General features: G+C 35.4%; 8 protein-coding genes across 12 annotated transcripts in view; 1 reads left to right on the top strand and 7 right to left on the bottom strand.

Annotated features, from left to right (window-relative positions):
• Positions 1–747: 747 nt before the first annotated feature.
• On the bottom strand, positions 748–2643 carry LOC132173997 (uncharacterized). Its single transcript, XM_059585715.1, has 2 exons — positions 1392–2643; positions 748–1325 (listed from the first exon to the last, which is right to left on the bottom strand). Exons 1-2 carry the CDS (start codon positions 2641–2643, stop codon positions 1057–1059), a joined length of 1521 nt encoding a protein of 506 aa, XP_059441698.1. The 3' UTR covers positions 748–1056.
• Positions 2644–16912: 14269 nt separating this feature from the next.
• LOC132175935 (flavin-containing monooxygenase FMO GS-OX-like 9) lies at positions 16913–19247 on the top strand. Its single transcript, XM_059588032.1, has 7 exons — positions 16913–17496; positions 17610–17680; positions 17818–17976; positions 18067–18149; positions 18335–18470; positions 18559–18732; positions 18898–19247. Exons 1-7 carry the CDS (start codon positions 16974–16976, stop codon positions 19093–19095), a joined length of 1344 nt encoding a protein of 447 aa, XP_059444015.1. The 5' UTR covers positions 16913–16973; the 3' UTR covers positions 19096–19247.
• Positions 19248–20638: 1391 nt separating this feature from the next.
• Positions 20639–26799, bottom strand: LOC132174711 (uncharacterized). Of its 4 annotated transcripts, none has more exons than XM_059586358.1 (5): positions 26782–26799; positions 26285–26359; positions 24016–24333; positions 22981–23800; positions 20639–22741 (listed from the first exon to the last, which is right to left on the bottom strand). In XM_059586358.1, exons 3-5 carry the CDS (start codon positions 24262–24264, stop codon positions 20751–20753), a joined length of 3060 nt encoding a protein of 1019 aa, XP_059442341.1. In that variant the 5' UTR covers positions 24265–24333; positions 26285–26359; positions 26782–26799; the 3' UTR covers positions 20639–20750. The 4 variants fall into 4 exon arrangements, with proteins under 4 accessions (XP_059442341.1, XP_059442340.1, XP_059442338.1 ...); XM_059586357.1 differs by having other exon boundaries at positions 26285–26363; positions 26782–26797; XM_059586355.1 differs by lacking the exon at positions 26782–26799 and adding an exon at positions 26594–26772 and having other exon boundaries at positions 26285–26363.
• A 4459-nt stretch (positions 26800–31258) lies between these two features.
• Positions 31259–33543, bottom strand: LOC132176043 (cytochrome P450 CYP82D47-like). Its single transcript, XM_059588156.1, has 2 exons — positions 32560–33543; positions 31259–31978 (listed from the first exon to the last, which is right to left on the bottom strand). The coding sequence occupies exons 1-2, from the start codon at positions 33502–33504 to the stop codon at positions 31346–31348; spliced, it is 1578 nt and encodes a 525-aa protein (XP_059444139.1). The 5' UTR covers positions 33505–33543; the 3' UTR covers positions 31259–31345.
• Positions 33544–39641: 6098 nt separating this feature from the next.
• LOC132176045 (uncharacterized) lies at positions 39642–40606 on the bottom strand. The gene is made up of 2 exons (XM_059588157.1): positions 40370–40606; positions 39642–40264 (listed from the first exon to the last, which is right to left on the bottom strand). The coding sequence occupies exons 1-2, from the start codon at positions 40502–40504 to the stop codon at positions 40019–40021; spliced, it is 381 nt and encodes a 126-aa protein (XP_059444140.1). The 5' UTR covers positions 40505–40606; the 3' UTR covers positions 39642–40018.
• A 4421-nt stretch (positions 40607–45027) lies between these two features.
• Positions 45028–48252, bottom strand: LOC132176365 (uncharacterized). Of its 2 annotated transcripts, XM_059588548.1 has the most exons (3): positions 48115–48252; positions 46845–47035; positions 45028–45966 (listed from the first exon to the last, which is right to left on the bottom strand). In XM_059588548.1, exons 2-3 carry the CDS (start codon positions 46965–46967, stop codon positions 45385–45387), a joined length of 705 nt encoding a protein of 234 aa, XP_059444531.1. In that variant the 5' UTR covers positions 46968–47035; positions 48115–48252; the 3' UTR covers positions 45028–45384. The 2 variants fall into 2 exon arrangements, with proteins under 2 accessions (XP_059444531.1, XP_059444532.1); XM_059588549.1 differs by lacking the exon at positions 48115–48252 and having other exon boundaries at positions 46845–47174.
• Positions 48253–50351: 2099 nt separating this feature from the next.
• On the bottom strand, positions 50352–54530 carry LOC132173388 (probable LRR receptor-like serine/threonine-protein kinase At1g74360). The gene is made up of 2 exons (XM_059584884.1): positions 54300–54530; positions 50352–53744 (listed from the first exon to the last, which is right to left on the bottom strand). The coding sequence occupies exons 1-2, from the start codon at positions 54364–54366 to the stop codon at positions 50509–50511; spliced, it is 3303 nt and encodes a 1100-aa protein (XP_059440867.1). The 5' UTR covers positions 54367–54530; the 3' UTR covers positions 50352–50508.
• Positions 54531–69861: 15331 nt separating this feature from the next.
• LOC132176492 (uncharacterized) overlaps positions 69862–70779 on the bottom strand; it is a 2606-nt gene continuing 1688 nt past the window's right edge. Inside the window, exon 3 of the mRNA XM_059588721.1 lies at positions 69862–70779. This exon is cut by the window's right edge and continues 457 nt beyond it. Coding sequence (XP_059444704.1) covers positions 70028–70779 — 752 coding nt within the window. The 3' untranslated portion in view covers positions 69862–70027.

The following is a 70779-nucleotide window of genomic DNA, read 5'->3' as shown; positions in this document are numbered from 1 at the left end:
TTTTAATTTTTTTACCAAACGAGTACTTTTTTTTTCAAACGAACTTTTTGAGTATTAAAAACATTTTTAGACCTCTCAAACGCAATCCCAAACAAACTTTTAGTTCTTGATTATCCAAAAAGCACGTCTGGTACGTAAATTAGAGGTTAAAAGGGAATAACTATTCTATTTGTTTGGTTACTTTATTATTCTAAAAAAGAATAGTACACGTCAACAAGGGAAGCAAAGAGGCAATGGAGACAACGAGCGAAATGAGAGATAAAGCTACGAGAGACACACAGAGAGAAGAGAGCGAATTCAACATCAAGCTTTACACATCTTCTTATATAAAATTTTGGCATTAGAGAGAAAACAACAAACAAAGTTTGCTTGTATTTTTTTTAAGGTTCTCTTGGTATTGGAGTTGAGTTCTCAATTTCTCTCGACATCTATTCATTTTCTTAATAAAATAGTCATTCTACTTACCAAACGTACTTACCAAACGTGACCTAAATCCTTCCATCCCTAATATAAGTGGAATTTGATCCACTATACCAAGAGACTTTATTAACTAAACTAATCTTGTCCATATTAGTATACCCATTTTCAACTCTTCGCCCCTTTCTAGTTCCACCACTTCCAAAGCCTTAAAAAGCCTCTCTCACACAAAATATAGAGCATGCATAGATGTAAGCACTAGATACATACAACATTTATCATTAAAATGACAAATCTTATTCCACATAACAATATACATAAAATGGAAAACCTGCCATGCCCACAAGTTTTCCAAATAACAAAGTAAAAACAGAAATCAAACACCCCAAGCAGAAGAATATGGAACAGAAATGAGCAGATCACTCTTGAGCAGCACACACAATAAAAAGCAGCTTCTCTCTCTTTCAAACACCTTTCTCAATGATCAGTTGAATCTCTCCCCATTTATGCCATTGCAACTTGACATAAAAGATCTTGTGCTCACACCCATATGCCGCCTACAGAAAATCTTGTCTTTCTCACCATTACTATATACAAATTCAGTAGCATTTTTTCAATGAATATCAGAGCTTTTGTAACTCAACATGCTATAGTTGTCACTGAGGGTACTCTGGTATCCTGAAGAGATATAACAGTTTCAAAAGCACCAACCAAAGCTTTCACCTTACTTTTCCTGCTCACAACAAGCTTTCTTGCTGTCTCTTCGATCACATTATTATATAGACTCCGACCATCTTTCTGTTTTCTTTCCACATTTTGGTGTTTGAGAACAACTTTCTCGGATTTCATTTTACCACCATTCTCAATGTCACCAATTTCCTTCCTCCCATAGTTTCTCCTTTTTGTACCTTGAACATCTTTGGATCTCCGAAAATCTTTCTCAGATTTCATTTTAGTACCATTGTCAATGCCACTTTTTCTGGTATTGACTTTACCATTCTGGCTCTCACCAACCAATCTCACTGATCTCTTAAATTTGAGTCTCCTTGGAGCATTGTCCTGATCAGAATGAAGTTGAAGATCAACCACCTTTGCTCTCTTAAATTTCAGCTTTCGTGATGGGGAAGCCTTGAAGTCCAAGCTAACTTTTCCACCCTTTCTAGGCCTACTCTTGTATTCCATCTCTGCATTTGCTAACTTTTCCACACCATTTTCTTTGCTGTGGGAAGGCTCACATGGGGAAAAGGAAGATGATGATAAAGATAAGGATGATCTAGCACTTCCAGAACCTGTATGCCTCGAGCTTTTCTTCCCAAGAGACAGAGAAGAGAATGGAGGTGCTGCAATAAATCCCGATCCCGTGCGTGTCAAGCTATTCTGTTCAGAAGATGGAAGTGAAGCAGAGCTATGGATACCTTTGCTCTGATCAGTACTACTTGCTTCAATAATGTACAAAGTCTTCTCCAGAACAACATCATTGCTTGGTTGCTTTGGTTCGATTTTTACAACATTGTTTTCATTCTTAGTGTTCATGCTTGAAACCTTTTTGGTAGAATGCTTGGTGTGCAAGCAAGCCTTTTTCTCACCCATATTTTTGGAGGTTCTCAACTCTCTGCCTTTTCTTGGGCTATCTGAACCTGATCCTGGTGATTCCCTGCTTATTCTGATTTCATTGTTCCTTTGAATACTTGAAAATGGCTTTGATTGCACAGACTTCAGCTTTAGATCGCCAGCATTTTCCACAGAAACATCTATTTCTTTTGTTGAGGATGAAACTTCTTCCTTGATGACAACAGGGCTACTGGGTTTCTGCAGGATCCTGGAATCTGAAGAAGCCTTAGGAGTACTGATTGCTAATTTGTTCTTCCTCTCAGTTGAAGCAACAGAATTTTGATCAAGAAGCTCCATTTTACCTCCCTTAGATGTAACCATCTTTCGAAATGAATCCCTTGGCTTGGCTGCTTCAACACCATGTTTGGTTCCATATTTGCACAAATCATGACAGGAAGATGGTGAAGTTTGGAGATAACGAGAAGGAATCTTTGCTGATGATCCAGTACTACTGCGTGGGCTATCTAACATTCCAGTAGAACCCCTCCTTTCATGGCCGCGTCCAGCCACTATCTTTTTGGGAGTAATTGGTGGAGTCTCACTCCTCCTTTCATGGCTGCGTCCACCCTCTGTTCTTTTTGGAGTTGGTGGAGTCTCAATGCTCTCCTCAGCCATTAATAACCCAATTAAGCAGCAAACTCACAAGCCTGCAGCATATGAGAATTTCTTTAGAGAGAAAAAGGTGAAGATAAAAGGGAGCAAATTAAATGCATTACACACGACTCCTCTGAGATATCACTCTTTAAGAAACAATGCAAAATTATATATATATATATTCCATTTAATTACTTGCATTAGCTTAAATTCAGGGCTAATTGGGTGCTTCCAAAAGCAATGTAAAGAACTAACCACAACAACGCTAAATCACCGGTTGTCTTGAAAGTATAATATCTGCTTTGATATCTTGTTAAATCACTAATTGCAAAAACTAACGTTTGTGTATAAATTTTCGAGTCAGAAACCTTGGCACAGTTTTAAAAAGATTATTTTTATCGGTGAAAAATATATTTAAGTTGCATAGGCTTAGGCCGTTAGAGTATTAATTAAATAATTAAATTTATTAATTTTTATTAAACGCTTTTAACCTTTGTACAATAAAAGCCAAAAAAAAAAAATTAACGGGGCAAAGTACAAAACTAGATTTTTGCAACAAATACCAGGATTAATCTGTCCCAAGGATCTGTTGTTTTAGTTATTGAGCCCTTGTGCAGAACCTGAAAACTTTATGAAAAGGATAGTCAAAATCAATGGACAAAAGAATAAACTTCTGTATGAACAAGTTAGGGAGAGAGAGAGAGAGAGAGCAAATAACTATATTTCCTCATCTATGTATTTCTTTTTAGAATCATAATATATATATAGGAAAATCCTTTTAACTCAGCTGAGAATCAGAGAATAGAGATCCATGGACAAATGACTTTCATCAAAAGAAAAAACAAATTCTTGTGATGGCAATAAATTCAAACATTTACAGCGCACTTGAAAATCCACACAAATAGAAATCACCACCAATATCCAACATTCATAATGAATTGCACAAACTAATAATCTTGAATAAACATGCTGTCTTGGATCAACTTTTTCACCGACTTAACCTTAAACCAAAAGTTACAATCAAATATGTTTTGATACTGAATTTACCAACACTAAAAGCGTAACTAGAAACGCTAACATTCCGAAAGTAATGTTTGAAAACACCACTTCTAAGCCTCCAAATAAGCTTATAGTGTGTAATTAACAGCTTCGAATCTATAGTTTGTGATTAACAATTACATTATAAGTAAAACATGCAAAGACCAACCCGTTTCTAATTTCCTAATCAAAACCTCGATTTCTCATCAAACATGTATGATCAAAAAAGGGACAAACCTGTTTTCAATATGCTTTAAAATCCCCACTTTGAGAGAAACAAAAATGATGTCTTTTCATGAAGTATCACATCCATAGGACAAACTGAGACAAACCCATTTATAAAGTTGCTAACAGAAAGCATGTCTTGTGAGGAATAGAATCCAAACCACTTAAGACAATATATCATGTTGATCATACCTTTCTTGTTCTGCAATATTATTTCTTGTGAATGACAACATAAACAATGGGAGACCCAACACAAAGTTTTGGGTCTAAAGTTGGAAACATTGGTTGGTTGCCATACAAAACTTGGTGTAACTACCTTAGATTGGCTGTGAGAGAAGAGAATGCCAGTTTGTTGGTAGCAAAAATAGAGGTAACGTTTATCTTTTTCGAGTAAATTCAACAACTATTTAACCAAAATAAAAATAAAGAAAGAAGATAAAAGCCACAAAGGGCATTAACAAATTAACGATCCCTCTCTTCCACAATAAAATAAAATAAAACAAAAAAAATAATAAAAAAAACTTAAAGTTTAAGGCATATCCAAAGGAAGAGAGAGAAAACATTGGGGGGTCCCAAAAAGAGAAATGATCGTTGTCAAAAAACTTCGTCCAACTGGCAAATGATTGCGATGCCATAACTACTTCATCGGAGAACCATTCGACTAGCTTGAGAAAACACCTAGCCCTTCAAAAGCTTGTGTTTGTCGTGAATATATATATATATATTCTAGAAACCCTAAATAACTCTAAGGAGTTGACTAAAGTGGTAAAGACTTTGGTTTTGGTAATATTTCCATTAGGTCTAAAGTTCGAATCAAGTGGGCACTTTGCACGGCTGCTTTGCTCCTCCAACTTCCTGGTAGTCGGTAACCTTCTCTACCTCGCTGCTCGGCATGCATCTTCACCATGTTGCACGCCAAAAAGGGCTTGGTTTTCCAGTCGTTTTTTTTTTTTTAATCTTGATCTACTTTCTTATGTCACTCTCGACCTTTTACGTACCCCGCTCAACGTCTTCTTTGGCTCTCTAGCTCCCGGCCAATGCCCGCGGTTTCACTGTCTGATTTTGTTTATTTCTATTGCATGTAATTCCCCTTCCCCCTATTTGAAAAAAAAAAAAAAAAAAAAAAAAAACTTTGTGTTATACCATGCACATTATATTCTCTTTTGAAGTAAGTTGAAAATGGACGAGAGGAAGTTAGTTCCTCGTTGTAAATATCAGTATATAATCTCTGGAGGTTTATTTATTTTATTTTTTTTAAAAGGGATCTTTTTAAGTTTTTGTTCTTAGTTTTTTTTTTTTTTTTTTTTTTCCTGAGCATTTGTTTCTAGTCAATATGACAACACTAGGTTAGGCAACTATATATTCATCAATTTTAGGTATACATGCACCTGACCTTCTGCTTGCTCCCTCGCTAGTGACCGCTCAACCTATAACTTTAAATTTATAGCTTTGAGCTCAATCATGCAAATATTAACTATGAGACTTTGACTGATTTTTTTATTTTTTTATTTTTTATGTGTACTCGCACGTGTATATTTAATAATCTTCTGCACTTTCATTCGTACTTCAGGAATCCTTGTTTGTGCATACGCCAATGTACCATAGCTATGATACCACTTATTAGAGAGGGTGTGATCGACATATTAATGTGAAGTCTTTCAGTAAGACCATAATATAGCATGTTAGGACACGTCTCAACCTAAAAATTGCTTAAGTCTTAGTCTATAAGTTTGAGCTCAGTTATTCAATATTAACTGCTCGTGATTTAAACCCAAATATGATTAGTAGGGATAGAGTAAGGTTGAGGGATGATAATAATGGCAAGTTATTTGTCATTAAGTGTGGTTTGGAGGACGTTTGATCTTGAGGTTTAATGGAGGAGTGGCACATAATTGTCGATCTGGTGACTCTGGTTCATAGGAATTGAAGGACACTGTAAGTTAGATGGCCAGAAATTCAAAATGACAACCCTCTTAACTATTATATATAAACTTATTCTTGCTGCAAGCTTCAATTAAATCCTCATATTTTTAGACTAATTGGGCATTCATTCAATGTCCAATTAACAGATACGACCAGAGGAATATAATCAAATCAAAGTAGTTCCAAAAAGGAGAACTATATATATTGACAAAATTTGAAACTTGAATGACCAAATTAACATTTAGTCATATCATTAGTTAGTAAATATACCCAATTGTTTAACTTTACTTAGGGTGGCAATTCATGTTCACATGTCGAGTTTGAGCCGTGTTGAATGATGAGTACTATAAGACTATATAGGTCAACCATAACCCGACCAATTTAATTAAACGGGTTAGACCATTCAATCATAATTTGAGGTTGTGGGTCGTGTAAAAAATTGACAGTTTTGGTGTCGAGTGTTGGGTTCGAGTCATGTCGAGACATTGGTATAAGACTATACAAGTCAATCCTAACCTGACCCATTTAATTAAACGGTTAGATCCATTAACCCTAATTACCAACAAATTTCATATTGAATTTACGGGTTGTGTCAAAAATTTTCCAACCCTAACTTTGCTTGAATATTTAAGGTTGTGTTTGGCAAACCATTTCATCCCCCTCAACAACATACACACACCATTTTTTCAAAAAAAAAAAAAAATCATTAATATATCATATTATTCACTTTTTATTACTAATCAAATAAAAAAAATTATTATAAAACAAAACTTTTTCACTTTTCAATAATACAAAAAATTCAAAACTTTACACCACGTCAGCTACAGCAACAAAGTCAAAAGGGTTTGCCAAACACAACCTTAGTTTCTATGGTTGTTAATTTGTTCTTCTTTAATCAGAGATTGGATTTGATATGTATTTCATGTTTACAACGTTTTAATTATTTCAAGTTTCATTTTGCAATGTATACCAACCTTAATTTTACGTCATTTTAATTCTTTTAAATCTGTTAAAATTTTAGTTTTTAGCTTAATCATGATTAAGCTGGAGATAACAACAAAAACTTTTATATAAGCTAGCTGGGGTTGGGCTGAATTCTACGGCTATGAAAAGTTTTTGTTAAGTTTGAGTAAACCTCACCAACCAAGACCAGCCGGCCTTGATTTTAGTCCTCTGATTTTCAAACTAATTTCATAGCCGTTGCTTGAGAGAAGATGAAGGGCAGCAGCTTCTTCATTCTTGATAGGGTCGGTGTCGGTCAGGGACGGAGCTTGGAATTTTTTATTTTTATTCTTTATAATTTTTTTATTAAAAAAAGAAAAAAAAATTGCTTGTTTTTATGAACTAAGGACTACCCCAAACCATAATTATAGAATAAAAATTAAAAAAATATTGCAGTTTACAATTAAATAATTATACTTATTAAATAACAACTAAATAACTATAATTCTCACGGTCTCCATTTGCTTTGGTGCGCCCATTCCTACACTTAAATTCTCATATTCACACACACAATGCACGACAAGAAAATTGAAACTTGAAAAAATAAATAGTAAAAAGTCACGGCCACTCTTGTCTCTTGCCATGTGTTTGCCCATTTACTCCCATTTTCCAAACCACAAAACAAGTGAATAGCTGTCTCTTTTATTTCTAGAAATTTTGAAATGCAAGTTTTGCATGGGTAAGGCTAGAAGTGCCAATAATAATAATAATAATAATAATAATAATAATAATGGGTATGGCCCAAAAAATTTAAGAATAGGGCCAAAAAAAAATTATTGTATAGGGCCAAAAGATTTTTGGTAGGGGCCAAATGACTAAAATTATATTTTTTATTTTTTACTTATTTTGGTGGCCTATGCCGGTCCCCCCTCTCTCCGTCACTGGTTTCGGTAATGGTGGTTTAGCTCGCTACACCGCCCTTAGTCAATAAGTTGGTAATTTCACCAACAGTTTACCGAAATGGCTGTATCCGAGATTAATCGGCCACCACTGCCAAGTTGGTGGCGGTGAGGGTACGTAGGCGGTAATTAATGGGCCTTTGGCCCAAACTCAATTTTTTTTGGGTCAATATGATTGGCCCAAATCACCCAACCATATTTTTGCCCAGCCGTTTGGGCTAATTATTTTTGCCATTTTCTTTTCTGGCCCACTTTCTGTTGAAATTTTTTTTGCATCATGCCATATTTTCTTTTCTGGCCCAACTTATATTCCATGCACTGCACTAGGAAAGCACTAATTCGAATCATGGACAGTGGATCTGTTTAGTTGGGAGAAAAAGAGGACTTCAAAGGCCCAAATTTTCCTCATTTTCTCTTCAATCAAACAAAAGAATGAGCCATCAAATTTAGTTCTAATTAATGACACAAATTAGCTAAGCTCTACTCTGTTAAAAAAAAAAAAAAAAGAATATAGAAAATCGAAATTGCTTCTAAGGTGTGTTACAACGTCACTTTCCTTAAGAAATTATTTGCTCTCGCCAGATATGGTATGCAAAAAGGTAACAGCAAATATTTCTTTATGATACAATAAAGCCCAGAAAACTTATGTAGTTTAATTACGTTCTACACGAACGAAATTAAACCAAAAATACCCTTAGATTTTCTATTCAAGGAGAGTTCTTAAGAGAATAAAATAATTAGAGATAATTATCTACTCAATTGCATAAATAATTTCGAAATTAAACTGCTAATTTAACAGTCATCAACTGCTAAACTGCTTATCCAACAGACACTTAATCATAACCGTTAGATTAAATAATTATCTAATAATAACCATTAGATCTTACTTATTTAATCTCAATCGTTATCAAAGTTAATTTGATCTTATAATTAACTTTAATTACAATCCAGTAAATTCAAAAAGCATCCTACGGTTTAGATTAAACCACTAAATTGAACGATTTTGACAATCCAAAAATGAATGGTCAGAATTAGATCACTACACAACCCAAGCACACCAACACGTGTGTGTCAAGTGTTTCGCACCGTACTATATTATACACTAGTGTGTATACACCCAAGCATTTTTAATAGCTTAAAGTTTGTTGGGGGCTTATAAATACCAAGGACTTCACTTTCTCTCTTTTCAATATATGACTCTCTTCTTTCAATGTCTTTAAAACCTTCCATTTTATAACATTTCTAAGACACAAAATAATATTTATATATATTAATTTTGAAAATGTTTCAACATAATCACTATTGGGATTCGGAAACCCACAATTTTAATCAAAAGTTTAGACATAAAACAACATGCAATACACAAACAAATTTATATACCTCTTTTCTTCAACTTTCTCTCATCCCGACACAAAATCCACCATCCATTTGATAAGGGTGTTAGGTTTTTAGTGTTGGCGTATTCGGGGATCAATTGGAGTTGGTTAACGGAAGTGTGACATTGCAAAAAATTAGAAGTTTGATACATTAAATTGAAAGTTTTTGAACTTTGGAGGGTGGTGAGAGGGATTAAATGAAATTTCACAAAAAAAAAAAATAGAAATCTTAACAAAGAAAGACAAAGTGGCGGCTAGGGTTTAAATTTTAAAAATTTCCTATAAAAATATCATTGAATAATACTACTATAAATTTAGATTTTTTTTGCTTGTTTTTTTTAGCACAATGAAGATTTGAACTAATTCTATTTCAATCATTGAACTATACATGTCATTCAAAATTGAAATGAAATTTTTTAAAACATTAGGGTTGTTGATCTATTATACTATAAGCTAATTGAAGGTTTAATGTAGGGGTGTTACATTAGCAGTGTTATACCCCGAGATCTTGTGTTCAAGTCCGAACTTAAGCAACACCTATTATTTGCGGGCAATTGCGGGTATCTAGGGTTTATTGTATAGAGACGGGTCCAAATGACCCTCTCAGCATAGATTTTGAATCTTGCTTTCCTAAGGTTGAGAATTGCCCCCACCACAAATCAAAGAACATGTACACCTGTTTGCTTTGGAAGCTAAAAGAAAAAAGCTAGGGTTTCTCTAAAGCAGTTTCTAGTGGTTTTAGCATTCATTTGTGGTCCATAAAGAACAGTCGCAGCTGTAGAATGGGTAGTTAACAATTCGACAAAAACAAAAATATTAGAGAGACAGGACAGGGAAAGTTCAAAACTGAAGTAGCTAGCAAGCTAGCACCTTGGATTCTCATTCTCTCAACACACACACACACACACACACACACATATATATAATTAGTTAGAGAAGATCTTAGATCACGACCGTCCAACCACGAAGTACATTAGATAATTGTCTCTTTTTATTTTGTTTTGAAGTGGTTAAAAGTTAAAACCAAGAACTAAAAGGCAATTGATCGAATAGTTTGCATGGAAATCCACCTCAAGGCATCTTTTCATGGGACCCCATCCACATGCATACTTCAATTCCATCCCCATCGTCACCCATATATAGCTTTCAGATAATTTGCAGAGAACCCTTTCCAGCTGTCCAAACAATTAGCGGAGAAATCGGGATCTCCAACAATAGTCTGGAAATTGCCCTTCAATTTTTTTTTTTTTTTTTAAAATCTTGACAATAGATTTTTATCCAATGGTCTAGAATCTGCCACGTGTCCACTAATTAAAAAAAATAATATTATATTATTTAAATTTATATATATATATATATATATATATAACAAAATGATAAGTAAATAAATAAAAAAATATATAAAATAATAGTCGGCCACCCCCCGGAGACATCCACTGTGGGGCCACCCTAATGGGCCGGGGGCAACGGGGTCAGCAGCCTGCCATGTAGGGGTGTGGGTGCTCCACTATGGCAACAATGGGGCCCTCTAGCCAAAAATGGGGGCCCGACCACCCCATATATTTTTATTATTATTTTTTTTTATTATTTTGTTTTATATTTTTTTATAAAAAATTAAATAGTAAAATATTATTATTTTTTAATTAGTGAACACATGGCAGATTCTAGACCATTGGATGAGAATCAATGGTCAAGATTTTTAAAAAAATTGAAGGGCAATTCTTGGGCTATTGCTTGGGATCCCGATCCACAATTAGCACCAATATTTGCCATTGACACGTACAACAGGACCTGGATTCAGATCCCCTGGAATTCTCAGAAGAATTTCAGTTTCTGAAATTTCAGATCTAAGCCATTCATTTTCATTTAAGAGTTATTATCCTGCCACGTGTCCCACTATTAATAAAATAATGATAATTATTAATATCATTAAAAATTTATTATTACTTTATTAGTAGTGGAACACGTGGCAGAATAATGATTTTTGGATGAAAATTGATGGTCTGGATCTGAAATTTCATAAACTAGAATTTTCCTAAGAATTTTAGGAGATCCAGATCCACTGGACCTTGTTCCCTGGACAAACCTGCTGCAACTACATTAATTATTGGTACGTCTATTAATGGAGTTTCTTTCTCTCTTAACTCATCAATAAAACTCATCTTCTTCTCTCCATATATATATATATCCATTTGTTATAGATTTGATCTTTTATTATTATTTGTAATTTTCAGCCCTTGATATGCAATTAAGACATGTGTACGAGTCGGCATTATTCTTAGCCGCATCTATAAAATTACTCTACAATTTTACATAGTAGATGTGTGAGTTTATAGCTCAGCAAGTTTAAGTATATTGAACATTTTTTTAGATCGAGCCCAGCCCCTTTTTTACATTGAAAAATATATCAATCAAGTGTTTTCTAAATAGCCATATATATATAGGGTCTTCACAAATAGTTTAATCACTACTAAAATCAAGCACATTTAATTTACATCATTTTTAAAAAAAGTTGTTCTTATGAAACGACGTGATGTACATGAAGATTTTATCTACTTTTGTTTAAGTAGAATGTCAATCTCTCTACACTTTAGTAGAAACGACTGCCAGCTCACACCCTTTCGTCGTTCTTTCAGATAAGATGCGCGTTATCCACATAAAAAAATATGAAGTCTTATTAAACTAACGACATAATGTACCATTAGAGTTGACGTCGTTTAATTAATAAAAAACAACATCTAACACAGTTTGTCACGTTGTTTGGGCAAAGGTATTCATTTATTAATTAAACGACACTATTGTTAAAATGAAACGTCGACGTTCAGTTTTTTTTTTTTTTTTCTAAGAAAAACATTCTCGTCTTCTCTAGTTGTTTCTTTTTCTTTAGGACTACATAATTTGTATTGAATGAGTTGAATATAATTGTGCTTTAGAGAGGTCTATTTTATAGTGAAAATATGGTAAGTGAGTTGTGGTAGAATAAACTTGATTACAAACGAACAACTATGGCAAATACCCAATAAGAAAAAAAAATACTAACATAGAAAATACCCTTCATATTCTAACACGTTTGAATAATCATGCATGGCATTTGATCTGCTTTCTAGCAACATCATGCAAATGATGTCGTAGAAAGGAATGTTTCGGCTTTGTCCAAATAGATAGATGAGCTAGGATTGTGTTCGATCATTCGATAAATCGGAGGCCTATTTTCAAAGGCTCAACATATATATATGTAGTGAATCCCAAGCATCTCCATTGCCCATGGAATCCTAGGTCAATACATAGTTCTCCTGCCAATTGACCAATTGTTCGAGTCAAGGAAAAGTTAGCATGATGGGCAAAAACCTAAATGATTGTGGCTAGCTTGGCATGTAACAACAAATGAATTACTTTCCCTTACTTTCAACCTTCAATTTCACTCCCTTTAAGTTTCCCATTCATAATAAATTTGTAGGTAAGTATTTGAAGTATATTGCAATTGGGATGCACTAAGCGTAAAGTTAAAAAGTATTACATTATCTTACTTCTAAGCATACCCAAACAAGCCTTGGTGTATTTACAACGATTACACGCCTTCTATACATGTGGGTGTATAGAAATAACAAATAAAAGTACATGTAACAACGATCTAATGATGATTTTCACTGTTACAATAATATCTGATGACTGCAAGGTGATAGTTGTGGACTCGGGACTTCTCATTTAAAAAATTGGCCCCCTAATTAACTTTGGAGATAACCTAATTACACTCCTAGCTCTTTAAGATATGTACCGGGGCAATTAACCTAACTTGTATACCATGACATGTTCTTAATGATCAGGATCTCAAACGAGATCTAATTAAACCAATAGCAAAGATAATATCTAATTAATCAATCAAAAAGAATTTTAGAAAGAGAGAGAGAGAGAGAGAGAGAGAGAGAGAGAGTACGTATATAGTGTCCAATTAAAGTGGTAGGTGTAGACTACTTGTGTAGCTAATCAGTGAAGAGTATGATTGGGAAGCAACACCTAATTCATTATTGTATATCATGAATGTCAACGTAGCCATTGAGAAAGTTACAAAATCATTGCTTCCTTCGTACGTAATCGATCTCTATATATACATATATATCTTCATGTAAATGGTGATTATAAATTAATCACCACCAATTAGATGCAGTTTTTAGGCATGTAACAAATAATCAATGGAGACAGAGATTGCTTCTCAAATCAGTCGAGGATTAATTAATCATGCATAAAATTACAAGATTACTCATAATATCAGTTTTAGATCTTGTTAGCAATTAATTACTTTTGGGAAAGTCAAATCAGCAAAACCCAGTTTAGGATGAAAGCATAACTAAGATTAAAGGTTGACAAAGCTTTCCCTATCTTATGTTCTTGTCTCATTCGCGATCCCTTATTAATTAAATAAATGTTTTGAAGCATGGATTACCTAATTTTGACAGGTTTTACCCATTTGGGTATCAGCAACACTAGGGGTGAGTATCGGTTCAATCGGTGTCAGTGGAGGCATTTTCGCCTACCGATTCATAAAAGTCGGTTAAGTTGATTAATTAACCAACTTTATATTGACAATTAATAGTTTCGACTTTTTCGGTTAGCCGGTTAATATGTGGTTGGTTAAGTTGATTACAAATTTTTATGTTAAGATTTATCAACTTTCTTGTAACTACAGAATCGATAAAAAATATGTTTTATAAATAAAAAGAAAAAGTAAATTCATGGAACACGGACCAAAATGACAACCACAAATCAGCTGGACAACCATGATAAGGAAAGTTATAAGATAAAATTCAAAATTCACTTGAAAAATCGGTTATGTCGGTTAACCAACAAAAACAAATTTCTACCGCCTACCAAATCGAACGAATGTTGAAACCGTATTTTTATTCTGCCTACCGACTGCCGGAAGTCAGTTGTTGTTCGATGACGGTTCGGTGGCAGTTGGTAGGCAGTAAACAGTTAATCTACCCACCCCTAAACAACATTAGTTCAACGTCTTCCTTAATACATAAAATGCCATGAAATGTAATACGAAGAGGGACAAAAAAAAAAAAAAATTGAGGATTCTTTTAATATAGTCTATCAAATGTTAGCCTTTCGAGCATATAAACAAATGTTTATTTAATGAGTAATGCTATTTAGTGGACTTCTGTATAACTACTATACAATTAGATAACGACGTGACAATAAAAATCAATACTTAAATCAGCAATGGAATACAAACTAGTTAATTCTATCATAAGTATGATTAATTAACGGACAAATCATACATGCAAATCTGAGAGAGAGAAAGAGAGATCTAGAGTAAAGTACTTTTGAGTCCTTTTAGGATCATAATCAATATGTTTTGTCGTGCAAGTTTACCATCCTATAAAACAAATTCATGACCTATATCGACCACAAGACCTATAATTTCTCTAAATTATAAACAACAGTTTCCTCCTGCTACTTGTATTCATTCAAAGCCACATAAAAAATAAAAAAAAAATAAAAAGGAAAAGACTATATATATCATGATCTTCTGATCTTACTTAAAGCAATAAATCAATGGATACATAAAGAATACTTTATGTAACCTGTTCTTTTTTTTTTCTTTTTTTTTTTTTCTTCCTTTTGATTCTTTTGACTCCCCTTTCTGTCCTTGTTGTAGTCAAGAAGCAACACAGTGTCGGAAAAGGCTAGCTAGGGTTAGAAAAAAAAAAGGTGCGGTTTACTTGACCAAAAGTTTTAACAAGTCAAGATATTAACAGGAAAATGTGTTGAATGAACATGATGAATGTTCCATGATTGTGCATGTTCCCTTAGCTTCAAGAAGGGGCATTCTCCCAGTCTACGTGGGGACCCCTACACCACTACTCATGACACATTTTTCATGAAACAATACGTACTTAGATAGAGCAGCTATATTAACGTATATACAACTGGGAACAAGATCTTCTCTAGTTCAAATAAACTGGAGAATATTCAGTTAATTATAGATGATGGGTATTTTTGTCTTTTCACTTTAAATAAGATAAAAATATTCATCCACTATAACTAACTAGATATTATCCAGTTCAAATAAACTTGAGAGATCTTAATTCATACAGGGGATGCTCGAGATGATATTCTTTTGACTTTCATCTCTCAACAGACAATAACAAGAGCATGCAATTATATTAGGGCTTTGGTCGTGTGAAGCCATTAATTAATCCTATATATTGTTCTTATTAAGCTTAATTATTAAGGACATGCATGGCAATTTGGGGTCTCGAGGCAATATCCTAATAAAAAGATTTTAAATTGGGTTATATTTAATTCCACATTCCACTAATTTCTAGATGTATGCAAATCTTTGGGACTCAAAGTTTTTCGTTTTGCAATAATAATAATAATATTTAGCAAAGATAAAATTAAAAAGAAAAACAATTCCCCAATCCCAGTGGTACGTTTTCCTCAGTACCTTTCACAACAATATATAATAAGCTTCATCTTGTCTGACTTTTTTTCTTATGAGTTTAATTTCAATAAGGATATATGTGATGTAAAACCCTTGTTTACACCATCTATTAATTACATGTTGACATGTCATCATTTCACAAGTTAGCAAATAAATTATAACACCTAATAATCACCTCAATTACAACATCCTTTTAATACAACGAGGCCACTCCCAAAAAAGCTGTTAGGGGTCCAAGTCACCCTCGCAACACTTAAAGGGGGTGTTTCACTATCTCCTCGAGCCTTAAGGAGTGGTCCACTACCTTGAAAGGCCTTGAAGAGGTGGTTGGACTACCCTAAACACTTTTCAAGGGTTACTCGCCTATCACCCAGTCAAGCCTTTTGAGGTGGTACACCACCCATGAAATGCCTTAAAATGGTTGGCCAAGCCACGCTGAACACCCCCCACCCTAAAAAAATAAGACTCAAGGGTGTCCCAACTACCCTCTCAAGGCGTTTCGGGGGTGGCCAACACCTAACACTCCCCAATAATTTTTTCATGACATTGTCAAACTATCTTTCTATTTATCAATTTTTCTTTTTATTTCTCTTATAAAGATGTAGGATCTGGCTGAAGGTAATTAAAGCCACAAGGGTGCAACCAAAAATCATTTATTTTTTGCATCACACCCATCTTTTCCTAGGAAACAGATCTTTTCCAGTTCAAATGAAATAAAGAGGGTCCATTTAGTGTATTTAGATGGGCATAATTGTTGATTTAGTTTTTGAACAAATTTTTTTGAACAATTATGCCCCCTAAATACACTAAATAGACGAACCCTCTCCATTTCATTGAAATGAAGAGGATCCTTCTCCCTTTAAGTTGTTTGCAACGTTGTAAACGATGCTTTAAAACATAATTATTGAATTTGATTTGTATCCTGAATTATTCAATAATACACACCTCCTATTATATATATATATATATATATATATATGTATATATGTATATATATCAGAATTATTCAAGGCCACTAATTGCCACTTGCCCACTTTGTCGTAATAAAAACTTCAAAGAGCCTCAAAATTATTTTCGGCCCACCTCTATCGTGGCATAATTAAAGCAGGTCCCAGCCCATGCATGCAGATCAGAAAAATATTTCATTTCTTTTAGGGGATTGATTATTTCCCCAAAACTAATTAAAATTTTAATCAAGTTTAAACATTCCCAAAATCCCAAACCCATGATTTTAATATGTCACGTGTGTCTCCCCCCTACCAAACCATCTCTATTTCCCGACATTATTATTATTTTTCTTAGTTTTCGTGAACAAATATATATATATATATATATATATATATATATCACCCCACCACAAATTTCCCACACCTCGATCTCCCTAGCTTGCTAGATATAGCCGCACAAAATCCCACAAACTTGTATTAATTTACAGCAATGGTCACCGTACGGAACCAATCAAAACACGTGTGTGTGATCGGGTCGGGGCCGTCGGGGCTTGTGGCGGCGAGGGAGCTGAGAAAGGAAGGGCAGAGTGTGGTGGTTTTGGAGCAAAACCATGATGTTGGAGGCCAATGGCTGTACGACCCACATGTGGAGGGAGAGGTACACAGTAGCATTTATGCCTCTTTGAGGCTGATATCTCCGAGGGAGATCATGGGGTTCTCTGATTTTCCATTTTTGGTCAAGAAAGACAGGGATATTAGAAGATTCCCCGGCCACAGGGAGCTTTTTCTGTATCTGAAAGATTTTTGTGAGTGGTTTGGGTTGAGGGAGATGATAAGGTTCAACACGAGGGTGGAGTATGTGGGGATGCTGGATTCTGGCGCCATTGGGAGGGATTTGAAATGGGTTGTGAGGAGTAGAGAGAAGAAGGCTGAGAAGGTGGTGGAGGAGGTGTTTGATGCGGTGGTTGTCGCCACTGGACATTACTCTCAGCCTAAGTTGCCTTCCATTAAAGGTTTGTGAAGATCATAATTATGAAAAGAAAAGAAAAGAAAATCTGTCATGTCATGTCATGTCTAGAGACTTACATGCTTCTTTTGTTGTATGTGCTTTTATCATTGATGTTAGGCATGGATGAGTGGAAAAGGAAGCAAATGCATAGTCACATTTACAGAGATCCCCTGCCATTTCGCAATGAGGTAATGCAACCAACAAAGGATGAGGAATTCTTGCATCGATTGGTGTGAAAATCAATTATAATCGAGTATATTTCTTTCGAGTTTTTATGTTTTAATCATAGACTTGATATTTTTACTGCATTAATATTTTTCTGAAGGTTGTGGTGGTGGTTGGAAACTCGTTGAGTGGACAAGATATATCAATGGAGCTTGTTGATGTGGCAAAGGAAGTCCACCTCAGCTCCAAATCTCTTGACATTACCGAAGGTCTATCAAAAGTCATCTCCAAACACGAGAACTTGCATCTTCGTTCTCAGGCATATCTTCTTTCTTCCTTAATTTCCAAGTTTTTTTCTGCTGATTTTTCTGTCTTCCAAACACTTTTTTTAGCATCTGATTAAATGCAGATTGAATCTCTTCATGAAGATGGACGGGTTCTCTTCGTAGATGGGTCTTGGCTCATTGCTGATTCTATCCTATACTGCACAGGGTAAGACACACAAATTAAGTTGCTTAATTCATTGGCCCATAATGACAATTATGGGCATGTTTTGCAGGAGACAAAATCTCCGACCATAAAATAAATATTATTCATTTCATTTGAAATTGAAAAAATCATTTTCGGCGGTCCAACGTAATTAAATAAATAATAGTTAAGGAATGGGGTATGTGTAGGTATTCATATGGGTTCCCATTTCTTGACACCAAAGGGATCGTTGGTGTGGATGATGACAGAGTGGGGCCTTTGTATGAGCACACTTTCCCTCCTTCTCTTGCTCCCTCTCTCTCTTTTGTAGGTATTCCCAGAAAGGTAAAGATCTAAAATTTTTAATTATTTATCTTTTGTCATAAATTTTATAGAAAATTAGCATGATTTTGACCATGTAATATATATGCAGCTTATAGGGTTCCCTTTCTTTGAGTCACAAGCAAAATGGATAGCTCAGCTCCTATCTGGCAAAAGAGCATTGCCATCATGGGATGACATGATGCAGTCCATTAAGGAGTTCTACCACTCTCGGGATCTTGCTGGCATTCCAAAGCATAACACCCACGATATCGGCGAATTCGAGGTCAGCAAATCTCCACCCGCTCCTTACTTACACAGTCGTATATATAACAGTATACTAAATAACAGTATTGGGCAAACTCTAGTAGTTTAATTGAATGCTCACCAAAACATAGCTTGCACTCTTAAGTTTAATTGATGATCCTATGATCTGGTTTTTTTGATGCAGTATTGTGATAGATATGGAGATAATGTTGGGTTCCCACACTTGGAAGAATGGAGGAAACAGATATGCGTTTCAGCTTTAGTAAATGCTGTGGCCAACTTAGAGACATATCGTGATTCATGGGATGATGAAGAGCTGCTTCAAGAGGCTCTTCAAAGCCCTTATTTCACTCAACTTCAAAATGAAGCTTTTACTCAGTGAATGAATTAAAGCCGGCCTATTTGGTTTTCTTGGACCATCATAATAATTATATTCAAGTAAAAGTATTTGGTTTTCTTTCTTTCTTTTTTCTTTTTATTCTCTATTGGGGGGGACTAGGAGGAACTTAATTAATTACTCATGTTGTAAAAGAACAGGAGAGTATGAAACTATTTTTTTTTTTTTTAACTTGTTTCTTTGTCGTTTTGGTCTAGATTAAACCAATCTATTCAATCAAACGGTCGTTTGATGTGATTGTACTTGTTTGCATTAATTTTTTTATGTCAATATATGAACTATGAAGCCAAATATTGCTTTATTTTCCACTTTTTTGGAAAGACAACAAACAAGCAGCGCAAAGAAAAAACAATAGCTATTAAAGTCCCTGAGTCCCACAAGTCTCGATCTACAGTTTACAGTTACACTATGCCTGCCGTTTGCCTGGCGAGGCTATTCTAATTCTACACGAGCCTTTAGAAGATTCTTCTCAGCATTCCACTTGCCTCACGTGGTGCCCACTCACACCATCACACGGGTTACAATTGACCGTATAACAATAAAAAGGTAGGCACCCCAACAATAAAGCCTAAATGGAAAACGCAGTGCAAAGACAGTAATAATAACAGATAGTATGCAATGGTTTCATTCATGATCCCAGAGAAGAATCATAAATAAATCGGGCCTTTTCAAGGGCCACACACCATCACATGTTGCTTCTAGGTACATCGATCCCATGCTTGTGTCTCAACGGTCTCATGGGCCATGGCAAATTTTGGCCATATCTCACATGCTTACTACAAGATATACTCGGAGGACATGGGTTTTTTTTTTTTTTTTTTTTTTTTTCTAAGAGCACTAGTATTGAACTAGTCAAAGTTTATGCGATTTTTATTTTTCTAAAAAAAATCTAATTTTTCTATTTTATCTATTTATTTTTTAAAAAAAACTAAAGCTTACTCGAATTTTATATGTATTTTCTATTTTTAACTAATCTCTCTCTCTCACAGAAATCACGCTCGTCGCCAAAAGCCTTCACACAGCCTCCAATCACACCCATACATCAAAGAAATCCTAAAATGCACAACTAATCTCTCTCTGTCTCTCTCTCTCTCTCTCTCTCTTGCATACCAAAATTAACTGATCAGTGAAGCTCACTGCCAAAGCTCATTCATCCCCAACGTACACTCTATGGCTCATCGTTGACTCTCCCAACTCCAACCCTGAAGCACTCGTTGCCGCCCCAATGCTGCCTGACTCGCCGATAGCCAAGACCGTTGTGAAGCCAAGAAACGCATCCCACTAAGCTTGTTGTCTTCACTCTTGCACGGTTGCACCTCAATGCTCATATTTCGCGCGCAAGCACCCACAAAGTGAATAAAAAAATTGAGCAAAATTATGTTCTTGCTACAGTACTTGCTATCTACATTTGGCCAGCAACTCTAGCAAATTTAAAATTTATGCAGATATAGCTCATCTAATGTCGAGTGATTTTTTATGGGTTCTAGCCAAATTATGGCTAAAAAGAACATTTACCCACCTGTAAACGTAGTTGAATATATTATATATAGTTTGAAATACATTTACAAGAAATCCGATGGTCCACAAAACAGCTCATCCGAAAACCATAGAAATACAGGATCATTGGAAATCACTCTTTACTATATTTGGCCTAAAATAAGCTGAGGATTCCTAACCGGACATCTGCCTCTACGCCTCCTGGTTATCTTCCCCCAGCCTATTAGGCTTCTCTCCTCAATGCCCAATCCACTGTTGCCAGGTGGCTGCTTCAAGGGCGACCCCACCGTATTCTCTGTAAAGCTGGAAGCAGAGACACAAGACCTTCTCCTCCCACTTCTACCTTTATTTCTCAAAGAACCTGTTTCCCAACGACTACCAGCAGCCTCCATTAGGCCTCCTATTGTTTGGAGATCCTCAGTCACCTCATGCCTTGACAAAGAGGCAATGCTTGGAAGAATTTCGCTTTGGAAGTCCTTCCGCTGCCTCCCCCGCCTTGTCCGGCCCTTCCTCGGCTGACTTGGCAATATAATGGCACCTCTTTCTTCCTCTTTCTGGATACTACTCTTACAGCAGCACTCTTCCAGTTTTGTCTCTGTAAGCTTTAATGTCATGGCCTCAAAGTAATCCATTCCGTCGGGCAGAGACTCGTCATGATGATCACCGTTCTTACCACTTAAAACTACTCCAAACTCGTTATCACCCACCACTGAAGAAACTATCCCTGCAAACCAGTGTAGGGAGTCGGTTGAAGAAGCTTCAAGTGGCTTGCAAGTGGTATTTTCAAGACAAATTTCAACCACAGATGATGAAATGGAAACTATAGCCTCTGCTGCAGTCCTCACTAGTTCCTTTCGGAGATCCGTATCTTCCTGTCCTGACAATTGAAAAGTTGTCTCAAGTTGGTTTTCATCAGATTCTCCTCTGGGTGGAGAACACTCCTTGTTTTCTGGACTTGCAGGCACAAGATCAATTTCTGTTGAGAAAAAGTGCATCGGAGAAGACTTGTCGTCATTTCCGCACGAATTCAGGTCAATGTGACCTCCAAAGCCTACATCTCTTTCATCAACTCCATTCTCTAGTACATTCTCATTTGCAGTTGGACACTTTCCCGAGTCATGCACGGGATCGCAAGTCAAGTTTGTGTCAATTAACCCATCTTTCTCAGTGTTATCTATTTCGTCTCCAGATAGGGAGGCATGAGAAGAACACTGATCATAGGATATACAACCCTTGTCATAAATGGGAAGGTCAAGGATTCTTCTATTATCAATGGAGTTATTTGCCTCAATATTCTTTGACTCAACATCAGGAACACATTCTGAATAAGTTCTTAAAAGGACAGAATCTACCTGAGTTGAATCCTCACTTCCTTTAGTGGATCTCACACCATGCAAGCCTCCTGTTAATTCTCCAAGCATCTCTTTTCCATCTGTGCACTGAATACTCTGAGAATCATCCACATCCAAAGAACAGGAATTAGGCATAAAATTCAAGTTTATGTCCTTGGAAGACTTCATATCCATGGAACCCTGAATGCAGTTTGCAAGGGCTTGGTGTTCAGATGCTAAATCATTGTTGTTGTTGTTCACATTATCAAAGCTGATGGATGGTGAATGAGCCATTGATCTGTTGGACCCTGAATCGTAGCTGTTTTTGCAAAAGCCGCCCTGAAGGAAACCCACACTTTCACATTGTATGCTAGATCTTAAACTTTTGTTGGTATGAAACTTCTCTCCATCAAACCCAGGCCTTCCGATTGACGTTTGAGAATTTCCACCCAGAGATGCAGAAGTGTTAAAACATGGTAGTGCTGGAACAGAAATAGGATTTCGCACCATGTCACATGCAGGTTTTCTACAAGACTCAGCTGGAGATAACCCAGAAATTGCCATATCAGCCTGGGAAATGAGCTCATGTGAAGTGCACATGTAAGAGGCATCACTTGGTCCAGGTTGAATCTCACTGGGGGGACTATGATTCCTTCCAAAGCTCTCAAAACTGAAACTCGTTCTTTTACTCTCTGATTTTTGGAAACTCCGATTTAATAAATGAAATATTGGAGGTTGATGAGCTTGCTTAATCTCCTCTTGTGAGGATTCATACAACATGGATAACTTTTCTGCATCAAAACCTTCATGGAAAGAATTCAAGTTACTTATGCTATTGCCTGAAAATAGAGGTTCATACCATACAACAACAAACAGTACTAATGATGACAATTTCAACAAAATTGAAGCATGATTATGAGGGAAAAAAATATCAATTTCCGTAACACAGAAAATGATATCAATTGCTTAGAAAAGCCAAAAAAATTTGAAACTTAAAAGTGAAGAGATATAAATTGATGAGATCTTCCAAATAAATTCTCACCAGCTTCATCATCGAAGGATGGCCACCCCGGGTTTCTTTCTTTCTTTTCTGGCACTAGAACATCTGAGCAAGATTCGAGATCCCATCTAGTATGGGTAGTTTGGACAATTTCCTCAGACGAAATTTGGATGGCCGATTTGGTCTTTTGAGAAAGATCAAGGCATGGAATCTGGTGACTAGTAGAGCAAACAAAATCAGAATTAGGAGCTGCTTCTTCCTCAGGCTTAACTGGATCGTTTAGGTCAGCCAAACCTGTGGATTTCTTCAATAATGAAGTGGATGCTTGCTCGTGGAAAATATCGTTAAGTTCAATGCTGCCAAGAAATGGTTTTACATCATCCTTGCACATAACCTGAGTAACCCCCTCTGAAGGATAATTTGACACATCAGGCACTTCATGAACCTTTTCATCTTCCAATAGTTCCTCTTCTTCGCTGTCAATGTACACATCAGCTGGAAGTTGAAGATCCAATATTTTTTTCCCAATTTTCTTGTACTTAGATTCCAATAGCTCGAAGTTTTTCAAACAGCCTTCAGTTTGTGCAGGATCAGGACATCTTTGCATACACTTCCCTTGAAGAGAACTCAAAGGCAACTGGACATTTTCAACACCTAAAATGGATAATCCACCACAAGCAGGGTTTACCCAAGGCAACCTGGGGGCATGACATGTCTTTTGGGCATACTCAGTTGAGACATGAGATAAAACAGAATTTGACTGTGCCATCTCCAACCTTACATTGCATTTATCTAATTCATTCCTTCGCATTTCATGCATCAACTCCCTCTGTCTTCCATAAAGGCGATGAAGCTCATGGATCTGGATGCACAAAAACATTTTCAACACATTTGCATGTTTAAAAACCATAAATAGGCGTTCGAAAATATCAAGTATACATAACTAGTATGAAATGGCAAAGTAATGTGGTTATGATCCAGTTGGATGATTAAGGATCAATGGTTTGACTAAAATTGGATATATTACCTAGGATTATTTTTATTTCTATTCACACTTTAAGTAGAGAAAGAACTTACCTGATCCCTGAACATGGTTTCATGCTTGAGCATTGTCTGCTTTAATACTTCCTTCTTGTACCCTAAAACCTGGTCAGCAGAGAAAGGTGACAAAAAACCATTGTAGTGGTGTCCATGCTCCAACATTTTACTAATATTGTGTAGGGGCCATGTGCTGCTATTAGCATCCATATTAAGATCCATGGTAGGGTAATATCTTGGGAAATAGCCATCATACTGCATATTTGCTCCCATTCCCAGCAGTTTCATAAACAACAGAGCACAAGTTTAATTGAATAATGAAGTACAACTTAGCAACCCTCAGTTATAAAAAGAAACCTGCAACAGAACGAATGATAGGTTAGTGATTTGATACAATTTTTTTTTTTTTTAAAAAAAAAAGTCAAATTAATATCTTTCTTTTCTTTTTATAGAGCAAGTGTGTTTGTGAACTTATATCTTTGTTTATAATTAACTTGTACAGAAAAGGAGAAAAGGTTGTATTTTTTTTTTTTACCTCAAGGCAGGGCCCAATTTGGAAATAACACATATTCATGACAATCTGGAATACCATAAATTCCCACACTCAAATCCCTGATGTTCTTCTCATCAGGGCCGACATTTTGCTATAGTGCCCCAACATTACATGGCATTATTAGGTTGGCTCCAATACCATTTGTCACAACTCAATGGAAGTGCTAGCCACATCTATGTTATACCATAAGAGATATAATTGAAGCTCCCTAAACTCATGCATATAGCTCAATCTTATCTAATACGCAACATATACGTGTCTTCATAACCTACCCAACTAATATGGCACTTACACATATCTATGACAATTCAAAGTATCAGAGTATATGTAGTGAAATACAGAAATAGTATGTACTCTCATTTTCATAGGAAAAAGGAGCACATTTATATTCCCAAAACTCAATTGTGTGCATAAGAAATATAATCAACTTTACCAATCTAGGAATGCATGAGCTATAAACCTATCATTATCTTCACACGGTGGTATGATGGTACCTTCAGAAGGCATTGCAAGGTGGAGGCACAAACTAAAGTGAAAAATATGTTAATGGAAAAAAGAAAAAATAGATAGCGAAATACAATTCCAATTAAAATGAATTCTAGAGAATTGAACAAAGACCACATCAGGCTGATATAATTGAGCTGCTTTAGATATGAAGCTGCCTGCAACTCCAATATACCCTCAACTTAAAAATAAAGTTGCTGATACTGCAATTGCTTAAATCAAGCTTTCTTAGCACTCTAAGCAGTTATGAGTTACAACCTAATCACTCGGGAAGCTGCATTAAGAAGAAGAAAATCCAAATATTTTAGCAATGAATTTCCTTTTCCCGAGGGCTTTTCATATGATTAGAACCTCTTGATTAATTTAGGCTTAACTCAAAAGTTCTTTGCCATAGGAAACAGTCCTTGGCCAAAAGTTTTGAGTACATTGTTTGAGGAAAAAAATCTAAAGAATTTTCTTAAGGTTGCTCAAGTTTAAGTGGATATGTAGTGACCAATGAATCATTTAATGCCATGAAAGGACTTCATACAAGCATAAGGACTCATCAAAAAACAGGTTTCCTAAAAAATAGCAAAAAAATTAGCATATTGACAAATACAACATTTCACTACCGTCAAACTACTTTCAAAAAATTCAAAATAGGGAGTCAACTTGGAATAATTTGATATCAGGCAGAGGTTCACCTAACAAGCATTGCAGATTAAAAGGGGAACAAAGAAAAGTTCTTATCTAACAAAACTAGAGTCCATATGGAAACCTCTGAATAATTCAATATTATCAGAGTAGAAATTACGCCACACATGACACATCATCAAGCTCTCAGAATATTCTTGTACAATGAAATGAACTTGAAAATCATCTTGTGCAATCAGAATCAGATGCCCCACAAATCAAAAAACGTCTCATAATAAGGAAAACAAAAAGCTAATATTATTATCCAAAATTAGAGAGATAGGACTGGGCAATATGGTCTTCACATCCAGAACTATATGGAGAACTTCAACACTGTTTTTTGGACTTTCCATGTCCAAAAGATTGGAGACAGGGTGGAGAAATGGATAAGACTATCGTTCATAAAAATAGCTGTGTAATTCAATTGTCAACACCATCAAACAATACTGCGTCACCAAAAAAGAAAGAATCACACCAATTATTAAGGAGAAGAAGAAAATGTTCCAACAAATCCATTGGAAAAAAAAAAAAAAAAAAAAAATCTCCAAGCATCAAATCAGTCAAAAGCTTACAACTTACCTCAAAAATGAAAGTAATTCTCTGCCACCTCCTCTTAGAAACCCATCAGGGATTCACTCATTCCACAACCCACGACTGGCTATGCAGCACAACAAGAACAACCCAAAGAAATCCATGAATCAGGAAGCAAAAGTAAGACAGCAACCCAAAAGAGCTCAAGAATTAAAAAGAAAAAATGGATATTATTGAAAAGGCCTGAAAGGCAAATAAAATTCCCATTTGGATCTACTGGGCCATTCTCTCTAGGAAGATTTAGAGAGAGAGAGAGAGACCCAGATAAGAAAATCCACAGAAACAAACGAAACTTACATGAGAAGCGACGTGGAAGTTGTCAACACCCAGTCTCTCTCATGCCCCATCTCGTTTTTATGTTTGTTTTTGGATTAGAGGGCAGTAGGAGTAAATGGAGGTTGAATGTCCATTTTCCAAAGGCTTAAAACAAAAAACAGAAGTCGGAAGAAGATCAAATCAAAACCAGACAACAGAATAACACACACCTCTGCTGCCATAGCAGATAACAATATCCATCTTAAACTACTTTGCTTTTTCCAATGTAAAATACCACTTCGATTCCATTTTTCCTCATACTTTAATATGTCTTTTTGTAATTGTAAATAATAGTCAGCAGTGGGCCCCTTTTACTGATTCCAAAGTATCAAGCTTCAAGCATGTTGATTTTCTGAATTTCCATTTCAATCCCCAATTGCTACTACAGTGACCCAAAATTCCACTTAAACATTGACAAAAAAAAAAAAATTACTGGTCCCTTTTTTTTTTGTCTGAGAATGGCTTTTGTTGATGAATAGGACTAAAGCAGGTTTCTTTGACATTTAATGGATGGTAACCATTGTATAAAGGTTATAACTTATTATGTTATGGGGCTAGGTTATCGACGACTTTTCACTAGGTTACCCATCAATGGCCCGACGCCCACAACCAAAAAGCTTAGAACGTTGGCAACCGACAATTGGAAGAACCGATGGTCCACTGCTCAAATTACCGATAAGGATTTAGGTGCACTCTTGTAAAGATGTAACACTTAACAACTATTTACTTATGCCATGCATTCTTTCCCAACAAACTTGTGGAATGAATCTCCACTTCAGTTAATTAGAAAGTATTGGCAAAAGTTCTTAAAACCCTAAAGAAGAATGATGAGAGATGACGGCCTATATATAGAAGAAGAGAGCATTCACTCAATTACCTTCAACATAAGTATTTTTCGAAAAACCAATCTACTATTCACAAAGGAAAACATGGAGTTTCTGCTCCCTAATAAATTCAAAATGCCCAACTTGATATCTATAACACGTATATTTTAATATTAAAATATAACGGTGGCAAAATCTAATTTACTCAATCTGTTACACGTTTTAAATTCTTTTTGTTTTTTAAAACATAACTTCTATTTTAATAATAATATTAATTAAAACAATGCCTGAAATGCACTAAAATATGAGTTGGATATTGAGCATATTTTAGTATTTTCTGCTACATTTTAACTATTTTGACTTACCTAATATAAGTGTTCTAACAATTCAATGTGATAGCACGAAAAGCTCTTGCTTACACTAAGAAAACCTACATAACCAATCATGGTCACGGTCCATACATATTCTGAATAGGCTAAAAATGACATGTATTTCTTTGCATTCGAAAAGCACAGACTTCTTTTAATTAAAAGAATAAATTTGAAAGAAATTTTATTAAAAAAACACATGTTCAAAGATATAATATCATTTTTATAGACTAGAACTTCCTCTAACCCAATTCCACGGAAAATTTTGTCCACTCAAAGGTGCATTTCCTTCTTGAGTCGGTTCATAATAGGTAGTTCACGAATGCCAATTCATTCACTTTCCTTTCAGGGAGCCCCTCCAACGACTTCTTTCCTTGTTGAGGGCGTTTGACGTAAATGCTTTTGGCACTTTTCCACACAAGGCCTTTGGGTTGTGTTTGGTAATGGATTGTGTAGTAAAGTTTTGGTTTCGAAGTGATTCATGTGTAAAAGTTTTAAAATTTTTGTATGCAAAAATGGAAAAATTTTGTTTTATAGTGAGTTTTTTGTTTGAATAGTAATAAAAGTGATTAATGTGATATAAAAATTAAGAATAGTGAGAGTTTGAATTTTTTTTTTTTTTTTTTTTTGAAGTTGGACTTTGGCGAGTCCATTGCCAAACGGGCCCAAGGTAACAGGCCTGCAGGTTTTTACCGCAGATAGAACCGCATGGAAGCCTGGTCCGAGATTTATGTATACTTATCATCCATACATAAATATGTTAATGGCATTATTGTAAATCACAGAGGAGCAGAACGGATATTTCTTACCATTTTCCGCCCTTTATTAATTGCAGCCAAAATTCCCTAATGGGCCCCCAATTATCTTTTTTGTCCAATGTCGATGTGGAACTCAGACGACCCGCGTGAAACTAAACTAGACACAAGTCTATACAAATTTACGAAACTGCCACTGAGGAGTGAGGAATGAGGATTGGCCTCCTAGTCTCCGATCTAGATCTCCCACTTTCCCAAGGTCGTAATCAAGTGTGTTGACGAGTAGACTATTGTGGTGGGCATGCTTTGGATAGCGATCCTGGCCGTTCTTAATTGCGACAATGTGGCCCGAACTATTAAAAATTATCAATGTAATACCCTTAACAAAATAAAATTAAAAAAAAAAATTAAAAAAAAGAAAAAAAAAATAGGGGATTAGAAATTTTATAATTTTTTTTTTTTAATTTATTTGGATATTTTTGTCTTTTAGACACAAATTTGGGGTTATTTTTGTCTTTTTGCTAGGCATGGGAGGACATTTACAATTTTTTTTGGAAAAATTTCACTAAGCCCCTCCAAAGTTTCAACCGATTTGACAAACACCCATTAAATTTTCAAAACTCTCACTTAGGCCACCTGAACTTTGGTTTACTCTCACTTTGGACCCTTCTGTTAGCTTTCACCGTTAAACCGACATTTTATGCCCATTATACCCTCAACCAAAACTACGTCGTTTTGGGCTCCAAAACTACATCACCACCTAACCTAAAACGACGTCGTTTTGAGTATAATATATATATAAGGACGAAATTGGGGTGGCTGGAGCCACCCCTGGCCGGTCTGGGGGTGGTCAAACCACCGCCATGGCCAAGGGGGTGGTCTGGCCACCCCCAAAAGGCCAAAAGGGGTAAAAAGCGGCGTCGTTTTTTAGTCAATATATATATATATATATATTTTTAAAAAAAAAAGGACAAAATCGAGGTGTTGAACCACCACAAGTAGCTCTGAGGTGGTCAAACCACCTCCATGAAAACAAGAAATTGGTCCGACAACTGCCACCCCAAAAAAATAAAAGAGGAAGAGAGGGGTCGGTGTTTTGGGGTGGTTTGACCACCTCATACAAAACAAATTTACGGGAGAAATTTTTTGGGCTTTTTGTGAATTGGTCGTAATCCCAACACCCGATCCCCTCTATTTTTTTCTTTTTTGGCCTTTTGATTGGCGGACCACTATATGACCATAGTGGTTGACCTGAAACACCATTTCGAGGTGGTAGACCACTTGCGTTAGATCTTCTTTTTTTTTTTTCAAATATGCCTAAGCAGCGTTTTGGGCTGGGTAAGTGTTTTAGTTTTAAGGCACAAAATGGTGTAGTTTTGGGGTAAGGGTAAAATGGGCATAAAATTTGATTTTAACGTTGAAAACTACCAGAAGGGTTCAAAGTGAGAGCAAACCAAAGTTCAGGAGCCTAAGTGAGAGTTTTGGTAATTTAGGGGGTGCTTGTCAAATTAGCTGGAAGTTTGGGGGGGCTTACTGAAGTTTCCTCACTTTTTTTTGTACTTTGGAGGGAAACATTGTCCCAACAAAAGGTTTAGAGAAACATTGTCAATTGAGTTGTAATTTGAGAAGGAATATGTGATTTTTTTTTTTATTGTAATTCAGTTTATAAAATTGCTAGGTGTCATTTGAGTACATGAGATATGAGTAAAATTTGGACAAATAATAATTTTATAGCCTAATTTGGAAAAAACTTTAAATATTTTGCTTTGTAAAATCCTTTTTCTTTTCTTTTTTTCTTTTTTTTTTCTTCTTCTTCTTCTTTCACCTGCATTAACAGAGAAAAGGGCCAAAAAACAAAAAACAAAAAACAAAAAAATAAATAAATAAATAAATAAAAGAGAAAAACTCGATCTCACACACACATATATATATCATCAGTTGGATATAGCTTTAAGCAGAGTGAGCCCATGAAAGCGCTGAGCATTTGAGATGGTCACCACTCACCACCTCTTATTCAACAAGTGAAATCAATTAGTTTGCAGAATATATAATGGAAGATCCAATAACTTTCCATCACATAAACGACCGACAACCAGTATGTCTCGATTTACATGCTCTTCCCTTTTACTTATAACATTTTTAACATGTTTTGAATTCCCCATGCATGTGGCTAGCTCGTGTTTTAATGTTGCTCTTCTTTGAGAAATCTAGACCTTTTATATATTCTTTTGTACTATTTTGACATTTTGAAAACATAAATTTTCTGCATTTTTTCAGAAGCTCCTATATATGTTTGTTTTTCAACTATATATATGACTACTATTAAACCATTGGTTTTCAACTATATATATTTATAAATATGACTACTATTAAACCATTGAGGATATACCCTCTTAGTCTAGAATTCTAATGAGGAGATATCCTCTTTTTTTAGGAATCGATCCTTCTACTGCCAACTAGTATGATGGCCTGCCACGTAACACATAGGTAGATAGAACAATACCCCAATATATAGCCTAAAATGCAAAAATCAAAATTAACAAAATGGAAAAATCCTTATGCATACTATTAATTATGAAAGACTAATGTTATTTAGCAAAATATTATACGCATGCTCTACAACAATTTAATGACATATTAGTGAAAATCAGTCTTTGAATCAGCACTTGTAAAAAAAAAAAGAAAAATGACTAAAAACTAATTTTTACTGGCACATCATCCTAATTTTCTGACAATCGTATAACAATATTACTAAATAGCATAATTTGCATTTTAGTTATCAAATATCTAATCAAGCTCTGCATATACTTGAGCAGGAAGGCGTGGAGTGAGATGGACTTCAACTGGTGTAAGTTTCTGGTTGATAAGTCCGACTTTCTCAATCATGTCCACAGGCTCATCTGATGGAGTTGCAATATCAAAAGCGTGCAACAAGGTAGCAAGTGTGAGTTGCATAACTTGCAAGGCTAATGAAATTCCGGGGCATATCCTTCTACCGGCACCAAATGGTGTTAATTCAAAATGCTGGCCCTTAACATCAATACCCTTATGGGTTGAAAGAAATCTTTCTGGCTGAAATTCATTTGCATTAGACCACACATGTGGGTCTCGATGCATCTTTGAAAGATTAACAACGAGTCGCGTGCCTGTTGGAACGTGGTAGCCAGCCAAAGTGCAGTCTTCAGTGGACTCGTGCGGGATAGTGAGCGCTCCGGCAGCGTATAAACGCATACTTTCTTTGATGATAGCTTGGAGATAAACTAAGTTTTTGATGTCTGATTCCTTTACTTGTCTCTCTCTACCAACCTGGACATCTAACTCTTGTTGTACTTTCTTTAGGACTTCTTGGTTGTTAAGAAGGAGAGAAAGAGCCCATGTCATTGTTACTTGTGTTGTATCTGCGCCCCCTAAGATAAGGGACTACAAAAGCACCATGGTTGAAGCATTAGATGGTTAGGCTAAAAAGATTGAGGTGATCATTCATGGTTCAAAACAACCAAAATTAAATGCCCAGTAAATATTAATAAGAGTAACAAAAAACAAAAACAAAAGTAATGTTTTAAAACGTGGTCCTAAGTCCACCTTAAGACAAAAGAAAATTAATATATATTTTTTTAGACTAGCTATATTAATTCTCCACACTAATTTCATACTAGCTAGGTGGCATAATGCATGTATTTTAAGCGACTTTTCTTTTATCCATTATTTAAATGACTGACACAAAAAATCACCTAAAACACGCTAATTTTAAACAAATAGATGTGAATGGTAAAATAAACCAAACTTCCGTCACAGTGTTAAGACAATTATTGTTTTGCTTCTTATTTTCTCATCATGAACTTGATCAAGATGGTCACCAAACAAACCATAAACTCTATGATGCCTATGCCTATGCCTATGCCTATTTGATAGTAGTCGATCGATGAATGACAATTACGTACTCTGGTTAACAAAATAATCATGTTCATAATAGTTATAGGGTACGTATATCAAAAGCTTACCAGACATGTAGCTTTAGTGATTGTATCAGCATCATGATGATCGGAGATGTTTTCGTCGCTAGCAACAACAGACAGCATCACATCCATAAAGTCTTGGGGTTCCTTTGCCTCACCGGACACCTTCCTTTGCTTATGTTCTTGTAACCAACCTTCAATCATATGATCAAATTGTTTCGCAGTATGCTTCATGGCGCTCTCGTACCCTCCAAAGTCCAACCACCTCAGGTAAGGAAGTGCATCTGCTACCACAACCGTACCACTCAACTCAAAGAATTCTTTTAATGTCTTCCGACACTGATCGTCAAATTCATTATCATCCTCGGACGTTGCAGTCCCAAAAAATCGCTTCCCCACAACCATCCTAAATATAACATTTAGGGTTATGGACCCAAACCATCTCTTCATCTCTACCAACATGTTATTGTTCTTCACCCAGAGCTCATACATCTCTTTAATAGATCTATTTACCTCGAACTCTCGGATGTGCTTGAGCATCTCAAGGCGGTGGTTTGAGAGGACCTCCACGGTGGCTATTTTACGCACTTGGCGCCAGTAAGGACCGTAAGGGCTAAGTATAAACAAGGCATAGTTGTAGCCCATGAGTTCTGAAGCTATAGCTTTTGGACGGTTGGCAAATGCTTTGTCGTTTGTGGTGAAGCACTCTTTTGCTATCTCCCAACTGCTCACTATGAGAGCACGATGCACTCCTAGCTGGATAGTGAAGATGGATCCATACTTATCGGCCATCTTACCCAACGTAATATGGGCTGGTGTTGGTCCTCGTAATAGGTGGAGGTGGCCAATCAAAGGCCAAGCGCCACCAGCTTCTGGTGGAAGTGTTGTTTTACGAGCTTTTCTTAGTATCCATAATAGAAAGAAGAGGAAGAGAAAAAAGGCGAGGATAGTGGCCATGAAAGTTGCAGAAGATGCGTGAGGAAAGAGCATACTACTTCTGTACGTATGGAGTATGGTGGTTTTGGGAGAATGAGATAATGGTTCTGTGGCGCGCAATCCCTGGTATATATTCAATCATTCAGGCTAATAATTTAAGACGCGAGTCAATAATGTTTTGTGTAGGCCCTTCTGTAACTGTACTGCAGGATCCAAAAGCTGTCGGTCACAACTGTAACAATTATGTGAGCTTTTGTCGGCCCTTTTCGTAGCTAGGGGGAACACATACAAATTTGACATTTGTTTTTTTGTTTATTTTATTAATGTTTGGTGCAATCTTGCAGCTTAGAAGAAGAAGAAGAAAAAAATCAGTTGTGCAGAATTAATTCTTGAGACAAGTGGCTTTTGAGTTTTATTGCCTAAGCATGAACATACAACGGAGAGACCAGCATGCAAGGAATTTCGAATAATGTTGGCGTGCATGAGTACTGCTCGATCTTTTTGATATAAGTTGAGATAGTGATTAATTAAGGGTGCGTTTGAAATTACAATTTCGTAAAAATAATTTATATTTTTAAAAGATACATTAAAAATAATTTGCAGGGGATGAGTTTTTTTGGTTAAGAATGTAATTTATGTTGTGGATGAGAGTGGAGGGCAGCACTTAAAAGGCGTTTGCATCTTGCTGCATTTTTAAAGAAACGCATCGCATCCCACTTAAAACTCCAACCAGGCTAGCAAATGGGTGATAATTAATGTTTATGTGTTGGATTTAAGCTGTATTAAAATATGAATATAAGATTATATAGATTAACTATAATCAATTTATTTAATTAAATTGGTGAGATTCTTTAATCATAACTCACTAATTTCGTGTTAAATTTGTGATTCGTGTTAGGTTTGGATGGTGTCAAGATCGATATGAGTATAATACTTGTTAGACTAGTCCAAAATATCTCCGCCACACTCCGGTTCAATGTTTGATGCGCTATGCTTCTTCCTCCTCCCAGGTTGTTTGCACGCCACAAACTCAAGGCTTAATTAGAGGCCTGCGCGGGCTGTTCCAACAGGGACTCCAATTAATGCCCAAGTTAGTTCAAGCTTTTTGTGAGGGGTTAGGAGAAATATCTTATGTAAAGGTAAAAGAGTCTAAGTTGTTACCTTAGGCTGATTTTATTTGATATGGTTGGCTTAGCACTTACAAAGTTCCCTTGGGTTGCAGGGTTCCCGGCCTCTCTCCAGGTCCAGGTGCCACGTAAGTCGTCCTATTAAGGGTGTTTACCCCCTCTCTTCCTAGGCCCCCCTTGTCCTATGGCGGGAGCTTAATTGGGCATGTCACTTTTCTTTTCTTTTCTTTTCTTTTTTGTTTCTTTTATTTATTTATTTTTTTAATTTTTTAATTTTTTTTTTTTTTAACATGTGCTGTGTGCTCAATGCGAAAAGTAACCTTACATACTTTAAACATAAATGCACCAAACTCACCATCCCTTTATAAAGGGATTCGAATCCCTTCGAATTAGAGGAAAATTTGAAATTCTCGAATTCACAGTCAGGATCGCTTGAAAGAGATCCAACTCTTGTTGTGACGCCACATGTCCCATTAAATAAATAATAATAAAATATTCTTTTACTTTTTTTCAAAAAAAAAAAAATATATAATAAAAACATATAATTTTTATTTTATTATTATTTGGCCATTGGAAGTAGCCGAAGCCACCCCATCGCTCTTGGAAGCCACCCCCAAGAGTCAAAAGTCCAAAAAACAACTCATAGGTTTGGCCCCAAACCACCCCCCAAGGGCCACTGTTTGGCCATGGAGCCACCCTCAAGGATTAAAAGTCAAAAAACAAACGCCAAACCTATTTCTTTTTTAGGGGCTAGTGGTGCTACCGGAGGGTTGTGGAAATGATTGCTTTTTGGGTGCTGGCTGAAGCTCTGGTAAGGAAAAGGATGGAAATTTCGTAAGGGAAGAAGGAGAAGGAAGAGATGATTGCTTTTTTGCTTTTTGCTTTTTGTTTTTCTTAATTAATTTTTTAATTATTTTGTTTTGATTTTTTTAAAAAAATATAAATAATATTTTGTTATTATTTTTTTAGTAGAATATTCTGGACCATTAGATTTCATCACACAGTCTAGATTGGGAATTCCCCTCTAATTCGAGGGGAACCTGATCCAGATTAATGGGATGAAGAGCAATTACTATGTCTGATTCATAATTACAAATTTGTCACTTTAAGTGCACTTATAATTAATTAGATCGCCTAGATAGACTCAACTTGTGGCCACGGATTGAGAACCGGTCCTTCATGATTACATAAAACCCTAATATTTTATTTAAATCGTTTTTTAAATCGGTTGGGTATATTTCTTATTTCTTAATTTGAAAACGGTTTATATAGAATTTGTTGTGTTACAACGCTGTCAACTTTAAGAGGGTAAACTGTAATTTTCCTATAAATTAACTCCACAAATCCTACAAAGCACGCACCAATAATCTTAGAAAATGTTGATCATTAGTTATCTAAAAATTTTAATCACTCAAGAAAAAAAATGAATTTTAATTAATTTATATTCTAACAAAAAGAGAGTTAAATAAAATCATAAAATGAGTGTTAAGCGGCAACCCACAATTAGAACGCCCGATGGTCCACGGCTCAAATTACCGATAAGGATTCAGGTGCACTCTTGTAAAGATGTAACACTCAGCAACTATCTACTTATGCCATGCATTCCTTCCCAACAAACTTGTGGAATGAATCTCCACTTCAGTAAATTAGAAAGTATTGGCATGAGTTCTTAAAACCCTAAAGAGGAATAATGAGAGACGACGGCCTATATATAGAAGAAAAGGGCATTCACTCAACTACCTTCAACATAAGCATTTTGAAAAAAGCCAATCTACAATTCATAAAGGAAAACATTGAGTTTTCTGCTCCCTGGTAAATTTAAAGTGCCCAACTTAATATCTATAACACGTATATTTTAAATATTAAAATATAACGGTGGCAAAATCTAATTAACTCAATTTGTTACACGTTTTAAATTCTTTTTGTTTTTTAAAATATAACTTCTATTTTACTAATAATATTAATTAAAACAATGCCTTGGATATTGAGCATATTTTAGTATTTTCTGCTACATTTTAACTATTTTGACTGACCTAATATAAGTGTTCTAACAATTCAATGTGATAGCACGAAAAGCTCTTGCTTACACTAAGAAAACCTACATAACCAATCATGTTCACGGTCCATACATATACTGAATAGGCTAAAAATGACATGTATTTCTTTGCATTCAAAAAGCACAAACTTCTTTTAATTAAAGGAATAAATTTGAAAGAAATTTTATTAAAAAAACACGTGTTCAAAGGGATAATATCATTTTTATAGACTAGAACTTCCTCTAACCCAATTCCACGGAAAACTTTGTCCACTCAAAGTTGCATTTCCTTCTTGAGTCGGTTCATAATAGGAAGTTCACGAATGTCAATTCATTCACTTTCCTTTCGGGGAGCCCCTCCAACGACTACTTTCCTTGTTGAGGGCGTTTGACGTAAATGCTTTTGGCACTTTTCCACACAAGGCCTTGGGTCGTGTTTGGTAATGGATTGTGTAGTAAAGTTTTGGTTTCGAAGTGATTCATGTGATATAAAACAGATAGAAGTTTTAAAATTTTTGTATGCAAAAATGAAAAAAATTTGTTTTATAGTGAGTTTTTTGTTTGAATAGTAATAAAAAGTGATTAATGTGATATAAAAAATAAGAATAATGAGAGTTGAATTTTTTTTTTTTTTAAAAAAGTTAGACTTTGGCAAGTCCATTGCCAAACGGGCCCAAGGCCACAGGCCCGCAGGTTTTGGGTGACGAGGGATTCTCTACACTAGAGCCTAGCTTTTCGTGGGCTGTAATCCTGGGCCGGTTCCCCGTTCATTTGGGTAATTTATTTTTTTAAAATAACACGTTTGGTGACCCCAAAGAGATTTATATATACTTATACATAGATATGTTAATGGCATTCTTGTAAATTACAGAGGAGCAGAACGGATATTTCTTAATTACCATTTTCCGCCCTTTATTAATTGCAGCCAAAATTCCCTCATGGGCCCCCAATTATCTTTTTTGTACAAAATGTCGACGTGGAACTCAGACGACCCGCATGAAACTTAACTAGACACAAGTCTATACAAATTTACGAGACTGCCACTGAGGATTGGCCTCCTAGTCTCCTAGATCTCCCACTTTTCCGAGGTCGTAATCAAGTGTGTTACGAGTAGATTGAGTATTTTTTTTTTTGTGGTTCCGATGGTTTTACCATTGAGTATTTTGTTTATCATGAAGTATTTGGTTGGTGGAAAATTATTTAACGTACGTGAAGAGGCACTGAAGGGTTATATTATTTTTAAAAAATTTAAGTTAAGATATCTGCTTCCTATTAAAAGATGCAAAAAATACTCAATTTACACTACGACATAATTCTCATAATAATTTTATAGCCCAATTTGGAGAAAACTTTAAATATTTCGCTTTGTAAATTTTTTTTTTTTTTTCGAAGCAAATTTTTATTTTTCTTTCACCAGCATTAATAGAGAAAAGTAGGGGTGTAAAAAAAAAAACGGGGAAATCCATTTTGAAACCGGGAACCCAAAAAACCGATTGGGAAAAACCGGTAACCAGGATGCCCGGTTCCGGTTACCGGTTTTGGGGTTTTTAAATACTTGGTTATAACCGGGTATATATATATATATATATATTTTACTCTAAGGTTCACAAAAATCATAAATCACTTCTTTAGGTTTGTTTTTGACAGGTTAATATTTACTACTTATTAGTGTTTAATCTCATAAGAATGAGATTTGTAGTTGAATCGGTTGATATATCATATATGTAGTCTATGTACATGTAGTTTAATCTCATGTATTATGTAAGCTTTTAAAATAAAATTTTAGGGCATTTTAAGGCTAGTTTTTTTTTTTTAAAAAAAAATTTATTAATGGGCACAAAATGGTTAAAATAAGCCTAAGAATTAGGTCAAATATCTAAAATAAGCCCAAAATGCAATTTTTTTTTTAAAAAAAAAACCGGTTACCCGGTCCGGATAACTGGGTACCAACCGAAACCGGCCGGTTATTATATAATAGATTAACTGGGTAACCAGTTCCAATTCCGATTTTCAAAAATTAAAAACTGGGTACCTTGATTTCAGTTGTCGGTTTTAGCCAATAACCAAAAACCAAGACCAAATATTCACCCCTAGAAAAAAGGCCAATAAACATAAAGCTTTAGGCAGAGTGAGCCCACGAAAGCGAGGAGCATTTGGGATGGTCACCACTCACCTCTTATTCAACAGGTGAAATCAAGTAGCTAGTTTGTAGAAAATATAATGGAAGATCCAATAACTTTCCATCACATAAACGACAACCAGTTTGTTTCGATTTACATGCTCTTCCCTTTTACTTATAACATTTTTAACATGTTTTGAATTCCCCATGTGGCTCGTGTTTTAATGTTGCTCTTCTTTGAGACATCTAAACCTTTGTACTATTTGACATGTTAATTAAAGACATAGATTTTCTGCAGTTTTTTCAGAAGCTCCTATGTTTGTTTTTTCTTGTAATCTGAGATACTGTCTTAAGAAGAAAAATATGCAAGAGATTTATGAGATGATGTAGAAAACTTTCCAAGTAAGAAAGGATTTGTTTTTTACACAATTACACATAATAATAGTAGAGATATGAGAAAGAATGAAATTTATAATGAAAGAAGTCTAGCATGCATGTGCCTAAGTAAATAAATGCAGGGTTTTGAAACTATTTCAACCTAGAAAATAAGGCATAGCAAGGTGCTGGGATTAATGGGATGAAGAATAATGAGCAATCACTACGTCTGATTCATAACTACAGATTTGTCACGCTGAGTATACCTATAATTAATTAGATTGCTCAGATAGACTCAACTTGTGGCCACAGGTTGAGAACGTATCGGTCCTTCAAAATTACATAAAACCCTAATATTTTATTTAAATCGGATGGGTATATTTCTTATTTCTTTGAAAACGGTTTATATAGAATTTGTTGGGTTACTTTTACCCTTCGAAGATTTTCAATAAAAGTTATTTATCGTCTTTAACTTTTCCATGTAAGATCGAGTGAGTGCTTGATATACGATAACAGGTCTAAACAAACTCTCCCATTGGATTAAAGTATTGTGTTTATCTCCAGCTCAGACTGCACCATCATGGATCCGAACAAGGAGAATTTGAAATTTTATTTTATTTTTTTCTGGAGCAAGTACACTAAGATATTCATCAAGATCGTCTAGATAAAATTATTGTAATTAAAGAAACTTTAGACAACGAAATTAAGGAGGAATATAAAAATTCACTCCGATGATCCTAATTTATAACATGCATGCTCTCATACAAGGATATATATATAAAACAGTAAGCACTTTTTTTTTTTTTTTTTCCTCTCACAAATTAGACAAATACATTAAGAAAAAGAGAAACTTAAAAAACACCAAAGAGATGTAGAAGCCGGGTGCATGGGAGCTGAGAAGCTCCTGGATTGCTAGTTGAAAGTGGAAGTTTGTGTTTGATTAAGAATAGGGTATTTTCTTGCATTCTTGACTATTTTAGTCAACGCAGCTTGGCCAAGATCAAGGCCACAAACATCAGCAAGACGAACAAGATAGAGCAGAACATCAGAGAGCTCTTCTTCCAAATGCTCCTTATCATCAGAACTCCAGTTGGGTAATCCCCTTGCAACTTCTCCCTTCCACTGGAATATCTCTGACAGCTCTCCCACCTCTCCCACCTTCACAAATCAATGCAAATTAATTAATATATATGTTCATCACAAACACCCATCAAATGGCTAATTAATCATAATTATATGCATATATGTAGTTGATTGACTTACTAGTGCTAAGAGGAGATTTCTAGGACTGTGATATTGATCCCATCCTCTTACTTGAGCAAACTCAGCAAGCCTATCGCTGAGCTCTTTGAGAGAAACATCCTTTGATTTTCTTGAAGACCCATAAGAGTTCTCCATCAGTATGTTTCTTAATTTCTGTGATCAGTTAGGAGAAGAGAGCTCATGCATGTCCAGATTTAAAGACAAGAGGGGGGTGGGGAGAGAAAGATTTTGATTGGCTTCCTTTTTCTTTTTTCTTTTTTCCTTCTTTCTTTATTTCTTTTTGTGTTTAATTTTTTCGTTACCAAAATGCATTGTTGGTGTTGGGTATAGTGGAGAAGCACTCGAGTGTTTGCTCAGAAACAGTAATCATGTGAAGGATGGCAAAGATGTCCATGACTTGAAATCACTCACCCCCCACCTCCAATTTCTTTTCTAAGAATATATATAGGCACCATAATTGGGTTCCCATATATATATATATACAAAATATATACTTTAGCTGCAGAATCTAGCTCTGCTCCTGCTAGCCGCGAAGGGGGGGAATTTAGAAGCATTAGGAAGATTTTGCTTTTGTTTGTTTGTGGATATGGACAGACAAATAATGTTACTGGCTCTCTCCTTTATGCGTCCCGGAAATTGCTATTCCAATGTGGACAGCTTTCGACACGTGTTGTTATCAAATCCACCAGTAAATTACAAGCAAGATATGTTGTGGAGAGTTGTGCTTGTGACTAAGCATGTCTATCAGTATCAGCCAGCTATGTGATCTGCTTTGTTATCCTATCCACATCTCTTTGGAATCAAAGTTTATCCTCAAAATTGCTTTCTTTGATTTGATGTTTTGATGGACTGACTCAAATGAATTTGAGAGAACGCTCGTAATTTTTACTATCTAGGTTTTTTTTTTATCAGTTTTTAGTAAACACAGGCTATCATAGTTACGCTTAGATCCACTCTGATCGCCTCTTCCTACCTTTCTGAGGAGAGAAAAAATGAAGTTTATTATGACAAAATACAGTAGACAAGCTACATTTTGTAGACAAAAACGTGCATGGTGATTGAGAGCGCAACTTGCTTCTTATCCAATCCAATGCAAATTTAGTACTGTTGCTCAATTTTTATTTTTATTTTTGGAAAAATATTATGAGACATACTTTTTTTTGACATAGAATTATTCTTAACGAGGATGATTATGATGGTGATGCATGTGCTTGGTAATGGCATTAGTCCCAACGCACAGGAAACATTTGGGACACCAGGATGATAAAAGCAGGAGGATCTAAGATAAAGAAAGCACACCTCATTGTGGAATATTACATCATTTGAATTGACCATCTTTCTTTATCCCAAGATTAACTTAACTTAATTGGGGCAAGTAATTTTTTTCCCCTGCCCTAAGCAGTCATTAAAGTTTAAAGTGTACTTTCTCAAAAAATAAACCAATGGGGCCTCAACCAAATATTGTGTTGTGAAATTCTTCCCTTAATTAGACCCCAAATAACACCGCTCGGTGTCAAAGCGTAAACTCGAGCCAATATCGTATTCCTCTTGTGGTTTATCGCTCAGGTGGTTTTTCGCTCAATTGGGCTACATGGAGCAACCATCGAGTTTGCCACTTGGGTGGAGTACTAGAGTAGTGTTTACAAGTTGTCATTCTTGTTCGTTCACAAGATGCAGTTGTTCGTTGGTCGTTGTTGGTTGTATTGATGATCAATCCAACGTTGTTGTTGTCTGTGGTTGAGCCTTGCTAGTTGTATTGGTGATCAATCCAGTGTTGTTGTTGATTGCCCATTGTTGGTTATGGTTTAATGTTGTAGGTTGTATTAATGATAAATCCAATTTGTTTTTTGGTTGTATTAATCATCAATCCAATGTTATTGTTGATTGATCGTTGTTGGTTTTCGTTTGTTGGTTGCGTTGATGATCAATCCACTTTGTTGTTGGTTGCCTATTGTTGGATGTGGTTGACCGTTGTCGATTGTATTGTTCATCAATCAAACGTTGTTGTTGGTTGTTTGTTGTTGATAATATTGATCATCAATCAAGTGTAATTAGTTAGTTGGATTGATCATGGGATATGCGATCGTCGTTTGTTGTTGATCATATTGATCACTAGAATCATTATTGTTGTAGTTGGTTGTCGAGATAGGACTAGCCTTAGTGTTTTACAATGAGATTCAATTAACTCTCGATGTTTTCCCTCAAGATCCGATCGGCCTTGGTGTTTTGCAGTGAGCTCCGACCAGTTATTAATGTTTTTCAATGAAATTCGATTGGCCCTAGTTTTTTGCGGTGAGATCTGATTAACTGTTCTATATTTTCTGGCAAGTTTTCAACTAGCATTTAAGTTTTTGGTGAATTTTTGTTTGGTATTGAGTTTTTTTTTTTGTGGAATTCAGCTTGTTTAAATTTGGTTTAATGCATATTATTTTAAAATAATTGTCTCTGTATTGTGTGCTCTAAGCTGATTCAACTTGAGGGAAAGATTAGAGTATGTTGGGTGTATTTTCATTCAATTTTTTCTTTCAAACTCGTTTATATGTTATATGTGCTCCACCTTAAGGCAAAGTGTTAGGATAGTTTGTCAAGGCTTAGAGTACTTTGATAATTTAGTCATTGTAATATTTATCAACCTAGGTAATAAAGTATGTTAAGCTACATGATGGCTAACAAGCATCCACCTTCTCTTTAAACTTTTTATGTAAACTACAAGTTTAAATTCATTTATTAGTAAAAAGTAGTTTATGAGAAATCTTTTGACTTTCAAAACTCCTTTTTAAAACTCACACACATATATACACATAAATGATATCTTTGTCTATGCCTAGAAATGCACAGGAGGTACTTGGTGATCCAAAACGGAGGACAGCGATGCAAGAATAGATGAAAGCTCTGCGCAAAACAAGACATGAGATATTGTTAACTTACCTAATGGGAAGAAGGGTGTTGGATGCAAGTGAGTGTTCACTGTCAAGCATAAGGGCAGTAATTATGTGGAATGAAATAAGGCCAGACTTTTTGCAAAAGGTTTTACTCAAACCTATGAGGTTCATTATGTGGAAACATTTGCTCCAATAGCAAAGATGAACTCAATTAGAGTTCTTCTTTCTATAGCTGCGAACTTGGATTGTCCTCTACATCAATTTGATGTAAAAAATGCATTTCTTCATGGAGATATAGAAAGAGAAGTATCCATGGGAATTCCTCCTAAATTGGAAGATTCATCCCTAGTAGGAAAAGTGTGCAACTAAAGAAGGCTTTGTATGGCCTAAATCAATCTCCAAGAGCATGGTTTGAGCGTTCTTCCCGAACTATGCAGAAATTTGGTTACAAACAAAGTAAGGCTGATCATATACTTTTCATTAAACATTTTGCTCAAGGAAAGGTAACAACTTTGATAGCATATGTGGATGATATTGTCATAACAAGAAATGATGATGGGAAGATACAAAATTTAAAACACTCTCTTCCTAACAAGTTTGGAATAAACGACTTTGATTGTTTGGAATTCTCGGCATTGAGGTAGCAAGGTCAAAACATGGTATATTTATCTCCTAAAAATATATACATACTTGATCTTCTCAAGGAAACAAGATTGCTCAAATGCAAAGCCAGTAATACTATAGTAGATGTGAATATTAAACTGAGAGAAACTAGTAAGAGTCCTCTAGTAAATAAAGGCAAATATCTGCAATTAGTTGGCCGGTTGATTTATTTATCTCGCACATGTCTAGAAAACATTACATATGTTGCAAGTGTAGTGAGCCACCACTTCATGCATTCTTTACGATAACCTCATATGGAAGCAGTTTATCGCATCCTCTGCTTCTTAAAATACTCACCAGGTAAGGGAATTTTTTTTTTTTTTTCTCTCTCAACATGATCATTTGAAAACAGAAGCATATATAGATGCAAATTGGGCTGACTCAATTATGGATCAATGGTCCATGTCAAGGTATTGCACATTTACGGGAGGTAATTTGGAGGCAATTTGGTGTCATGGCATAGCAAGAAACAAGCAATGGTTGCCAAATTCAGTGCGAAGGCAGAATTTAGAGCCATGGCTCATAGAGTGTGTGAAACATTATTATTGAAGATAATCTTGAAAGAGCTTGGGTTTGAGTCCAATGATTCTATCCAATTGTACTGTGACAATCAGTATTGCTCGTAACCCAATCCAACATAACAGAACCAAGCATATTGAAATTGATCGATACTTTATTAAATAAAAACTTCGATAATGTATCATTTGCACTCCGTATATGAAGATGGGGAGAACAACTTGTGGGTATTAGGGTATACATGCACATGACCTCTTCTATTTTAACAATTTTTACTAATGGAGTTGTCTTTTTGTAAAGGAATGGCTGTAATTTGAGGTATCCAATTGCCACTTTTTGAAGTTTAGTGGTGCAAGTACAAAAATATTGGTAGTGCAGGGAGCCAACATGTACTTTCCCCTATTTTCTTACACATGAAAGGCATTTTGGAATAAAATGATCATTAAACCATGATGACACCAAAGATGCCATTTTCTTAGCTCTTCCGAGTAGTCTTCTAAAAATTGGTCCAAGAAGGCATTGCCACAATATTGAAAGCCATCATAGGTTGCAAATTATTTTGCTCATCTTTTGTCAAACTCTCTTTCTGTTGGATGATTAAGTAATAAAGAGTGATATTTGATCTCAAAACATACATAATAGCTCAGGATTAATTTTCTTTTTGTACCAGTAATGTCTAGATATGAGGAAAAGAAGAAACTTCTTTGTGCCTCCACTTTAAATAGTTAGTCTTTTTTTGTGAATTGTGTAAAATTGCAAGCTTTAATGAGACTTTGTTTGAGCAAAATTTTCAGGGAAAATAGAACAGGAGAAACTGCAGGAGTTGGAATCTGGAAAAGGTGGTGGAGAAATCCCAAACAAGCAGCAACTTGAGGGGCCAAAAGCATGGTTTCTCTGGTAGATGCTTTTTGGAAGGAAAAGAGGGACAAACAGAGGATTTTCTTAACAGATCAACTATTTGGCCCTCTTTTTCTGCTGAAAAGCTTGTAGCCGAAGGCCATGCTTGTGGCCTTCAAGATGTTGCTTGAAATTATATTCGCAAGGACACCAAAGTTTACACAATTTACACCACTTGGGCTGGTTTAGGATTTCTCCACCACCTTTTCCAGATTCCAACTCTTGCAGTTTCTCCCTGTGCCTTGCTCCTTGCAAATGTTGCTCTAACAAAGTCTCATTCATGCATGATATATTGCACAATTCACACCATTGCAGCTGGTTTGCTTTCTCTCCTCCATATTTCCTGATATGTTCCAACTCTTCTATCTTCCCCTTGTGTTTTCTTCCTTCTACGTGCTGCTTGAGACTAAAGGCACCTGAGCAATGCACTTGGCACACCTCACAAAATAAGTTATCTGCCTCATTTCCAAGTATGACAGTACCATGAAATGGTTGGGGCTGTTGAGGTGGCAGATATTGGAGGCAGGTAGTCGGCTCTTTTCGCTTTGCCCCCACAAGACTTGTGCTCAGAACTGGACTTGAACTTGGCCCAGCAGCTGGTGTTAGATTGGGGCTAGGAGTTGGATGTGAAGGTGGCACCTGATACAAACGATGATAGTAGTTCAGAAGAGTACAAATACAACTGAGCTGAAGAACTATGCTCAACCAATTCATCTACTGAAGAAATCCATCACACATAAAGCAAAAACATTGAAGAGAGGGAGAAGACAACTTCCAATAACTTCGAAGACCAATTCATCTGCAATGCAAAATCAGGGCATACGCAAACCAAATTCGAACCAACAAACTACTAATTAACCAGATCAAATCGTATAGAAATCAAAGATCTAGTAAGCAATTGTATAGCTAGGCACTGGAAATTAACTCCAACTCTCCGTTTAAAAGTTTTTTTTTTTTTTTTTGCAACAAAGAATCTTTGCTTACTATGTGATATGTGTCCTTTTTGGCTAGGACAGATCCATATAGTCACTCTTTAATATAGTCAATAAACATATGATAGCATTTAATAATCTGGGCCTTAACAAACAATATAAGTAACAGAGATATTAAAGATTTTTCCGAATGAACTTTTCAGCACAATGTTCATGCATTTTCTGAAAAAAGAAGAGGGGGTAGGAGGGGGGTTGAAAATTTTGGTTGACAGAGCAGTCAAGGGTTGTATATCAATTAAATCAATATAAGCCATATCTTCAACTAACTCCAATTACAACCTTGAATGCTATGCAAGTCATTTATGTCTTTGAATAGAAGTCAGTTTTCTAATAGGGAAAAAAGATATTCACAGTGAAAACCAGAAAAACTATTTGTTTTTACTTTAGGGTGCCTGAGAGAAAAGAGAAAACTAAAAAGACAATAGTTGATTCATCAGAGAAAAAAAAAAAAAAAAAAAAACAGGAGAAGAAAGAACATTGGTTGAGGAAAAGGAAAATAATCCAGCCATCCGTTTGAATCCTCACCTCCAAAGGCATAAGATCATTATCTAAGTTCAACTGCAACTTAGATAGTTTCCTCCTGTATGCTTCCTCTCTTTGGATCGCTAGCTCTAAAGACATAATATTATCTCTTCTCTCTTCAGCCATTTCAAATGTAGTTGTTCTCCACAACACGTTGCTTGCAATGTCTTTGTGATATACTCAGTCCTTATGCCCTATCAAGATGATTGGCCAAAGAGCAATTACATTGAGCATCATGTTAATCATAATGATTCAGGAATCTCCAACATGCATTGTTTGAAAAGCAAAGCAACAAAGGAGTGCCATAATTCTTAGATACAATGACTGAAAACAAAGCAACAGAAGTTTTAGACAATGAAACAGTACAGCAATCACGATACTTAAGACATTGCATTTCCATTGTTTATCACAAATTCAAAAAAAAATAAAAAAAATCCTTGAAGATCAATTTTTGATAAGAGATTTTATTCTGTCAAAAACAAATATTGATTTGATATCTACTCTTAATAGCTATAGAATAATCGAGTGCTAACTATTGATGCTAAAACTAAGGGAAAAATTCACTTTACTCCCCTAAGTTTCATAAGTTTTTCAATTTGAACCTCAAAGTTTAAAAATTGGCAATGTACCCCTAATGTTTCAAAAAATTTTAATTTAAACCTTCCGTTACTAATTTTCGTCAAATTAGACAGAAATCTATGAAATTACATAATTACCCTTAAGCCTTTTTTTTTTTTTTTAATTTTTAATTTCTGTTCAATTTAACAAAAATTAGCAATAGAAGGTTTAAATTGAAAATTTTTTAAACATTAAGAAAATACATTGCCAATTTTTAAACTTTAGAGTTCAAATTGAAAAACTCATAAAACTTTAAAATTTTCCCCTAAAACTAATGAAAATCAGAATGCAAGGGGAAAAGCAGACTAGGAAGCTAAATCAAGGCAAAAACTGAATAAAAGCCACTAAAAGGGCACCAATCAAACACAGCCCAGCCATTATTTCATCTAGAAAGTGTATATAATCGCATAAAGTCACCTCCTTTAACTGGAAAACGAATACCCACTTCACAAAAAATTGAGAAAGGAGAAAAGAAACTGGATGAGTCAGGATGACACATTGCCCACGCTGCTTCTAGGCAGGACTCGTAGAGATCTCATTAGAAAGCACAAATCAAACACAAGTCAACAATTACATCATTTTGCAAGTAAGATGAAGCTCATTTTACTGAGGAAAACTGGAAAGGAAAAAGGAAATGACAGCAGGAATTACATACCTTGATTTTATCTTTTATCTTTTATCTTTTTTATATTTTTGGTCAGTCTGAAGCTAAAAAATGGTTGAAAAGAAAAATTGCTCGAGAGAGATAGAAATAGAGACTGAGCAAGAGCGTGTGAGGGCAGGGAAAGGACTAGCAGACTTGGTGGAAGTTAGAAAGCTTTCAAAAGTAAAATGGGAAGTGCCTCTTTTTGGCTTTTAATATTCGAAAAGAGGAAATTACAAAAAATAAAAATTAAAAGGATAAATACTTTATTATTACATGCGTTTGTACATTTTTTATTTTTCTCACATTCAAATCCTGTTATAAATGATACTTGATTTATGAGAAAAGACAAACTTAATACTTTCGTTAGATTCATTTGCACGTGTCATCATATAGAACTGCCACATGTCTTAAAAAATAATAAAAAAAAAAATTGAAAATTTATGGGGGTGGCCGGCGACCCCCATCAATTTTCAATTTTTTTTTAGGTTTAGTTTTTTTATTATTTTTAATTATTATTTTTTTAATATTTTTTGAGGACACATAGTTTGGGTTAACGGAACCTAACAGAAGTACTAAGTTTGTATTTTCTCTTAAGTCAAGTACCATTTATGATATGATTTGAACTCGATGTAAGAAAAAGTAAAAATGTGTAAATCCAGGTACTAATAAAGTGTTTAAGTTTTAACCCAAAATAAAATACAAAGGAACAGAATCATCCTTAAAAAAGTTTGGAAGCCCTCCTTCATTTGCAACTTAGCAAGCAAGCAATGCAAAACAGGCACAACCTCTCTATTTGGTCTAAAAGATTTTGTTCGTCTGTTGTCTTTCTCCTCACTCTTTCTACATTATTTTTTTGTGAAAGTTAAATGCTCTTCATTCTATCTTTTGGGTATTTGTATTTTGATTGGTAAATAAGATTGTTTTTCTTCTAGCATTTGTTAATGTATACGTGTCACTATGTGTTGCCATCAAAAAGGTCTAGGCGGTTTGACGTGTTTGGGCAGTTGGAACTAACAAGAAAAAGGTGTTATCTTTCTCTGTTCATCAAGCAAAGATTTGAGATTGCATTTTGATAGGTGATCGAGTGAAAAATTGAAATATATTAAGAAAAAAAAAAAAAACTATTGTCGCTAAGTCTAGCACCGAAGCTGAATAACGCTCTATGACCTCTGCTTCGGCCAAACTTACATTGCTTAGTTTTTTGCTACGTGATATTTGGGATTACTTTGGCTAGGTCACCTACATTGTATTGTGATAATTTGAGCTCTCTTTACCTTAGTGTCTATCCAGTTTTTCATGGTCGCTCTAAGCATATTGCGGTGGACCATCACTATGTTCATGAGAAGGTTGCTCTTGATGCACTTGTGACCCAATTTTCTCTTCTTCAAATCAATTGGCTGATATCTTCACCAAGAGTGATGATAGAGAGAACACACGCCCGTGTTTTTTAATATTTTTTAATATTAAAATAATATATTTTAATATTATAATTAAAAAATATATATTAAAAAATATTAAAAAACACGGGCGTGATGCATGCCCGTGTTCTCTCTATCATCACTCCTTCACCAAACCCATACTCCGAGAGTCTTTCACTACATTATCTATCAAACTAGGCTTTACTACTCAGCCTAGTTTGAGGGGGAGTAGTAAGACTAGCAATCACACCATGCCAATAAAAGAATTAAAGAGAGAGTCAAAATCAAGAGCATTGCACAAATCATGGGACATGACCATTACCTATTTCCTTGTTTTTTTTTTTTTTTTTTGACATGTCCGCACAAGAGGGGGGAGAGAGATTCGAACTAGTGACCTCCACTTCATTAAGTGTAGTCCCAGTCGATTGAGCTACCTCTCGGGGACTATTTCCTTGTTTTATACTCTCATGTATAGCATATCTCCTAGCCGTTACAACGTATATCCTAAAATCTCTCTCTTGTAATCAATGCATTTATGTATAAATATAACTCATTATCCTCACTACAATGTTTCTTTCAAATATTCTATTTGTTTAACCTACTAGTTGTGACAGATCTAGATCCCATACAATTTTTAAAAAATTGTAAATTCTCAAATTTTGGAAATTCACACAATTTCTTGCATCAAATGGCAAATCCTACCTATTAAAAAGATAACATGTTACTGAAACAACTAAAAAGAATTTTCCTTTCAAAAGTAAAAAATCTAAGTTCAAATGAAGATTCTTATGACTGGTATTTATCCTTGAGGAATTGCATAACAAAAAAAATAAAAAAACAAAAACCTTCTTCAACTAATGAATGATGTGTACAAGAAGAATTACAGTAGTCAAAATTTGTTGAGTATTTATGTGTGTAATTAAACTGTGTATAGCACCCTAGAATTATGGACATTTTTTTTTTTTTTTTTTCTGGAAACCTAAAATCACGGGGGAGGAGAAAAGGAGCCATAATTGAAGTCTCCCCTTGTGGTGGATATCATAATCAGCATAGCTAGCACCTCCTTCATGTTTGGTCTACGCTGCGGAGACTCCGCCGTGCACTTCACCCCAATCCGAAGCAGCTCACTCATCTCCTCCGCCCCCTCCGCCAGCCCAGACCCCAGAAGCACAACCGGTATGGCTGATCGACTCAATCCGTGCCGCCCAATTCCCATTACCCGTCTACCCCATTCCACAAGACACTCTTCCCCTCCGTCCACCGCCCGCCGCCCCGTTGCCAGCTCCATCGCCAGCACCCCAAAACTGTACACGTCGCCTTTCGTGGTTGCATGCCATGTTTGCCCGTATTCCGGCGCAACATAGCCGATTGTCCCGGCCACCACTGTGCTGACATGGCTATCCCCTGCATCAACAACTCTGGCAAGACCGAAATCCGTGACTCGTGCTTTCCCTTCCTTATCGAGCAGCACATTGCTGGCCTTCACATCCCGGTGCACGATAGCAGGGAAGCATTCGTGGTGTAAGAACAACAACGCCCGCGCTACGTCGATTGCCACATCAATTCGACGCCGCCATGTCAGATTCATCCTGTCGGTTATAAGATCCTCCAAGCTTCCGCCCTCCATGTATTCGTAAACCAGAATTTTCTGTGAGCCATCCAGGCACCACCCATAAAGCGTTACAAGGTTTGGATGCGGCCAACCGAACCCATTTCCGCTCAGAACCTCCATTTCTGCTCGGAATTCTCTTTCTCCCTCTATTCCTTCTCTTTGAAGCCTTTTTACAGCCACCTCTTTGGCATCAGGCAATACTCCTCTGTACACTGTGCCGAATCCCCCCTTCCCAATAATCCTCTCCTCCGAAAAGTTGCCGGTAGCTTTTAAAATGTCGGCATGTGTGAAAGCTGTTTTGTCCAGACGGATTACCTTAACGGTATCTGACAACCATGGTGACGAACAGCTAGAACTCGATGCAAAATCATGCGGGCTTTTTGTTTCCTCTAAAAGATATCCCGGTGATTCTGATGGGCTTTTTATCAATGAGTAGATTATGATTGACAAAAACCCACATATCAAGAAAGCTAGAATCACAGCCAGGAACGCCAAGAATGCAGCCAATTTTGTAGGTCTTTTGGGCTTCCGATCTGTTCTCTTAGGGGAATCATCTGTAGAGTTGTCAATGAACTTTGGAAGATGCAACAGGGGATCGCCGATATAGGAATCCTTCTCAAACGTTGCAAATTGCCCAGTTGCTGGAATTGTGCCAGAGATAAATGGGTTGTATGAGATATTGAACTTGCTCAGCTCAGTTAAGCGGTCCAAGCTCGCCGGGAACGTGTCGGAAAAGTTGTTCCAAGACAAATCCAGATTCTGCAAGCATTTAATATCACCGATTTCCTTGGGAATTTCACCGGAGAACTTGTTCCTGGAGATGTTGAGGACTACAAGCGGCATCTGTCCAATCTGAGGAGGGAGTTTCCCGTAGAAATCATTGATACCCAGATGCAACATAGTGAAATTCTGCATCTTGCCAATATCTGAAGGGAGCTCGCCGGAAAGTCGATTCCCGCTTAGTTGAAGATAACCGGATATTTGAAAGGTCCGGACCGATGAACCGGCTACACACATTGGGAAAAGACCATATCCTTGAAGTAACCGATCCCATATGCTTCTGCAACTCTTCCTTGTGAGGATTGTATACACAAAACTGAAAGGAGGGTAGTCTGCTGGAATCCACCTCCTCATCGCCAAACACTCCCCTGAGCCGGCGATAATCCGGCTACTTTGCCGGATATTAGACTGAAAAGTAGCCGTGGCATTTCTACCAATATTCGTCAATTCAGGTGGGATTTTCCCTGAGAGCTGGTTGTTGGCAAGATTTAACCACAACAAGCTTGTGCAATTTCCCAACTCCAGAGGAATTCCACCCGTTAAAGAATTGTTTGCAAGCATCAACCACAAGAGCGAGCTCAATTTACCAAGGGTGGCCGGTATTGATCCATTAAGCCTGTTGAAAGAGAGGTCAAGGGCTTGCAGGCGGGAGAAGTTTCCATACTCTGATGGTATATTTCCAGAAAATTGATTGTAAGCAAGAATCAAGAAGTTCAAACTTGGCATTTCAGAGACTTCAATCGGTAGTGAACCTGAAAAATTGTTGTAGCTCAGGTCTAATCTTAAAACGTTAGGCAGCTTGAGAATTCCTGACGATTTTATCCCACCAGTGTATGAATTCCCATGCAATACAAGAAACTTAATCTGCGTGAAATTCCCAAAAATCTTTTGTATATCTCCTCCAAAATTGTTCTTGCTCAAATCCAAGAAGGTCAAGTTGTTCAAGTTCAGAAGCGAATCAGGGATGACATTGGAAAAGTTGTTGCTCCCCAAGTACAAAGCTTCAAGGCTCGAAATTGATCCAATCTCGGCTGGAATTTCCCCAGTAAAATTGTTCCCCGCCAGATTCAAAATAACCAGATTTCGACACTTTGATACTTCCTCCGGAACCCCACCGATGAAGATATTTTCCGACAGGTCTAAAATTTGCAAACTACAGTTTTCAGTGAACATGTCCGACGAAACAGGCCCTGTGAGATAGTTTTCCGAGACAGAAAAATCTAGCAGCCTCGCAAAACCATTCCACAGCTGCCCAGTGAAGTTGTTTGAGCTCAAATCCAAGTACTGCAAATTCAAGCAATCATCGAAGCTACCACTAATCCCACCAGTGAAATTATTCGCCGATATATTCACAACAACCAATTTGTCACAAATTGCCGGGAAGATCAACTGTAGCTCCCCACAAAACCTGTTGACAGACAAGTCAAGCGTCTTCAGGTTCTTCAATCCATTCAAGTTCAGCTCGCCTTCAAGGATGTTATGTGACAGATTGAGATGCACAAGATTCCGGCACCGGCTCAAGTCCTCCGGGATCAATCCGCCGATAGTGTTCTTGGAGAGGTCGAGGTGTGAGAGCTCGGAAAGCAGCGAGAAGTTTCCGAACATCTCGCCGGCGATTTGGCTGCTCGGGAGTTCGATGCGGGTGACCCTTGCAGTCGCATTGTTTGAACTGCATGTTATTCCCGGCCAATCGCAGGGGCTTTTCGAGATCTGCTCGTTCCAGTGGGAGTATCCTCCTTGATTAACGCGATTGGTTTCTTCGAGAAATGATTTCAGTTTTAGCAGGACTTGTCTGTCTGCGTCCAGAGAATCTCCGGCGACAAGCACACCTGTAAAATCAAATAATTAATTTAGAACCCAAAACATATTTATGAAATAGAATCGTCCTCGAACAACGCAAACATGTTTCGTTCTTGTAAACAAGAATCATTCTTCGGTCCCAATGATCGGTTGTTGTTCAACCGGAAAACAAATCCAGAAATTTCAGTCAACACCCATTCGACGAAAAATCAGAATAAAAAATAAAACCACTCACATAAATTCAAACCAAAATCCCCAAACAAACAAACACTCAAAAGAAAATAAACCCAAAAACTCCCATCCAGCACTCTTCCTTGATCACCCACCCATAAAACAAAACTCTGAAATATGGACCAGAAATAAGGGACGGTGGCGCGAACGCCAACTACGGCGATAAAAGAAACGACAACGTTTGAGTTAAAAATAGTTTTTACTACAGCAATATAAGCCGGATCCCTGTTTAATAAAACCTTTAAAAAAAAAAAAAAAAAAAACAGAGGCAACTGATCGAAGCTATAGATATACATGAATTTCCCGACAAGAAAATGATAAAAAGAAAAACAGAAAAGTTTGTGGATTCTTACATGATATCAAGATTAAGAAAATGATTAACGCAGCAACGGAGCTTGAGTCGGTTTCCTCGTCTGACATGCTACTTCTAATATCTTCTTCTTCTTCTTCTTCTTCTAGAGTTGTTTTAATTCATGGAATCGTAATATATGGGGATGTTGAACGTAGTGGCATGTCGTTGAAGTTGCAGCGCCTGCAGAGAGAGACCAAACCAGACACGCAACAAATGCTTCTCAGTTTTCTTCCCTTTGCTTTTAATATTAGCCCGAATGTTTTTTATTAGGGGGAAAAAGAAAAGTATTTAGAAGCAAAATCAATGGAAATTACAGGCCGCCCATGTTGACTGTACCCCGGTTTGGGGGTTTGACCCGGGACTCTTTTGGTCTTTGATAGTTGCTAGAAATTATCTGTTCGTGTTTGTGCTTTGAATTTCAACAAAACCAAAGCTCTAACGTCAAGAAAATGCAAAATATAGTCAACGCTATGTCGGTTGGTAAGTTTCCTCTTCTTGTTCTTTTTCTTTTCTTTTCTTTTGTGAATCCAAAAGAGGAAAATACCATGAAAGGATTAAGAGAATGAAGAGCAAATTCTTGTCCAGGTGGCCAGGTGTTATTTTGATTAGTTCATTGTTAAAATGAGATCAAAAGATTTACATTCGACTTAGCGATTTAGAAAAATATTTTGGTGAATGTTGTTCGCTCACTAATTTAATGCTTTGTTTTTCAAAAGACGCTACTCATGGTTACGCCCGAAACTACTTAGGACATCGCTAATTTAATGATTTGTTTTTCAAAAGTGCCTACTCATAATCACGACCAGGTAGTACTTGTTAGCGGGGAAGTTTGAGGAGGTGCTTTTCTTTTACTAAATTTATTGCTTTATTTTTAAAAGTGGCTACTCATGGTCACGCTCAGGAAGGGTCTAAACAGCGGGAACTATAAGACCAAATGAGTCATAACTTAACTCAGTTCTACTAGCACATTAGTAGTTTTTAAGGCGGCTAATACTAATTACACTTATGTGAGTGATTCTCTATTGCAGAAAGTTTAACCCACGTCCTAATACATACCCAACTTCATAGACATTTTCTTGAGACTACTGAACTACCACCACAGATAGTAATAAAGCATTTTTTTAATCTGACGTAAGCATTTTGGATAAGCGTATAGATAAATTTAAAATAATTAATTAAAATGAAGAGCACCTGATGTGCCGAATTTGAATAGACACTCATGGTTTAAGAATTTTGCAACCACTCACTTTTTTTTTTTCTTTTTCTTTTTTCTTTTGGGTTTTTGGCGTTGTACGTCCAATATTTGAATATAAAACCTATCTCAATCTCTCTCCAATCCATTCCAATTCTGCCAAAATCAGGATCTCCTACCGCCCATCGAATGGTGAAAGAGAAATCAACGCTTTCTGTTCCACTCTTATTTTAAAATCCAAGTTTGGAGAAGTAAAAGACAAATGTATTACAATCCAACAGCAGCCTTGTGTCATCTATAGGGATTTAATAAATGTCGGTATGTCAACAGTAATTCTAAATACACAGCTCTCATTTTATCTCCATATTATTGGAGATGTAAATGTGTCCATTAGCTTTTGAATTTTTCTTTTTCTTTTAGTAAAGACCGATCCAAGGCCTGATGAACACTGTAACGTTAACCTGATAATATAAAAGTGAGATGAAAAACGAGTATGCAGGATTACTCGTATGCCAATCTTCAAATCAAAGAAAAATAGAGCAATTTTCCACGGAAATCAACAAAGATAAAGAAAGAGGGGGGTAAAAAAGAGAAGGAACAGGATAACTCTTGCACATCAAGGCACCAAGGTGGTGAACGTGGGTCTCAATTAGGACCTTTTGAGACCTCCTATATTACAAGTATGCTTTAAAGATAGTAGTAAAAAAATTGTTTATGATAAGGACCCTATAACAAACCAATGCCTAGCTTTCAGGTTTTTTGCCCAACAAACTTTAGAAAAGTTGGATCTGCCTATCTATCGTAGATAGAGCACATTTGATTGTCTCTAATATATGATTTTTCTATCCTAATTCAAGAGGATGATAAAGGCTGTTTTGGCTGCTTTAGTCAAGATTTAGGGCCGACTTTTTTGTTTAGGCGAATTAGGCAGTCGTTTAAGGGTTCTAGTAGAATAAGCTTCCCAAACAGTAGTAGTATAATTAAGGTCACTTCTATAAAACAAATGTTTAAGGCCCCAATTATTGTGAAAATGTTAATCAATGCTCTCTAATTAAAACCTTAATTATGGTTTTTTTAATTAAAAAAAATACTAATTAAAATATGGAAAAAATTCAATGCCCAATATATTAAGACTTTGGAAAAAAAGATAGAAAGCCACGTTCATGATGCACAACACCATTTACCACCTTCTGATCATCTATGTTCCATGTATGGTGAATCACATTCAAAAGACGTAGGGCTCGAGCGTCAGAGCAAGGATCGTGCACACAAGCAGCTACGCCCGCGCGCATAAGAATCAGGCTCAAGTGCACATGCGCTCGAGTGCAACATCAGTGGGATCGATCGCAGAAGTATGATCGAGCGCAACTCCTTGGGATTGAGCGCACCCGTGGTGCCCAGATACGGCCAGACTTCTCATTCCACAGAGGATTAGGTTTCCAAAGTCTTAGCTGCATTAAAAGTCATACCTCCGATTTTACTAGGTTTACTAGGGTTTCTAGGTCTCTCCTAAGCCTATAAATAGACCTCAAAGCCTCACAATTTAATATACAATTCCATAGAAGAGAATTTGGAGCTACTTCCAAGAGTCGTTTTCGGTTTATTCTTTTCCTTTTTTTTTGTAAGTTTATTTTATTATGTCTAGCTAAATACTTTTGTTATGAGCTAAATTGAAGCCCTAATCATGTCTTTTTAGGATTTTAATATTAGAGCCTTTGTGACAATCATATTTTGGTATATTTCAATTGATTATTTTCTGGTTAATTGAATTCCTCATATGAATGTACATGATCATCATATGCACGTGTTTGGATCTGTTCATTAAGTCAATTTAGATGACCGAATCTTGAGCTTAATAAAGTAACAAAAGAATCTGATCATAGGTTCTTGAATTTATCACATGGGGAACCGGGAGTAGATACTATACCTTAGGATTCATGTGATTGTGGATTTCCATAGATTTATGCTTTCTTAAAAAACAATTTAGTAGATACCATGCTAAATCCTTTAAGAAATAAAATAATTAGAGTAGATACTGTGTCTAATTCGTTGCTTAGGAAAATCAATAACTTAAAGAGTAGATACCATGTCCTTAGGTGGACAAGCATTAAACATACCAGTATGATTGGAACATTGGCATATTGTTATCTTAATTAGTCTAATTAGTAGTTGATGTCAAAACCTTAGCCTTTTTCATTATCTGTATGTCTTTCAACATTGCAAATCTTCGTGGGAATGATTTCGTACTTGCATCTTATACTATCGTTCTGATCTTGTGCACTAGCGAGTAAAACGTAGCAAATATTCTCTTATTAATTTGGATAGGTATTTGTTACAATAGTCACTCATTATGGTACTACTCTCGCATAAGATTTCTTAACTGTAGAGTTCTAACATAGGATTATGATAATCACGGCTTTAAAACGCGTTGTTATCATGAAGAATGTAAGTATATATATAAGTACATCTCCATCTTCATACTTAGGTAATGTGAAACACCACAACGTTTGTCATGGCGGTCACCAACTAGACAGTTGCATTCAACAATTGCGTTACATCCCAATTCACATCCTGCCTTGGTTGCGGAAGCGAATGCGAAATTTATTTTAGTTAACTTTAATTAGGAAAATGCTTCAGAATTTCTTTAAAAATTCTTGTGCTAACAAACATGAAGGTTCCATTATCATGTCACTTCACATGTGACCTCACTTGACATTCATATTTCACGTGCTATATCATATTTTTATTAACATTTTGTTGAATTTGTTTAATTGTATGGTATAACTCAATTGCTGTGGTTTCCCTTTTGTAATGATTTTTGTCTAAGAATTACTGAGGCCATGATCATTATGCTTTTCACTTACTACAATTCATTTTGAAAATAATAACTTTTGTAGAGTAATCTACATTATTTAGGTTTAGAAGAGCACGTTTTTCTCATGAATTCTTGAATACACAGAAAGGAACGACAAAGAAGAAAAACTCTTTTTTATTTTGCTGTCAATATGTTCATCATTTCAAACGTTACACAAATCCAACACTCATTCATTAATTAGTCTTACATCCATCATGTCTTTTAAAGTTAACAACTTTTGACACTTCTCACGAATTCGACATAAATTTATCATGAAATTAAAGAGTTATAGTTGGCGAGTCTGACTCGTTCAATTAAATAAATCGGGTTAGAGTTACCTATATAATCTTACATCCATACCTTAACACTCAACATAATGGATGACAATTTTTACATAACCTACAAACCCGACAAACCCAATACCAAATTAGACGGTTAGAGTTGAGAGGTTTAACCTGTTTAATTAAATAGGTCAAGTTAAAGTTGACCTATATAGTCTTATATCCATACCTTAACATAACCAAAACTCAACACGCGAACTCGAATTGCCGCTCCTAAATTGCCCCCAAGATTATTCTCATGATAAAGATCTTTAGGGACAACTTTAAAATCCTCCCTTTTCGACACAACTATAGTTTCTTTGAAAAGTATGATGCTCATAATCTACCAATAAGAATCTTGCCTTCAACCAGAGTTTATTTCTCTTTGCTTGTAACACACAGAAGCCTTCTTTTTCAACTTGTATTATTTCTCACTCTCACACTTTCAATTACACATCTTTTAACATAACACTAAAAATCACTATTCAATAGATATCCATTCAAAATTTAATAATAACTTTTAAAGTCACGTTAAATAATGTGCACTTAATAATCTGAGAGTGAGAGTGTGTGTAGCATTTTTTTAAAAAAAATTTCATATATATATAAACTAAATGGTATGGTAGATTTTTTTTTTTTTTTGAGTTGGTAGAAAAATTCTTGACCGTGAGTGAAAAGATTCTCAACCACCAAATGCTCACCAATGGGCTCAAAATGTCATTGTTAATGAAAACGGACCATTCAATATAATATGCATATTTGTCCATATATGGCTTATAATAAGTACATGGTGCTTATTAAAAAACAAAAACAAAAATTTATAAAGCACCAAACAAATCAACGCAAAGTTCATTGAGAAAAAGACATGAACGATTCCTTTCGTGTCAATTGTGTATCTTTCTCTATGGGTAATTGGTCAAAGGAAAGGGAAATGTTTTCATCCAAAGAGTTGTTGGGGCTCCTCCTTTTCCTTGTTTATCGTCTAAGACACGATAAAGGAATATCTATCTGAGTCTCCATCCCGAGGAGCCTCATCAAATGGCTTTTTGTATATCTAGGGGGCAAACTCATAAAGATCTAAAGATCTAAAGCAATTTTGGTGCTTTGATTGTTAGTAATTCATATAGCAAATTAATGTAAAAGATTCTCTATGAGATCTGCTGACCCAGATACGTGATTAGACTGTTCAAAACTTATTTGGACAGGTGGGTCCATTATATAAATTTACTAATGCTATAAGTAGGACTTTTTTCCCTCTTTTATATTTAGAAAAATTGTAGAATTAGCTCTTGTGGTTTGCCTGATTTGCAATTAGCTTCTTGTAGTATCAAAATTAATTCAGATGTCCCTAAGATATGTCAAAATAATAATTTACTCTCTACAGTCAAAATTTGTTCGCTAACTTAACAGATTATATTAGTGTGATACCTGCTCTATTTAAGTCAGTGTCACACTTTTAAAATTTGTTAAGTCAATAAATGAAATTTGTCTGTAGGGAGTAAATTATTTTTTTTGGTATATTTTAAGGGCTTCTGAATTCATTTTGATACCACAATAAACTAATTGCAAATCAGGTAAACCATATGTACTGATTTTGCATTTTTTCCTTTATATTCCCAAATTTAATATAATCAATTACAAATTTAATTATGGTTTTAAAAATCACATCACATTTGGAGATAAGATGAATACAAACACCCTACTTATAGTGTTACTCATATGGATTTTTTCACCGTAATTGTCTAAATTACTAGAGATCTCAATTCAAATCGAGCAAGACCAAGGTTGTTTAGGATTTTGCATACGACCAAGTTTTTTAATGGTTCAGATTTAATTTTACTCTCCTTCATTTCTTATGGCGCACTTAAGCGGAACTGGATTTGCTTATGCGCACGTGTCATCCATCAAATCTTGTTCTTGGATATGGCTTCACGGCAAAGGTAGACATGCTATCATCCGTGACTGTGAGGGCTGTCACCCTCAATTGTAGTAATCAAAGTTTAACAAAAATCAAAGTCAAAAAGGAGGGCTTATTGGGGGATCTACGTATGTCAACTGTAGTTTGATTTGGTTTTGAGGGTGATATAGTTACGTACATACAGTTGGGCTGTTGTTATCGCTCCTCCTACCACCATGAATCAACAAAACTAATCTACCTAATCTCTCCATTATATTAAGAGGCTGTAGACTAAATGAAACCTTCTAGAGAAGACACTCAAATTCAAAACATGTTAGATAAACTTTATTACAAAAATCTTTTAGAGCATTGGTTCAATGGTCCTAAAAATTTTTTTTTTAAAAATGATCAGGTATATACTCAGACGTAAGTTCAAATTCCGCAATGAAAATAATCTATCTGTGTGATTAGTGTTTTCATCAATGTTCTGAAGGAATTAGATCAGACTATAACTCAATTGAGCTTGAGAAAATACATGCGGTTTCCACTGTCTAGAGGCAACCCAAGTAGAGTAGACACCCTAATCGCCACTTCTATCTTTTTAATTAGGAAGGCATCGCCACTTGTGTTGGTGGTTTAGTGGTCTCAAAGCAATCTCCATGTGGTTCGGCATGCACTGAGGAACAAATTCAAAACTCGAAATGGAAATGGAAATCACTCACTCATGATTAGTGTTATTCACATTGAGTCTCACTGATGCCCCATTGGCACTAGGTCAGGCTATGGCTCAATTGGTCTTAAGAAACCTCTTGCGATTCTTTGTCGTCTAGGCCCATAGCCATAGGCTCCCTTTTGAACAACTCTCAACAGATAGACGCTACCAGGGGCACACCCAAGTAGAGTAACAACAGTTGCTCCCTCCCTCCTACCCTTTTTAATTAGAAACAAAATAAATAAATAAGGTTAATCAAATTTTGTTAAATTACCATTTTTTTCCGTAAGCTTAAACTTTTAGAATAAATAGTGATTTAACATGGTATTAAAGTCAAAGATCCTGGGATCAAACATTGACTCCGTCAATTCACCTCCATTTAAATTAGATATTTCACGTGTTGGAGCTCACCTATTAAAACGAAATTTGAGTTCACGCGTGAGAGAGAGTATTAAAGTAATGATTAAGTAATTAAATTTACATATTCCCATCAGGTTAAACTTTTGGGATCATATGCAGAACTATTTGCTAACATAATTAAGTTAGAAATTGAGTCATTTTCTAATTTCTAACTTTCATGATAGAGAACCAAGTATATTCTCACGTGTGCTAGGAGTGGACAGACACACAAATAAATTCAAGACATGATAAATGAATTCATTAACATGCATGCATGAATGGATGCCATGCATGGATATATCCAATATATTTCGTATATATATTCCCTTGTAGCAGTCACATCGACGAGATAGGTTAATATTCATCAAAAAAGAATAATATTTTGTTTCTTTAGTTTTACCTCTTTTTTTTTTTTCTTTTTTTTTTTTTCTTTTTTTTTTCATTCCAATCATGATCTACTTAAGGTTATTCCTGTTTGGAAATCAATTTTATGTAGAACTTGCAAGTTTTCTTGTTATTTTCTTGGATGCTTGATGCCTCAATGGGTAACACTCATTACATTTGACACCATCAATCACAATAATATTTTATAACTAAATCATAGCATAATTTGTAATAGAAAAATTGTACCATTAGCTTACATGTTGCTGTAACAATGCAATGTGACACTACCACGTCAACCATTAAAAAAAAAATTGTACGCTCAAAGTGCACCGCCCTAGTGCCGATAGAGGTAGTTATGAGATGTTGGCACTACTCTTGAGTGAGGTCTGGTCCGCTACTACAAATTTCTTTTGTATTGATGTGACACTACCATGTCAATGCATTAGGCCAATTCGTACGTATAGCATTAATTCTTTGTAACATTCTGATCTTTATTACTTAGCTGTCTATTGCTATACTCTTTGTAACATTCTAATCTTTACTACTTAGCTGTCTATTATGCATGATTCAGGACATTTGGAACAATATCTTTAGCTGAGGCTGAAGTGCAGCTAGTCTAGTGTAATAAACAAAAAGAAACAAACAAAATTGTTTAATCAAAAGATTATGAGCACGCCTGCAACCAATCACTTTCAATAATTGTTAATTTAATCATTAATATAAGAAATATGAATCAATTCCAATAAAAAAAAAATTGAGAATTTAAACAAATAAATTTGAATAAAAGAACAACAAAATAGATCTAAACAAGACAACATAGATTAATGCATTTCACACGCTCATCATAGATGGTGTCTCACTTATTAGTATTTAATTAGAAACAGAAATGAAAATGCACATCATCTTCAAGATTGGGTCTACAACAGGAGTCCATTGTAGGGTTTCTATAATATCAGGAGTTTCAAAATATGACTGAAATAACAGGATTTTTTACAATGATTTTCATTTTACAGTTAAGATTTTGTTTTGTTTTATTTAACAGTGTACATGATACCACGTCATTTGAAAAATTATAATGCCACGTCATTTTAAATATTGACCATAAGTTGATGTGACAACATATTCACCACGTACGTAACAGATTTAATCATTTAATGGTGCACGAACATCCATAAATGCGTGACAACATATTTACCACATGGCGTTGTGTACATCATTTAATCTGTAAAATAAAATCTTGATTATAAAATACTTCCTATTCATTTCAAAGTACCTAACCGGATTGTAACATCAAAACCGTGCCCTCATTGAGCCGTAGCCCATTTTTAATCTTAATAGATTTATCATGTAAATAAGATATATTTGGTGTTATTCTCCTCCATATTTTTTGTTATTTCTTTTAAATTCATCATTAATTTTGTGGCACCCACATGTTGTTAAACTAATGATTAAGTGATTAAATTTACCTCTTTCTATTAGCTTAAACTTTTTGGATAATTAGTAATTTAACTTGGTATTAGAGTAAAAGGTCATGGGATCGAACCTTGACTCTGTTAAATCACCCCTCATTTAAATTAAATATTTTACGTGTTGAGCCTCACTTATTAAAAGAGAATTTGAACTCACACGTGAAAGAGAGTGTTAAATAAATGATTAAGTGATTGTCCGACAAATTCAAATAGTGAATTTATTTTATCTTTTATAAATGTTGTCATTTTGTATGACAACAAACATATACCTAAATAAATTGTCTCTTTCCGATCCCTAAAGAGATCATTTGTCATTTTTATTCTACCTCTTTAGTAACGCCAAGGGCCAATTGGCCAAAAAATATACTACACATCGGCCAATGGGTCCCATTCTTGGACTTGGCTTGATGCCAAAAAATCAAACCATGTCACCGCTCGTGCGGTGCGGCCGTCACCCTCAAACGTACGACACTTGATTGTCAACTTTCTTGCAATAATTATATGTTTAATTAGCATATATTGGAGATGTTGTCTTCATCTTATTGTATTGATTCAATTTACCTAAAATAAATACTATCAATTTTTTTTTATTTTTTTATATTAATAAAAATTATGGTAATAAGCCTTTAAATTAGTAGGTTGTGGTGCTTCATAAACTTTCAAGAAAAAAAAAAGGTCAAAACACATAATAATTTTAGTTAGAAACATGGAAAATATATATATCTGATTATTTCGTAGGAGAACTTTTTTTCTCTGGGCTTCGTTTGTTTTTGCTTAAAATAATTTTTAGAAAATAATTTTCATATTTTCTAGTGTTTAACAAATAATAATAATAATAAAATTAAACAAGCTTGTTTAATTTTCGTAAAATGGTTTTTATTTTTTTAAATCATAAATTACTTTTTGAGTTTGAGCTTCTCCTTCTTAAATCAACGAAATTCATTAGACTTCTGCCAGACCACTGTCGGAGGTTGCCAAATATTTTTAACCGTCACTCATTTTTCGTACGAGCCAAACACCAAAAAATATTTTTTCTAAAAAATAATTTCGTTGAGAATGCAGGAGTAGTCTAGTGTATTCTACCTTAACTAACTGAACACACAATAATAATAAAATTTAATGGACTAATTTTATTTATATATAGGGTGAAATACGATCGATCTTCCTTGCAGGCTCAATAATTTATTTTTTTTTTTTTGGAAGTGGCATGTCCAATAATTAGCACAACCCATTATGGCCAAAAACAGAAAGTAAATGACTAGGCTAATCCACATAATAATAAATAAATCCAACATAAACGATAAGCATTTGAAGGTGAGCCATTTGTCTATCAATACAATACATTATACATATGAAAATAATTTCATCATAATTCTTAATTTGCCGGCCAATAATAAGAAAGAATATATTGCATGCGTTTGACTGAGAAGGTCAACGAAACTATGAAGATGCCAAATCCATCATCCATCATCCATCCCATTCTTTGCTCATGATTATATAAATCCAAATCCCTCTTTGACTAGACAAATTAACAAAATTGAACGATAACCAACAACATACAAGACAAAGTTATATATCTTTTAATCTCTACTTGAATCTCACCTCACCAACTCTTATCTCTTGCCAAGCATGGCTGCGCGGAGAAATATTTTCAACGAAATTATTTTGTAGAAAAAATATTTTTCAATGTTTAGTTTGTACATAAAATGAGCGATGATGAAAAATGATTATTGACTTTCGATAATTTTTGGCGGTGTTATGGAAGAGGTTTGTTCGACGTCTGAAGGAAGTTCGGTGGTTTGAGAATGAGAAACTCAAACTCGAAAAATGGTTTACGAAATTTGACATAAACAATTTTTCGAAACTAAAGAAATTTTTTTTTTTTTTTTTGTCGAACCGAAAATATTTTCGATTGGACTATTATTTTCGGTCGCCCCAAATATTGAAAAATACATAAAATATTTTCCAAAAAATATTTCACACCGAAAAAAACAAAGCCCTAGTTATATTGAATTATTAATTAAATGATTAAATTTATTACTGGTTTAAGTTTTTGAGACAATTTAATGATTTCACATGGTTTTAGAACAAAAGTACTCTTGAATTCCAACTAACATTGACTTCACAGTTTTATCTCCATGTTAATAATATTAGACGTGTTCGGCCTTAGTTGTTGATTAGAATTTGTACCCATGCATGAGGAAATGTGTTAAAGTATTAAACTTATTATTTCATCTACCTTAATAACAAGTAACATAGCTAATTGGTCACATAGGACTAGCTATTAGGTATATTCATTTTGGCCGGAGCTTAATGGTCAAAGCCAAGTTAGAAAAGCGATAAACCAAAGAGTAATCTTATATATTACACTTTTATTTTATTAGATTGACATAACGGTGCTTGTGGGCGTCTAAATTTTTTTTTTTTTTTATGTAATAAAATAGAGGTGAAATTGAAGGTAGAAAGTGATGGTTACCCTAACCCTAAGGCTTAAACCAAAACCAGAAGCTTGGGATTGTGGCCCATTGTAATCAAACCCTGATTAGGGCCGACGTGATTCACATGATTAGATTTGGTGGCGTCCCTCATTGAATTGTCTTAGTCAAATTGCATGTACGACCTTCTAACGTTCTAATTCCTACCCACGTGCACCAATTTACAAGAATATCATGCTCCCTCCTTTTTTCTCTTCTTGCCTGCGGACCATTTTGGTCTTCCTAATGATTTCTCAATTCCCACCAATGGAATGCATTTATGTGATGACTGAGGACCAAAATAATTTAATATGTCATGAGTGCAAAATAAAGAAATTTAGTAAATATATTTGCATGTTCATTAGCTTAAATGTTTAAATATGTATATTAATGCACGAATTCCTTAAGTGATTCTCTCCCTAACATAATCTCTTATGTAATAATCACCATAAAATGCATCCATGCTGATTTATTCACGCATTGATTGTCGGAACGCAATTTTTTGAAATAGGATCCTCTTTATTTTAAATAAAATTGATAGTATCTAGTACGTTGGTGTTTTTTAGAGGGATAAAATTGTATTTTTTTTTTTTTTGACAATTTTACCCCTCAAAAATATATTAACTGGATAATCTCTATTTCATTTGAAATAGAGAGGATCTTTTATTGAGATAATTAAAGCATAAATGAAATGGTAAGTCTAATTTTGATAGAGGTGATCAAATCTAATTTTAGGACTATATATATATGCAAAATCATATATAATTATTTTAACACTTAGGGCATGTTTGAGATTGCTTTTGAGGGGTCTAAAAGTGCTTTTAATACTCAAAAAGCCAATTTGAAGATAAAAGTATTTGTTTAGTAAAAAAATTAAAGTGCTTTTAAGGGTCCAACAAGCCTAAAAATGACCAAAAAAACACTTTTGGTAAAAGTTTAAAAATAAAACTTTTGCCCAAAAGCTTTTTTTGACTTAAAATCTCTATTTGTTAAACGCAATCCCAAACAGGCTCTTAGTTTATTTCGATGAAAAATGTTTTCATAAATGAAATCAATTTTTAGAAATAATGATTTCCCATGGAAATTTATTTTTAAGGATCACCTGGCACCATTGTTAGCTTAGTCCTTTTAAATCATATATAACTATTTTAACGCTTAGTTTATTTCGATGAAAAATGTTTTCATAAATGAAATCAATTTTCAGAAATAATGATTTCCCATGGAAAATTATTTTTAAGGATCACCTGGCACCGCTGTTAGCTTAGTCCTTTTAAATCATATATAACTATTTTAACGCTTATTTATTTCGATGAAAAATGTTTTCAGAAATGAAATCAATTTTCAAAAATAATGATTTTCCATGGAAAATTATTTTTAAGGATCACCTGGCACTGCTGGTAACTTAGTCATTTTTTAGCATTTCACAAAATAATCTTTCACCCTTGGGCCTCACTTCCGCTGATTTCAATTAAGCATTTGGCTCGTACAAAAAATAGCAATGGCAAAAAAGGGTCAACAACTTCTGACAATCTCCAGTAGAGGTCCGGCGGTTTAAGAAGAAGAAACTCAAACTCGAAAAATGCTTTCCAAAATTAAAAACAAAAACTATATTCCAAAATTAAAGAAATTTTTTTGGTTAAACCGAAAATATTTTTGGTTTAACTATTATTTTCGGTCACACAAAAAGCCAAAAAATATTTTAAGTCGAAATAAACGAAGCAACATATCTTGGTTTCATCTCCGCGATAGTTGACGACAAAGCATTCGATGTCATTAGAGAGAACATGAATATTGACAATGGTTTGATTCCTCTTTATCTGATGCATCACTCTATACATATCAGATTTGAGAAATTAAGCGGAAGATGGACTTGGAAGACTTGGAAGACTTGGAAGCTTGGAAACCTCGTGAAGTAACGTGGGGAATACTACAACTTCATCAAACGTAAGACATGCGATGATGCTTGTCAGAGCATTTGACCCGCAAATCCTTTCGGATATGAGTTGTCTCTTACGCAATTGCTTCTCAATTTGGGTATAACACCAAGAGGACGATAGTGGGCGTGACTATATTATTGTCATTAACTTCAAATACAGCAAAACGAAAGATTTCTAACCATCAGCAATATATTATATCTACCATATAAAAATGTGCATAAATTAAATATAGACAAAAAAAACAAAAACAAAAAAAAGCTCATGCAGAATCTGGATTTCATGTTATTATTGAAGAGGTGGAGGCAACGGTAATAATTAACTTTATAAGGATTGTGAGAGGGGCTCTTCTTTTCGGGCACAAGAGCTCCTTTCACGTACCGCTGTCGAAAAAGAAGAGAGCAAGGATAAGAAGAGAAATCCCCAATTTTAGAAGATTCATGTCCGGACTCCGGTTAAGCCTGTTTCATACATTTTATGAGAAGAAACAAAAATTTGAAAGTCCCAAAATGATGTACGTGCAAGAAATTTAGGAAGAATTCTGTGTTACGGGCATTTCCATGTTAGGTTTATGTAATAAGTTTATATTATTTTAGTATAAGGCGGCTAACCCTAGCCATATTAGGGTTATGATATTATTTTAATAAGAGTCTCATAATAACTCAGCCCTAGTTTATATTTCAATAAGAGCTACTGACTTAGCCTTAGCTCTTTTATGTAATATGTAATGGATCATCTATTTAAAGGAGTTATGATATGAATAAAAATATGAAAATAATTAATCACAAACCTTGTGTTTGAAAGGTCTAGGTTCTCTAAAATCTAAGGTCTAGGTTCCCTAAAAACTTAATTTACCCCGTTACGAACTTAAATTCGTAACATTCTGTTCAATTGGTTTCAGATTTCTTAGTTTACTTTTTCTTTTTGGGTTCTTTTTCCAATATATATAGACAGTGCTGACAGATGTTATCAGTGGGGTGTGGGGGAGGCTGAGGCTGAGGCCTTTGTGCTTCTGTTGCCATGGTACACATTAGTCATACTTTGAATCTGATCTTCTCTTTATTCTTCCTCTTTGATAGGTACAAGGTAGTTGAGAAGGGAGGAAAAAGATGAAAATCCCATATTCTTGGATTATTGGATAGGTATAAGGTATAAATCTGATCTTCTCTTTATTCTTCCACTTTTTCACTGGGCTAAGAATGTCTGCTTAACAAATATTTGCCAATGACCAATAACCTGGCCTGGAGACAGGCCCATCATCCACTATTTGCATTAATCTGGGCCCAACATCATCTGAAAATCATCAAGGCAGTCCACCATTCTTTGATAACAGTAACTTTTGGTTTCTATACAGACCAAGGCAGATCAACCAAGTACTAGGCAAGAAATGACAAGCAGAAGACTGTATCTGGGTCATTCATAGCTAGTAGCAACAAATGCCAGAAATATTCTTAGCAAGTAGGCAAGAACTAATCCCAAGAATCAGAATAAAGGCTATTCCTCATAATCAATAACGGCTGGGAAGAGTTGGTTTTTGCATAAAGGGGCATGAGATTTGACATATGAGGAGTGTTACACATTCTTCTAAGTGTGGAGCACTTGATATAGCAGAAAAAATTACCATCGGATGCTATCTAATTGTAATTTTTACTGTCACATTAAGGAGTAAGCACTTAAGAGTATGTGCAGTATTTATCTTAACATGTAATAATGAAAAAATGCTACGTATACTCTTAAATGCACACACCCTGACAGGATGAATCACTATTAAATTTTAAGTTCAATGATGATTTTTACTATCAAGAAATGTGTACTTGAGAGTGTGAAAGAAGGGGCGTTGGAATTCCTAACTTCGTATAGACATACTTTAGCAGAGATTACTGCAACACGGATGGAGAATTAAATAAAACTTAATCATTGATGGGAGTTATTGATACACATCACCACAGAGACTCAATCTTGGTCCTGGAAACAGTTTACATGTTTTGAGATTCATATTAATCGAACTAAACTTTCACAGAAATTCTATCACTTGAATTTCATGTTGAGAACCTTACCCAAAGGTTGATATGTTGTAGGTTGCTTGTTGTCAAATCAAGAAGCGTTAAATTCCTTAGGAGCAGATTCCTCCCGGAGTGCAGCTATAGCAGCCTTTCTCCTTTGCTGCTTCTGTCTTGACCTCCTTAGATGATCCTCAACTGCAGCTTTAGCTTTCTCAGCTAGTTCAGCTCTGCTCACAGCCTGCTCTGCACGATTCCTGAACTCCCCAACTTTCACCATTGCAAGTTCTAACTGTTTCTTCAAATTCTCCAATTCATAGTTATTTTCAACCTTGGTTAACTCACCAGCATCTTCCCCTGATGCTACATGAATGTGATCTGCTTTCTCAGCCTTTCTAATTAGGGACTCATATTCTTTCAATGAAATTTTTATATGCCCATCAGCCTCATCTCTCTTCTCTTCATCTTCTGTTTTCTCTAACTCATCCTTAAGAGTTTCAACAACACACTTCAATCGGCCTACCTCTTCCTTTGAACTATTAAGCTCTACTTTTAACTGATTCAGTTCCATTTCTAATGCCTCAATGTAAACTGATTGATCCAAGTTCTTTCTCTCATGTACGTCGAAATCTATTCGAAGCTGATTCAAACTGTTTACGGCATCCGAAGCCGATTTCTCAGATGAACCAAGTAGTTCATTTGATTGCTTGAGTTCCAACTGAACCATTTCATTCTGCTTTCTCATATCTTCCAACTGCATTTGTGCTTGAACTGCCGCTGCTGTAGCTAACTCTATCTCAGCATCTTTCTCAGACAATACTGCAACCTTCTCTTTCTCTGCTTCAA

Source organism: Corylus avellana, chromosome ca3 (genome assembly GCF_901000735.1).
Source record: "Corylus avellana chromosome ca3, CavTom2PMs-1.0".
Lineage (NCBI taxonomy): Eukaryota > Viridiplantae > Streptophyta > Magnoliopsida > Fagales > Betulaceae > Corylus > Corylus avellana.
This window is presented reverse-complemented; position numbering and strand designations above follow the sequence as displayed.

Coding starts and splice junctions, on each gene's coding strand:
- LOC132173997 (XM_059585715.1), bottom strand. CDS start 2,643: ATGGCTGAGGAGAGCATTGAGACTCCACCAACTCCAAAAAGAACAGAG. Junction 1,326..1,391: donor TAAAGTCAATACCAGAAAAA/GTGGCATTGACA, acceptor AAGATGTTCAAG/GTACAAAAAGGAGAAACTAT.
- LOC132175935 (XM_059588032.1), top strand. CDS start 16,974: ATGGTCACCGTACGGAACCAATCAAAACACGTGTGTGTGATCGGGTCG. Junction 17,497..17,609: donor TAAGTTGCCTTCCATTAAAG/GTTTGTGAAGAT, acceptor CATTGATGTTAG/GCATGGATGAGTGGAAAAGG. Junction 18,471..18,558: donor TTGTAGGTATTCCCAGAAAG/GTAAAGATCTAA, acceptor ATATATATGCAG/CTTATAGGGTTCCCTTTCTT.
- LOC132174711 (XM_059586358.1), bottom strand. CDS start 24,264: ATGAAACTGCTGGGAATGGGAGCAAATATGCAGTATGATGGCTATTTC. Junction 23,801..24,015: donor AAACCATGTTCAGGGATCAG/GTAAGTTCTTTC, acceptor TTGTGCATCCAG/ATCCATGAGCTTCATCGCCT. Junction 22,742..22,980: donor ATCCTTCGATGATGAAGCTG/GTGAGAATTTAT, acceptor CTTTCCATGAAG/GTTTTGATGCAGAAAAGTTA.
- LOC132176043 (XM_059588156.1), bottom strand. CDS start 33,504: ATGCTCTTTCCTCACGCATCTTCTGCAACTTTCATGGCCACTATCCTC. Junction 31,979..32,559: donor TCACTAAAGCTACATGTCTG/GTAAGCTTTTGA, acceptor GTGCTTTTGTAG/TCCCTTATCTTAGGGGGCGC.
- LOC132176045 (XM_059588157.1), bottom strand. CDS start 40,504: ATGGAGAACTCTTATGGGTCTTCAAGAAAATCAAAGGATGTTTCTCTC. Junction 40,265..40,369: donor GAAATCTCCTCTTAGCACTA/GTAAGTCAATCA, acceptor TGATTTGTGAAG/GTGGGAGAGGTGGGAGAGCT.
- LOC132176365 (XM_059588548.1), bottom strand. CDS start 46,967: ATGGCTGAAGAGAGAAGAGATAATATTATGTCTTTAGAGCTAGCGATC. Junction 45,967..46,844: donor ATGATCTTATGCCTTTGGAG/GTGAGGATTCAA, acceptor CGTTTGTATCAG/GTGCCACCTTCACATCCAAC.
- LOC132173388 (XM_059584884.1), bottom strand. CDS start 54,366: ATGTCAGACGAGGAAACCGACTCAAGCTCCGTTGCTGCGTTAATCATT. Junction 53,745..54,299: donor TTTCTTAATCTTGATATCAT/GTAAGAATCCAC, acceptor TTGATTTTACAG/GTGTGCTTGTCGCCGGAGAT.